Raw genomic sequence first — 72,089 nt, 5'->3', positions numbered from 1 at the left:
AACTGTTTAAAATTGCCCCACCGCTCTGGGACCTGCACCAGTCTTCTTGCAGTTGTCACTTATCATCCCGGAATGTGGATGATCAGGGTTTTATTCAGGAATGTTTCTTGGGCTACTTTAATGTGTCAAGTGGGCGAGATGCATATTCTGTGTTTGACTTTATGAATTTTGACTTCATAGATGAACCTGTTGTCCAAACCTATGATGGCGCATCTGTAAAAGAATGCATCTGCTACTTGTATTTACAGCTAAGTCCCCTCCTGTTCCCTGATTAAGAGTAAGGGAATACCCCCCTGTATTGGACAAAAATGAATGGGAAGTCATTGGCATCGGACAAACCATATACACATTGTCCAATACCACCCAATTCGGCGTTGATTCATCCAAAGTGTATTGCAAATGCCATATGGCAATTGCTCGTTGTAACACTTTAAAAATTCAACAGGTGGCGAATCCGCTCCACCTTGGTTTTTCATATTGGAAATGTAACCCGTCAACGTCCAAAAGCAAAATTTTGATTTTTTTTTTTTTTTTTTGTCAAAAACTTATCACCCCTTAAAAAAGTGCTTTCTGGACCGTTTTTCGAAATTCTTTAGATTTTTTTGGCAAATACACATGTGTAAGAACTGTATGAATATACTTTTGTCCAATTTTATTATCACATTTTATTTTATTTTTTTTTTACATGCGCATAAGTAATATGTTTTGTCCATTTTCAATATGATTTCATAGGAATCATAGGGGGCGTATGCCTCATGACTAACGAGACATGGTGTGATGAAGGAGGAACTCAAATCCTTCTGTTCACCTGATTTAGAATTCCTCACAATCAAATGTAGACCGCATTATCTTCCAAGAGAATTCTCCTCGATTATAATCACAGCCGTATATATCCCCCCCCAAGCAGACACATCGATGGCTCTGAACGAACTTTATTTAACTCTTTGCAAACTGGAAACCATTTATCCGGAGGCTGCATTCATTGTAGCTGGGGATTTTAACAAAGCTAATCTGAAAACAAAACTCCCTAAATTTTACCAGCATATCGATTGCGCAACCAGGGGTGGTAAAACCTTGGATCATTGTTACTCTAACTTCCGCGACGCATATAAGGCCCTGCCCCGCCCCCCTTTCGGAAAAGCTGACCACGACTCCATTTTGCTGATCCCTGCCTACAGGCAGAAACTAAAACAAGAGGCTCCCACGCTGAGGTCTGTCCAACGCTGGTCAGACCAAGCTGACTCCACACTCCAAGACTGCTTCCATCACGTGGACTGGGACATGTTTCGTATTGCGTCAGATGGAAATATTGACGAATACGCTGATTCGGTGTGCGAGTTCATTAGAACGTGCTTGTCGAAGATGTCGTTCCCATAGCAACGATAAAAACATTCCCAAACCAGAAACCGTGGATTGATGGCAGCATTCGCGTGAAACTGAAAGCGCGAACCACTGCTTTTAATCAGGGCAAGGTGTCTGGTAATATGTCCGAATATAAACAATGCAGCTATTCCCTCCGCAAGGCTATTAAACAAGCTAAGCGTCAGTACAGAGACAAAGTGGAATCTCAATTCAATGGCTCAGACACAAGAGGCATGTGGCAGGGTCTACAGTCAATCACGGACTACAAGAAGAAACCCAGCCCAGTCACGGACCAGGATGTCTTGCTCCCAGGCAGACTAAATAACTTTTTGCCCGCTTTGAGGACAATACAGTGCCACTGACACGGCCTGCAACGAAAACATGCGGTCTCTCCTTCACTGCAGCCGAGGTGAGTAAGACATTTAAACGTGTTAACCCTCGCAAGGCTGCAGGCCCAGATGGCATCCCCAGCCGCGCCCTCAGAGCATGCGCAGACCAGCTGGCCGGTGTGTTTACGGACATATTCAATCAATCCCTATACCAGTCTGCTGTTCCCACATGCTTCAAGAGGGCCACCATTGTTCCTATTCCCAAGAAAGCTAAGGTAACTGAGCTAAACGACTACCGCCCGTAGCACTCACTTCCGTCATCATGAAGTGCTTTGAGAGACTAGTCAAGGACCATATCACCTCCACCCTACCTGACACCCTAGACCCACTCCAATTTGCTTACCGCCCAAATAGGTCCACAGACGATGCAATCTCAACCACACTGCACGCTGCCCTAACCCACCTGGACAAGAGGAATACCTATGTGAGAATGCTGTTCATCGACTACAGCTCGGCATTCAACACCATAGTACCCTCCAAGCTCGTCATCAAGCTCGAGACCCTGGGTCTCGACCCCGCCCTGTGCATCTGGGTACTGGACTTCCTGATGGGCCGCCCACAGGTGGTGAGGGTAGGCAACAACATCTCCTCCCGCTGATCCTCAACACGGGGCCCCACAAGGGTGCGTTCTGAGCCCTCTCCTGTACTCCCTGTTCACCCACGACTGCGTGGACATGCACGCCTCCAACTCAATCATCAAGTTTGCGGACGACACAACAGTGGTAGGCTTGATTACCAACAACGACGAGACGGCCTACAGGGAGGAGGTGAGGGCCCCCTCGGAGTGTGGTGTCAGGAAAATAACCTCACACTCAACGTCAACAAAACTAAGGAGATGATTGTGGACTTCAGGAAACAGCAGAGGGAACACCCCCTATCCACATCGATGGATCAGTAGTGGAGAGGGTAGCAAGTTTTAAGTTCCTCGGCATACACATCACAGACAAACTGAATTGGTCCACTCACACTGACAGCGTCGTGAAGAAGGCACAGCAGCGCCTCTTCAACCTCAGGAGGCTGAAGAAATTCGGCTTGTCACCAAAAGCACTCACAAACTTCTACAGATGCACAATCGAGAGCATCCTGGCGGGCTGTATCACCGCCTGGTACGGCAACTGCTCCGCCCTCAACCGTAAGGCTCTCCAGAGGGTAGTGAGGTCTGCACAACGCATCACCGGGGGCAAACTACCTGCCCTCCAGGACACCTACACCACCCGATGTTACAGGAAGGCCATAAAGATCATCAAGGACATCAACCACCCGAACCACTGCCTGTTCACCCCGCTATCATCCAGAAGGCGAGGTCAGTACAGGTGCATCAAAGCTGGGACCGAGAGACTGAAAAACAGCTTCTATCTCAAGGCCATCAGACTGTTAAACAGCCACCACTAACATTGAGTGGCTGCTGCCAACACACTGTCATTGACACTGACCCAACTCCAGCCACTTTAATAATGGGAATTGATGGGAAATGATGTAAATATATCACTAGCCACTTTAAACAATGCTACCTTATATAATGTTACTTACACTACATTATTCATCTCATATGCATATGTATATACTGTACTCTAGATCATCGACTGCATCCTTATGTCACTAGCCACTTTAACTATGCCACTTTGTTTACTTTGTCTACATACTCATCTCATATGTATATACTGTACTCGATACCATCTACTGTATGCTGCTCTGTACCATCACTCATTCATATATCCTTATGTACATATTCCTTATCCCCTTACACTGTGTATAAGACAGTAGTTTTGGAATTGTTAGTTAGATTACTTGTTGGTTATCACTGCATTGTCGGAACTAGAAGCACAAGCATTTCGCTACACTCGCATTAACATCTGCTAACCATGTGTATGTGACAAATAAATTTGATTTGATTTGATTTGAAGTCAAAAGTCAAAAGTCAAAAATGTCAAAATTTTGTAAAAAACTTCACACCCTTAAAAAAGTGCTTTCTGGACCGTTTTTCGAAATTCTTTCAAATTTTGTGTCAATTACACATGTATAAGAACTGTATCAACATACTTTAGTTGTATTTTATTATCATTATTTTTTTAATTTTTTTTTTACTTGTGCATAAGGAATATGATTTGTCCATTTACAATATGATTTCGTAGGAAGTCAAAAGTCAAAGTCAAAAGTCACTTTTTTGGGGGCCAAATGCCATAAGAAATTTGACATGCTCAAAAATCCTGCAGAAATGCAAAATTGACTGGCCAGATGAACTCGGGATGGCCTGGCAGTGATAGTTGCTCCTTTCCATCGCTCGTTGTGTTGACTTCATCATGTCCATTTTGTGATGTTTTTTCACTGTTGAATCATATTGCAAGTGCACGTGCATTTGCAATATGGTTCAATGGGCATTTACCATATGAAATTTGACATGCTCAAAAATCCTGCAGAAATGCAAAATTGGCTGGCCTGATGAACACAGGATGGCCGAGCAGTGATAGTTGTACCTTTCCATCACTCGTTGTGTTGATTTCATCATGTCCATTTGGTGATGTTTTTTCACTATAGAATCATATTGCAAATGCACGTGCATTGTTGTGCAACTGGTAACCCAAAAATAAAAATATGGTTGTAAATGCATTTACCGGTCATTCTGATATTAATGCTCGCTATGGGAACACAAGATGGCAGGGCAGTGATAGTTGTTCCTTTCCATCACTCGTTGTGTTTATTTCATCATGTCCATTTGGTGATGTTTTTTTACTATAGAATCATATTGCAAATGCACGTGCATTTGCAATATGGTTCAATGGGCATTTACCATATGAAATTTGACATGCTCAAAAATCCTGCAGAAATGCAAAATTGGCTGGCCTGATGAACACAGGATGGCCGAGCAGTGATAGTTGCTCCTTTCCATCGCTCATTGTGTTGATTTCATCATGTCCATTTTGTGATGTTTTTTTCACTATAGAATCATATTGCAAATGCACGTGCATTTGCAGTATGTTTCAATGGGCATTTACCATATGAAATTTGACATGCTCAAAAATACTAAATTGACTGGCCTGATGAACACAGGATGGCCGAGCAGTGATAGTTGTACCTTTCCATCACTCGTTGTGTTGATTTCATCATGTCCATTTGTTTATGTTTTCTTACTTTTGCAAAGTCACTGTGCATTTGCAATATGGTTCAATGGTCAGGTACCATCACGAATTTGTCATGCTATAAAAATCCTGCAGGAATGTGAAATTGACTGGCCCGATGAACTCGGGATGGCTGGGCAGTGATTCTGGTTCATCTCAATGGCTCGTTAGGGTTGATTTCAGAATGTCACTTTGGTGATGGTACCTCACTGTTTAAACATATTGCAACTGGACAAGAGTCACCAGCAAGTCACCGTCCATCAGTCAATTAGATATCATTCTGACACCAAACTGATACAAACTGACACCAAACCCACTTTTTCCAACTCGTTTAGTAGCCAACTATCACATACTTCAGAGCTGGCCCAAAATTCACAACGCCTTCGGTTCAAACCATAAAAAAACCATAAAACACGTAGTTACGTTCTAGCTGCGGGTCCATTTCTTATGTTATGTGTAGGCCTAGCTGAGGCGACCCCGAATCCCAAGTTTCGGCTCGATCGGTCATTCGGTGTCCGAGCAAAACCCTAATTGGTGCTGAAAATCCACTTTTTTCCATGACTTGCTACGGGGTCCTTGAATGAGCAGGGAGTACAGGATGGGACTGAGCACGCAGCCCTGAGAGGCCCTCGTGTTGAGGATCAGTGTGGCGAATGTGTTGTTACCTACCCTTACCACCTGGAGGCGGCCCGTCATGAAGTCCAGGATCCAGTTGCAGAGGGTCCTAAGCTTAATGATAATATACTGCAGTATTCACGGTTAACTATAGTATAACTACTGCAGTAAAAGAAAACTAAATTAATTAATGTAGTGTTTTTGCTGATTGTGAAGGATCAGAGAATGAATCTAGTACTGAAAGCATAAGCTACATCTAGCTAGTACTGCAGAGCATAAAAGGTGGTGAGTAGTTGACTCAAAGAGAGAGAGAGACAATAGTTGAACAAAAATGAAGGAGAAGCAAGAGCGAGACATAGCTATATATTGTTTTTAATTTTCTTTCATACACCTCGCTAGAGAATGCAGCTAGCTGGTTTGGCCTCCTCAATCATCTGGTTCAAACAGAGAGTGATTACATGTTTGCTAGCTGGCTGTGGCTATCCAAAACTGAAACTTTTCCAATTCAAGGTAAGCTTTTGGTTTTATTCATTTATTGCCACCGGTGTCTGCCAGTGTAACTGCCAAACTGCTTGCTAACTGTACAGTGTACTGCATGATTGTAACAGGTTTACTAACGTGTTAGTTCTAGTAACTATGTTGACTGACTTTAGCTAATAAGGTGACAACAATATTGGCTGTGTGTAGCGGTTAGCGATTGTGATATGAAGGTTTGGCTTGGAAAGTTTTTCCTCCTGGTCAAAGACAGGAGATGTGTTGTGCACTGAAGTCCACAGGCGAAGGGAAAATGAGGAGTGTAGATGCGAGAAGGCAAGCAAAGTGACAATGCTATTTGTATCTGGCTGCTATGAAAGTGAACTGTTTTTTTGCGTGTGATCAGTGGTGTATTCATTCATTCAAGTCTCTCATGGTTGCCGCTTGTTTTAAACCCCCTTCAGCCCCCAGCTGTGCCCTGGACACCATATGTGAATTGATCGCACCCATCTATCTTCAGAGTTTGTACTGTTAGGTGACCTAAACTGGGACATGGTTAACACCCCGGACGTCCTACAATCTAAGCTGGATGCCCTCAATTTCACACAAATGATCAAGGAACCTACCAGGTATAACCCTAAATCCGTAACCATGGGCACCCTCTTAGATATCATCCTGACCAACTTGCCCTCTAAATAAACCTGTTTTCAACAGATCACTGCCTCATTGCCTGTGTGCATATTGGGTCCGCGTTCAACCGATTACCCCTCATCACTGTCAAACACTCCCTAAAACACTTCAGCGAGCAGGCCTTTCTAATCGACCTGGCCCGGGTATCCTGGAAGGATATTGACCTCATCCCGTCAGTAGAGGATGACTGGTTGCTCTTCAAAAGTGCTTTCCTCTCAATCTTAAATAAGCATGCCCCATTCAAAAAATGTAAAACAAAGAACAGATATAGCCCTTGGTTCACCCCAGACTTGACTGCCCTTGACCAGCACAAAAACATCCTGTGGCGTTAGCAGACTTTTCAGGGATGGCAGGTACCGATACACTCAATTCTCTTCCTGTAGCACTAATTCCCCAAAAGTTCTGGGACACTGTAAAGTCCATGGAGAATAAGAGCATCTCCTACCAGCTGCCCACTGCACTGAGGATAGGAAACACTGTCACCACCGATTAATCTACGATAATCGATAATTTCAATAATTTCTTACTCATCATAAGTGAGGAGCCCATGGTTGAATTTAAATAATGAATAATATAATAGCTAAGAACTCTTGACCAAAAAGCATGGCAACCCTTTCCCCAGTTCTACATCATTCTCTCTGTCTCGCTCACATGCACACACACACACACACACACACACACACACACACACACACACACACACACACACACACACACATCCTGGTGACATGGAGAGACTAATTGCTCTGTAAATTGGCTGGAGCCTAGCTGAGGCTGTGAAGCTAATGTATCTGCAAGTGTCCCAAATGGATCCCTATAGAGTGCACTACATTTGATGTGAGCTCTGGTCAAAAGTAATGCGGAAAACAGGGGATAGGATGCCATTTGGGATGCAAAATTCAGTCATGACTAATGGTTGTTTGTGAACAGTAATGTCCCCAAAAACACAATAGTCCGCAAAAACATTTGCATATACTCTGCACATTCCCCTCCTCCATATCCCAATTTGTGCCACGCATAAGTGAGGAACCAAAATGCCAAGCAGTGGCGGTCAGTGACATTTAAGATGAGGGAGGACGATGAGCATGGCCTTATTTCTATTACAGCACATTGGATGACTGTCATTCATATTACATTCACCCAGCTCAATCTAACATCGATAGGTTTAGGTTACTACATGATACTATCATTTTCCCTATATCAAATCAAATCAAATTGATTTATATAGCCCTTCGTACATCAGCTGATATCTCAAAGTGCTGTACAGAAACCCAGCCTAAAACCCTAAACAGCAAGCAATGCAGGTGTAAGGTTCATAAGGTTGCTACAACCTAGCCTATGAGTGAACGTTTACAATGTAGGTGCACTGGGGTATGCATGGGTGTCCGAGCTGTGTGCTAGTAGTTTAAACAGGCAGCTCGGTACATTCATCTTGTCAACACTCCTTACAAAAACGTGAAGTGATGAAGTCAATCTCTCTTCCACTTTGAGCCGTGAGAGATTGACATGCGTGTAATGTTAGCGCTCGGAGTACTTTTAAAAGCCAACCGTGCTGCCCTGTTCTGAGCCAATTGTAATTTTCCTAAGTCCCTTCATTTGGCACCAGACCACGATACTGAACAGTAGCCTAGGTACGACAGAACTGGGGCCTGTAGGACTTGCCTTGTTGAGTGGCAGAGTAGCGCTTCATTATGGACAGACTGCTCCCCATCTTACCTACTGTTGTATCAATATGTTTTGACCATGACCGTTTACACTCCAGGTTTACTCCAAGTAGTTAAGTCACCTTAATTGCTCAATTTCCACATGATTTTGCTGTGCTCACATACACACAAACCTGTCACCATTACCGCTCCTCCAACAACACGGCCAAAATGTGATTCTTGTCCATTCTTGCCCATTCTTCGTCATCATTGTCAATACCTACAAGAACACTTTAATTTAGCAGGACTCGTGTTCAGACACCCTCTAATATATTTTTATAAAGTGATTATATGAATATTTCAGCATTCTGTAATTCCATTTACTGCCTGTCAGATCACATTGATACCCAGGCTAAGAGAGAGAGAGAGAGAGAGAGAGAGAGCTGTGGTGGATGTTGATATTCTGCCATCATACCAGGAGCAACAATCATTAGCAGCTCATACACACACACCACACACAGGTGGGGCGGCAGGGGGGTTACACGTGTCACACACGCGTTTGGTCTCAATCACACACATCTACACACACAAGCTCATACTCAAACAAACATCCACATTAGTGACGCACGGGTTGACTCATAACCCGCCGTCCCCGCGGTTATGTTTAGCAATTGCTTATTTTTACGTAAACATGAACATTTTGGTAATTTAGTTCGAATTTCCGATCCAGAGCGACTTATTAAGGTAGATAAACAATCAGATATCGCAGTCATAGCAAGTGAAACCATTTTGTTACCGTTATTGAGAATGTGGTTGTAGCAAAGGCATGTACTTGAAAATGTATTTTTGAAATCACAAAACACCAAAAATGACTGTATTTTGATTATATACAATACTTATCTAAAGTATTTTGTATTTTATTTAGATGCAGTGACTCCATCCTCTGTTAAGACCTTGGCTCACGCCATGTCAGAAGACCGCTCAATAGCACTTCTTACAAATCCCCCAATTTGAAGCTGCCACTGTAACATTGTGTTTCTATTAAGACTAATGATCCTTGGGAGGAAAGGGTTCATGGGACCGGAGTGATTGAAGGGAATAAAGCCCAATAGATTTAATTAACTTCCACGTCACGCTACTTTGTCTATCTTTTCTTTATTCCTCTGTTCTTTTTCTTTCTCTGGCAACAAAGTTTAACAACCTCTTTGATGGCAATGCCACCTGAGAAATAGTTTCCAAAATAACAATTGCTTTTAGGAAATGTGAATGTTAATTACAGTGTGAGCAATTAGGAGAAGAGAGCACCCAGGCCTCTGTGGGGAACACAAATTAAGAACATGGGAACTGAACCGAGAACTTTAAGAATGTTTGTTGTCCCTACCCCCTTCGATTCATACATACACACCAAGCCCTGTGTCCATCAAACACTTCTTACAACGATAATCGATCATTTCAATAATTTATTACTCATCATAAGTGAGGAGCCCATGGTTGAATTTAAATAATGAATAATATAATAGCTAAGAACTCTTGACCAAAAAGCATGGCAACCCTTTCCCCAGTTCTACATCATTCTCTCTGTCTCGCTCACATGCACACACACACACACACACACACACACACACACACACACACACACACACACACACACACACACACACACACACACACACACACACTATCCTTCCTTCCAATACGTCCAACCTTGCAACCACCACAGGCTCATATGGTCAACTCTTATTCCTCAAAAAACTTTTGCCTTCTACACACAGTAACGGTGGACCTATTACATCTAACACACTACCTTGGATCATATTGCCCCACAAAACCATGGCCACAGATAAAAAGGGGCCTTGCAGTCTATTAATGCGATGGGGTTGACAAGAATATAAATAGAGACGGTATATAAATGAATATGCTTTAATGCCTTCGTAAAAGTCGAAAGGACACTGGGTATGTCCCAAATGGCACCCTATTCCCTATATAGTGCCCAATGGTCAAAAGTTGTGCACTAAAGGGAATAGGGTGTCATTTCAGATGCATTTCATTGTTGAACCATGGAGATGTCAGTGTTGTGAGCAGCCAGTCACCATATCAGAGCTATACACTGAGGGGAGAATAACCACAATATACAATAAACCACAGGAATATGGAATAGAATAACTAGATTGGAGTCTAGAAAAGCCCCTCAGATTAATATAATTATCCGTTCTAGTAATTATATTTCTATGATGGAACCAGCCACTAATTACTGACAGCCATATTGTCTCTCTTCAGGACGAGGGTGAGATAATTTTGTTTTGTTCATCCTTTTGGGAAATTAATTCATTTTACTAAAGTGACTTAGTAATTACAGTCACATCAAGGTTAATTGGCAAATCTGTATTGCCACGACGATGTCCTCGTCACAAATCCCCATGCAATCTGTTCTAACAAACACCAAGCCAGCAGACCTGGGTTCAAATAGTAGTTGAAATCTTTTGAATACTTTGAGCATTTGCTTTAGCCTGCCTGGAGTACTTGATTGGTGGGTGTTTACACTTTTTAGACTATTTTATTGCTTCCATTTCACATGGCAACCTCGATCAAACACTGTGAAAGTATTTTAAATGATTTCAAATAGTATTTGAACCCATGTCTGTCAGCCAGTAGAGTAAACACGAGACACGTTGGGTGACAAGTCTGGCCCCAGACGTATGTCATAACCAAAAACATGGTCACAAATATAGTTCATTTCCAGACACAGGTGTGCTCCAGTTCCAAGCCAATAACATGATTTATAACCGTTTGACAATTACCCAAGTCTTAATGAATGATGACGGAGACTCCTGGATTAGAAGGATAAATAATTTTAGGCTGCATTTACACTGGATGCCAAACTCTGATCTTTTTCCAATAATTGGACTTTTGACCAATCAGATCAGCTGTTTGGCAAATAATTGGCAAAATATCATAACCAGGCTGTCTGTGTAAATGCAGCTGTCTGTGTAAATGCACATTTCAGTTGAATAATGTAGGCCTAGCCTTCTTCCCATTTAGAGTGGTAATGTCAATTCATTCCAATTTCCAGGGCACTTCTTTCAATGCACAGTGACTGACTGACAGATCAATAGTTCAGTGCTAAGACTATTCAGACTAGAACTGTCAGAGGATGGAAACATTCAAAAACAACAGAGTCATCACAGTGCTAAGCCCTGATCTGCATCTGCCTGTTTTGTTCGACAGCCAAAATAATGATAAAGATAACATCTTTATTACAGAGTCTTAATCAGATGCAGACAGTTGTTTTCATAAATAACCATAACAATCTACCATTGTTCTGATGAAACCTGGTTATCGTATTAATGTCCATAATAAACACCGGCAGCTCCACCCAGTGTTTAATTTGTAAATTGGGAGGTCCCAGAAGACACATTGAACGCATGAGAGGGGGGAGGGGGTTATCCAGGGGGGCTCTGGGGTACCAGAACACATTGAGAAAAAAAGTGTCAAACACAACGTAGCAGCCTTCTATCTATGGCGGTGAAACGGACAGCACTCTCCAAGGTGCAAATTAATTCGAAGCATTTTAGACGTCAATGCAGTATGCCCACATACTTGAGTATACTTGAGCTCACACAAGTCCGAATTTCTTATAGCCTAATTTTCTAGACATCAATGTACAGAAATATTGTTACACGACACTGCTGAACGCCCGCCACATGCACACATACTGAGCACTGGGTCTCATATAATTTTCAAGACATCAATGTAAGCAGTAGAACAAATATCACAATATCAGAATATAACTTCAAATAAAATCAGTCAGTGTAGGTTACAGCAGAACACATATATGAGAATATATAGTCCTCCTGCCTATGTGATATTATGAAGCACATATTCAGATCACAAACTTGATCTGTGTGTTGGGACAAAAGCATTAAATATATATAGGTCTAGTTGCCAGGCTGAAGTAGCAAGGACATGCACATTCAGAGAAGATGACACCCAGGCCATATGACACCCAGGCTATACTCTACTTTTGAAAGAGTACATTAACCAAGACCATATGAACATTTATGACAGCTGGACGTACTATGGTCATTAACTGAAGACCATATGAACATTTATGACAGCTGGACGTACTATGGTCAGAAGGATACTAGTGCTAAGAAGGGTCGGCTGTTCCGCGGACCAGCACGGCTCATGATACCTTGTATTAAAAGTCTATATTGAATTCACAAGTTCTTGTAAGAGTATTATATTTCTGAGACAATTATCCACATGTGCTGTGAAGGTAAAGGGAAAAAAAATGTCCTTCCTTAGTTTTCATAACCTCCCACAATGACTCTCCCCATGTGAAGTCATTTAACTCCTGAGAGTCAACTTCGTGATAAACGCTACGAGCGGACATGCGGCTGTGACGTCTAGCCTCCTTCTAAGGCTGTTCTGAAGACTCTGGCTGGTGTCTATTTATATTTTATTTTTTCTTAACCTTGGTGTCCTCTTTAGCCTTGTCTACAAGGCTTGCTGCTACTAAATGTGCCTCGGTTCAGGCATGTTCAAAAAAAAAAAATCTGAGGGATCATTGTTGTTTTTTTGTTTTTTTACATCTGATGCATAGGATGTTAATTTACTGTACATTCCACCCACTCTTTTGCTAGTTTAATCCCTCCAGTCAATCTCCCTACCTTTAATTCTAGACCCAAGCACCCTACCTTTTCGCATGTTGCAAAGCACAATTTAGAATTCTGCATGAAAAGCCACGGGTTATATTGCTTGCTTGTTCTTGAACTGCAAATTGCACCTGCTCTGAGCACTTCATCGGTAGATGCACTCTGGGTCTCAACCCCGCCTTATGCAATTCTTTCCTGGACTTTCTGACGGCCGCCTCCAGGTGGTGAAGGTAGGAAACAACATCTCCACTTCACTGATCCTCAACACTGTAACCCCACAAGAGTGTGTGCTCAGCCCCCTCCAATACTCCCTGTTTACCCATGATTGCGTGGTCATGCACGCCTCCAACTCAGTCATCAAGTTTGCAGACGATACAACAGTAGTGGACTTGATTACCAACAATGACGAGACAGCCTTACAGGGAGGAGGTGAGGGCACTTGGAGTGTGATGTCAGGAAAACAACCTCTCACTCAACGTCAACAAAACTTTGGAGATGATTGTGAACTTCAGGAAACAGCAGAGGCAGCATCTCCCTATCCACATCGACGGGAGAGCAGTGGAGAAGGTGGAAAGCCTTAATTTCCTCGGCTTATACATCACCGACAAACTAAAATGGTCCACCCACACAGACAGTGTGGTGAAGACGGTGCAACAGTGCCTCTTCAACCTCAGGAGGCTGAAGAAACCTGGCTTGTCACCTAAAACCATCACAAACTTTTACAGATGCACAATTCAGAGCATCCTGTCAGGCTGTATCACCGCCTGGTACGGCAACTGCACCGCCCACAACAACCGCAAGGATCATCAGAGGGTGGTGTGGTCTGAACAACGCATCACAGGGGGAAAACTACCTGTTCTCCAGGACACCTACAGCACCCGATGTCACAGAAAGGCCAAAAAGATCATCAAGGACAACAACCACCCGAGCTACTCCTTGTTCACCCCGTTACCATCCAGAAGGCGAGATCACTACAGGTGCATTCACGCTGGGACCGAGAGACTGAAAACAGCTTCTATCTCAAGGCCATCAGACTGTTAAATAGTTTTCACTGACGCAGAGACTGCTGCCTACATACAGACTCAAGCATTGGTCACTTTAGTAAATAGATCGCTAGTCACTTTAATAATGCCATTTCAATAATTTTGACATTTCTTGCATCACTCATGTCATATGTATATACAGTATTTTATACCATATATTGCATCTTGCCAATGCCGCTCGGTCATCGCTCATCCATATATGATATGTACATATTCCTATTCCAACCCCTTACATTGTGTATATAAGGTAGTTGTTGTGGAAATGTTAGATTACTTGTTAGATGTTACTGCACTGTTGGAACTAGAAGCACCAGCATTTCACTACACTCGCATTAACATCTGCTAACTATGTATATGTGACCAATAACATTTGATTTGATTTAACACACACACGAACACACAGGCACTGACTGACAGACCGACGTCCTGAGTGATCAATGCCTCTGTCAGGGCTGATGTGGTTGGTCAAGCTGTCGTATAGCCTTCACTGTGGCCGGGAGCTGATATTAGCAGACAAGGGGTGAGCGATGTAGCCAGGACTGGCATGGGGGTCTGACACACACACATACACCCACGCACGCACACAGGCATGCATGCACACCCACACACACGCACACAGGCACGCATGCACACCCACACACACGCACACAGGCACGCATGCACACCCACACACACACTTCACAGCCAGAAGCTCAGGGAGAGAAAGGTCAGTGCTGTTCAGCTGCGTGTAATTAATCAGACAACCAGCCAAGTGACAGACACCACCATTATCAATATTCACACACACCCTTAACCAGATGCACACAAACAATCTTTACCAGATGCCTTAACCTAATTAACTACCATCTCTTCCCTGTGAGGTAGAAACATACTGGAGTAGACTAACTAACCAGAGAGAATGGGATTGTTGTAAATGTATAAGGGTAGGCATCAATTTGACCTTGACTGTCGAGAAACATGATGATGAGCAACAGTGTTCACTCATTCAATCTGACTTGATGCATGCCAATGAATGACTTATGATGATGACTAATGCTTGCAGGGAATATGAAAATGAAATGTCAACCCATTCTGAGTGACATGATATTATAGACGTGACAATAGTCCATTAATGTATGTTACATTGACTTTTTCCTCTCCTCTTTTCTCAGCCTGCCCTCAAAGACAAGACGTAATATAGTCATTGTAAATCTGTGAAACTAAAATTAGTATACACGACAATACCAAATGTATATGGACACGTGCTCGCTGAACATCTCATTCCAAAATCATGGGCATTCATTTACACAATAGTTACCCAGAGGAAAATGGGGTAGGGGCATGCTTTTTCAATTTCAGTTTGGGAGGGGTTAGTATTTAAAACATGTAGTTCAGAGGAGGGTCATGTAATTTGTAATCAATGAAATGTCATATCGCTCAGGGTTTGAGAATTAGCTGCTTATAGTATGTCATGTGTGCCCGATGATGCCCCTTATTCTCTGCTGGGCGCGCAATATCAAGTGCGCCTATAAAAGTATTCAAAGCCTGTACTAGCTTTTCTCAAACCCTGGTCTGTGGACCGACACCAGTCCTATTTTATTCAAATAAATACTTGCCGTTGGCCTACTTGTGCAATGCGCTGAACTATGACTAGATATAGCTACACCAAACACACACACACACACACAAGCTAGCCATGTTGCGCAGCCTTCACACTCTCTCTCTCTCTCTCCCCTAGATTTGTTTCAAATAACAGCTGCCCGCTAAAACTAGTCCATGGGATATGTCAGATTTGCCTCAGCAATGATGCTATGAAGCCATCGGAAATGCACAGACATTTAGAAAGAAAGTATCCACATCTCAAGGATAAAATTGACGATTTGTTTAACAAAAAGAGAGATGACCAACCCCCCAAAAATGTTGCACAATAATTTCACTGACAACAAGAGTTTTGTGAAAGCTTCATACTTACTCTCTCATAACATTTCCAAGTGCCCGGCTCCTCTCACTATAGTTTAAAAGCTGGTCATACCAGCAGTTGGGTTTTACGCCCAACTGCTGCTACAAAGATCAGAGAAATTCCACTTTCTAATGACCCTGTCACACATAGAATTCAGGATATGGCCGATGATATTGAATCACAGGCATGTTTCAGACAGAGCCAACATCAAATTGGTTTGCAATTCAATTAGAGGAGATGACTGACAACTCATATGCCCGCTTCTTGTATATATTCGCTACATATATGAAGAATTTATTTGATGCAAGGAGTTGCCTTGGAATACAACTGCAAGTGAAATATTCTGAAGTAATACATAACAGGACATGGATTACGATGAGGCCATTGTATGGGGATCTGTAGGCCTACTGATGAGACTGCAGCTCAACCTATCCATGAGGGACGTACAAGTGACACTGTCCAAGCAGACTATAAAATTGCCGATTTCAAGAAAAATCTGGACGTCTGGAGTTTCCGAGTGGATAGAGGCATTTTTGATATGTTCCCCCTATTCTCAACTCTGTCTGACGTGGGTGATGTAGACATGGATCAAATGCATCAATTTATGGGGTCGCATCTAAGCAAAACTCTGCTGCAATTCGAGGATTACTTCCCCTCACAATCTGATCCACACCCGGGAAAGCAGTGGATACGTAATCCGTTCACCAGCACTGAAGAGACTCGCAGCTTGTCACCGGTTCTTGATGATAAACTATTGGAGCTGTCCTGTGACCAAGGCCTGCTCGCTCATTTTAATGACATGCACTTGTCCACATTCTGGCTGTTGAGCAGCGGAGAATACCCGCAACTCTGGGAGATGGCAGTGAAGACTTTAATCCCCTTTCATTCTACCTACTTATGTGAGACCAGCTTCGCCTCTCTTGCTACAACAAAATCAAAATATCGCAACAGACTGGCTGTTGAAAACACCTTGACACCTCTGGGGTGTCCCTGGCACAAGAAAATTGAGAAAGGCTGGCCTATACTATAGGTTATAGGCCTAGGCTATACGAAGAGCATGCTCAGAGAAGCACAGGGCAAAGTAAAAATTTGTAAGAAAATGTGCTTCCTTACGAGTTTTTTCACTGGTGGGATCAATAAGCTCTCACAGTCTCACATCAGAATTAAACTTTCAACCATATTTGTCAAACGTCAAATTTCCAAGTGTTTAAGGTTAAGTTTAGTTTAAAACCTCTGCAGGATTTGTGTTCCTAAACCGGGACAGTGGTTGCTCAATATGCTATAATGTGACTAGAATGACGTTGTAAACAACAGCCATCTAGATGTGTGAAGGTTAGTATATTTTCGGCTGGGAAGATAATGATCCGTCATGTATGACATTACTGGGAGGGTGTAAACGTATGTTTCTTTATTACCATAGCATTTTTGTATGTTCTCTATTATTATGTACTTGAAAATGTATCAATTGACCAATTCAGCACATTTGGGAAAACTCCTGCCAGACTTGATACAAAATAATGTGTAGTAATTCTTCCCAGGATCAGTCTGAAACTTTGCACACACACTGCTTCCGTCTTGTGGACAACAACTAAATTACACCTAGAATATTTTCTCAATGTATGGCCTTTCTCTTGCATTTCAGAGATGATTGAGATTTTTTGGGGAAAATGCATTAGATTTTACCAGATATAATGTGTTGTATTCTCCTACATTAATTTCACATTTCCACAAACTCCAAAGTGTTTCCTTTCAAATAGTATCAAGAATATGCATATCCTGGCTTTAGGTACTGAGCTACAGACAGTTAGATTTGGGTATTTCATATAGGGTGAAAACTGAATAAAAGGAATCCGATCCTGAAGAGGTCCTCTACATTTGAAAGGTTAGGGTTGAGTTTAGGCATTAACTCTGAAATCTTGAGGTTAGGGCATTAACTCCAAATGGTTATGGTAAGGGTTTAGGTATGGTTGAGACTGATCCATGTCTGCTGTACAAGGGTGTCGACACAACTTGCAGGCTTGTTTTCGAGTTGCTGTGCGTTTTGTTGCCAACCTATTTTGCTACCTGACAACTTTACGGTTTTCACTTTTTAATTACCGTTCATATATTTATTTATTTTTTCCTCAACTTTTTCACTCCGGACGCTTTATCTGGACACGATTCGTCAGGACCTCCAACAGCCAAAGCTAAGTAGTAACATTAACATGATGCCTTCTAATTGCAGCCGCTGTACTCGCCTTACTGCGAGGATAGCTGTACTGCAAGCCCGGCTTCAGACGCAATCGTTAGGCAAGGGTAATTTCAGTGTAGGAAAGGATGAAACAGCGTCTGTGCCACCAGTAAGTACAGATAGTAGTATAAATCCCCTGGCACAGTCCCCGCAGCCGGACAACTTTCTCACGGTTTCTGGAAGGAAATGCTGTAGGAACGCTCAACCGGTGTCGCTCATTCAGCCGACAGAAACTTTCAACCGGTTTTCCCCATTAACTTGTTGAGGACGTGGTACCGAAGTGGGGAGCACAATCAGCAGAAATGCTCAAGAGCGCCACCATAGAGGTTGATAAACCTCAAACTTTCATTAAAATTGACATACAATATACTGAATTAAAGCTACACTCGTTGTGAATCTATCCACCAAGTCAGATTTGTAAAATGCTTTTCGGGGAAAGCATGAGAAGCTATTATCTGATACCATGCACCCTCAAAATACTGCACCGTCACCTAAAACGACAGATTTTGCGTTAGCCGTCGCAAACGAAAACGCTGAAATAAAATATAAAACATTCATTACCTTTGACGAGCTTCTTTCTTGGCACTCCTAGATGTCCCATAAACATCATTTAGGGTCTTTTTTTCGATTAAATCGGTCCATATATAGCCTAGATATCGAGCTAGGAATACTTTGCGAGTAAAGAAAAAAATACATTTCATAACGTAAAGTCGTTTTTTTTAAATCAAAAAGTCGACGATAAACTTTCACAAAACACTTCGAAATACTTTTGTAATGCAACTTTAGGTATTAGTACACGTTAATAAGCGATAAAATTCCTCAGGAGGCGATGTGAAATGTTTAGCTTGTCCGTAGAGAAAAAGATTTCTGGAAATGGTCGGCCAAAAATCTGGGCGGAGACATTAGGGAAGGAGTTCCCTTGTTTGGGTTAGACCAAGAATCAATTGCGAATCAAATGACATGACTCTAGACAACCTGTGGAAGCTGTAGGCAGTGTAAACTCGGCTCTATTTAATTCGGTTCACTTTTAACAAATGCCTGTAGTCGCGGAAGGATATATTTTTCCATTTTCAGTGAACAGATTTTCATGCAATTTTCGATGAAACGCCCGTTCTGTAAATGCCACAGGCGTGATTTAAACAGTTTTGGAAACGTCTGAGTGTTTTCTATCCACACATACTAATCATATGCATGTACTATATTCCTGGCATGAATAGCAGGGCGCTGAAATGTTGCGCAATTTTTAACAAAAAGCTGCGAAAATTCGCAACATCCTTAAAAGGTTTTAAGCAGCGGGTCGGTGTCAGAGGCCGAGTCTTCTCTGGTCTCTACTCCTCCCGTTACGGGGTCTGAGACGCCGAAGCTTCCCACCATTAGCTCTGACAAATTGAAAACTCTAGTCATTGGCGACTCCATTACCCGCAGTATTAGACTTAAAGCGAATCATACACTGTTTACCCGGGGGCAGGGCTACCGACGTTAAGGCTAATCTGAAGATGGTGCTGGCTAAAGCTAAAACTGGTGAGTGTAGAGAGTATAGAGATATTGTTATCCACGTCGGCACCAGCGATGTTAGGATGAAACAGTCAGAGATCACCAAGCGCAACATAGCTTCTGCGTGCATATCAGCTAGAAAGATGTGTCGGCATCGAGTAATTGTCTCTGGCCCCTTCCCAGTTAGGGGGAGTGATGAGCTCTACAGCAGAGTCTCACAACTCAATCGCTGGTTGAAAACTGTTTTCTGCCCCTCACAAAAGATAGAATTTGTAGATAATTGGCCCTCTTTCTGGGACTCACCCACAAACAGGACCAAGCCTGACCTGCTGAGGAGTGACGGACTCCATCCTAGCTGGAGGGGTGCTCTCATCTTATCTACCAACATAGACAGGGCTCTAACTCCTCTAGCTCCACAATGAAATAGGGTGCAGGCCAGGCAGCAGGCTGTTAGCCAGCCTGCCAGCATAGTGGAGTCTGCCACTAGCACAGTCAGTGTAGTCAGCTCAGCTATCACCATTGAGACCGTGTCTGTGCCTCGACCTAGGTTGGGCAAAACTAAACATGGCGGTGTTCGCCTTAGCAATCTCACTAGGATAAAGACCACCTCCATTCCTGTCATTACTGAAAGAGATCATGATACCTCACATCTCAAAATAGGGCTACTTAATGTTAGATCCCTTACTTCAAAGGCAATTATAGTCAATGAACTAATCACTGATCATAATCTTGATGTGATTGGCCTGACTGAAACATGGCTTAAGCCTGATGAATTTACTGTTTTAAATGAGGCCTCACCTCCTGGCTACACTAGTGACCATATCCCCCGTGCATCCCGCAAAGGCGGAGGTGTTGCTAACATTTACGATAGCAAACTTCAATTTACAAAAAAATAAATGACGTTTTCGTCTTTTGAGCTTCTAGTCATGAAATCTATGCAGCCTACTCAATCACTTTTTATAGCTACTGTTTACAGGCCTCCTGGGCCATATACAGCGTTTCTCACTGAGTTCCCTGAATTCCTATCGGACCTTGTAGTCATAGCAGATAATATTCTAATCTTTGGTGACTTTAATATTCATATGGAAAAGTCCACAGACCCACTCCAAAAGGCTTTCAGAGCCATCCTCGACTCAGTGGGTTTTGTCCAACATGTCTCTGGACCCACTCACTGTCACAGTCATACGCTGGACCTAGTTTTGTCCCATGGAATAAATGTTGTGGATCTTAATGTTTTTCCTCATAATCCTGGACTATCGGACCACCATTTTATTACGTTTGCAATTGCAACAAATAATCTGCTCAGACCCCAACCAAGGAACATCAAAAGTCGTGCTATAAATTCACAGACAACACAAAGATTCCTTGATGCCCTTCCAGACTCCCTCTGCCTACCCAAGGACGCCAGAGGACAAAAATCAGTTAACCACCTAACTGAGGATCTCAATTTAACCTTGCGCAATACCCTAGATGCAGTTGCACCCTAAAAACTAAAAATAATTCTCATAAGAAACTAGCTCCCTGGTACACAGAAAATACCCGAGCTCTGAAGCAAGCTTCCAGAAAATTGAACGGAAATGGCGCCACACCAAACTGGAAGTCTTCCGACTAGCTTGGAAGGACGGTACCGTGCAGTACCGAAGAGCCCTTACTGCTGCTCGATCATCCTATTTTTCTAACTTAATTGAGGAAAATAAGAACAATCCTAAATTCCTTTTGATACTGTCGCAAAGCTAACTAAAAGCAGCATTCCCCAAGAGAGGATGACTTTCACTTTAGCAGTGATAAATTCATGAACTTCTTTGAGGAAAAGATTATGATTATTAGAAAGCAAATTACGGACTCCTCTTTAAACCTGCGTATTCCTGCAAACCTCAGTTGTCCTGAGTCTGCACAACTCTGCCAGGACCTAGGATCAAGAGAGACGCTCAAGTGTTTTAGTACTATATCTCTTGACACAATGATGAAAATAATCATGGCCTCTAAACCTTCAAGCTGCATACTGGACCCTATTCCAACTGAACTACTGAAAGAGCTGCTTCCTGTGCTTGGCCCTCCTATGTTGAACATAATAAACGGCTCTCTATCCACTGGATGTGTGCCAAACTCACTAAAAGTGGCAGTAATAAAGCCTCTCTTGAAAAAGCCAAACCTTGACCCAGAAAATATAAAAAACTATCGGCCTATATCGAATCTTCCATTCCTCTCAAAAATTTTAGAGAGGGCTGTTGCGCAGCAACTCACTGCCTTCCTGAAGACAAACAATGTATACGAAATGCTTCAGTCTGGTTTTAGACCCCATCATAGCACTGAGACGGCACTTGTGAAGGTGGTAAATGACATTTTAATGGCATCGGACCGAGGCTCTGCATCTGTCCTTGTGCTCCTAGACCTTAGTGCTGCTTTTGATACCATCGATCACTTTCTACTATTAAACTCGGACAAAACAGAGATGCTTGTTCTAGGTCCCAAGAAACAAAGAGATCTTCTGTTGAATCTGACAATTAATCTTAATGGTTGTACAGTCGTCTCAAATAAAACTGTGAAGGACCTCGGCGTTACTCTGGACCCTGATCTCTCTTTTGAAGAACATATCAAGACCATTTCGAGGACAGCTTTTTCCATCTACGTAACATTGCAAAAATCAGAAACTTTCTGTCCAAAAATGATGCAGAAAAATTTATCCATGCTTTTGTCACTTCTAGGTTAGACTACTGCAATGCTCTATTTTCCGGCTACCCGGATAAAGCACTAAATAAACTTCAGTTAGTGCTAAATACGGCTGCTAGAATCCTGACTAGAACCAAAAAATGTGATCATATTACTCCAGTGCTAGCCTCTCTACACTGGCTTCCTTTCAAAGCAAGGGCTGATTTCAAGGTTTTACTGCTAACCTGCAAAGCATTACATGGGCTTGCTCCTACCTATCTCTCTGATTTGGTCCTGCCGTACATACCTACACGTACGCTACGGTCACAAGACGCTGGCCTCCTAATTGTCCCTAGAATTTCTAAGCAAACAGCTGGAGGCAGGGCTTTCTCCTATAGAGCTCCATTTTTATGGAACGGTCTGCCTACCCATGTCAGAGACGCAAACTCGGTCTCAACCTTTAAGTCTTTACTGAAGACTCATCTCTTCAGTGGGTCATATGATTGAGTGTAGTCTGGCCCAGGAGTGGGAAGGTGAACGGAAAGGCTCTGGAGCAACGAACCGCCCTTGCTGTCTCTGCCTGGCCGGTTCCCCTCTTTCCAGTGGGATTCTCTGCCTCTAACCCTATTACAGGGGCTGAGTCACCGGCTTACTGGGGCTCTCTCATGCCGTCCCTGGAGGGGGTGCGTCACCTGAGTGGGTTGATTCACTGTTGTGGCCATCCTGTCTGGGTTGGCGCCCCCCCCCCTTGGGTTGTGCTGTGGCGGAGATCTTTGTGGGCTATACTCAGCCTTGTCTCAGGATGGTAAGTTGGTGGTTGAAGATATCCCTCTAGTGGTGTGGTGGCTGTGCTTTGGCAAAGTGGGTGGGGTTATATCCTTCCTGTTTGGCCCTGTCCGGGGGTGTCCTCGGATGGGACCACAGTGTCTCCTGACCCCTCCTGTCTCAGCCTCCAGTATTTATGCTGCAGTAGTTTATGTGTCGGGGGGCTGGGGTCAGTTTGTTATATCTGGAGTACTTCTCCTGTCCTATTCGGTGTCTTGTGTGAATCTAAGTGTGCGTTCTCTAATTCTCTCCTTCTCTCTTTCTTTCTCTCTCTCGGAGGACCTGAGCCCTAGGACCATGCCCCAGGACTACCTGACATGATGACTCCTTGCTGTCCCCAGTCCACCTGGCCATGCTGCTGTTCCAGTTTCAACTGACCTGAGCCCTAGGACCATGCCCCAGGACTACCTGACATGATGACACTTTGCTGTCCCCAGTCCACCTGGCCATGCTGCTGCTCCAGTTTCAACTTCCACCTGACTGTGCTGCTGCTCCAGTTTCAACTGTTCTGCCTTATTATTATTCGACCATGCTGGTAATTTTGAACATTTGAACATCTTGGCCATGTTCTGTTATAATCTCCACCCGGCACAGCCAGAAGAGGTCTGGCCACCCCACATAGCCTGGTTCCTCTCTAGGTTTCTTCCTAGGTTTTGGCCTTTCTAGGGAGTTTTTCCTAGCCACCGTGCTTCTACACCTGCATCTTGCTGTTTGGGGTTTTAGGCTGGGTTTCTGTACAGCACTTTGAGATATCAGCTGATGTACGAAGGGCTATATAAATAAATTTGATTTGATTTGATAGGCTTTTGTACCAGCGGGCAGATGCTTACACCCATCTGCTATGCCAATAGACAATGCCCTATTTGAACTGAAAACTACTTGAAGGTAGTCACTGTTGAAAAAAAGGCCATATCTGTTCTCCCGGACTAGACCTAGTGATGACCTGTTCAGCTTGCGAGGGAGCTTGCTATTGCTGTAATTGATTTGAATGAAAACAATGTATTTCATTGCCATAATGAAGCTATTTATCATAGTTATTGACCTCCCATAAGCCATATTCAATTAATTTACTTTCAATAATATGGAGCGGCAGCTGCGGAGATGGAGAGCGCACACGGGTACTGGAAGTAGGCTAATTCGAGAATACCTCATTAATTTAAGCAGTTCATTTCAATTTCACTTAATCTTACTAACAACAAGAGGGCTTTGTGTTGGAGCCTATTTCTTCCTATTCAAGAAATACGAGGTAGCCCTACCTGTTTGACAGACAGATTTATTGTCTACTATCCACAGATTCTGTCAGCCAATCCCTTCAGTCACCACCACTTAAATATCTCAGTGTCAGTGAAGAGCTTGGTGTGTTAAGTTAAAACCAGGGCTCGAATTAAGGGGTATGTGAAGGTATTGTGGCTTTTGTGAAAGAAAATAGCTGAAAGCATAGGCCTACCCTTTGTTAAATTACGATTAAAATATATATATATATAGTCCTTATTATATGAAGCAATATATATTTGCGCTTTAGTTCGCAATGCTAGAAACAATCTGTAAAATGCTGGAGAAAGACGTCAATTCAATGCACATGGGACATATTTGGTTTGTCTCTATGACATTCAGAGGCTACCTTCTATAGCCGAGGACAAGAATGTTTAAAAAAAAAACTTTTGCTTGGGATGTAATGATTCTGTCAATATCAATTGACTTTCGTCATTTTAACAGGCAATTAAACAACATACTAACTTTAAATCAGTCATGAGCAAGCCAGGTAGCCTTAGAAGGAATATAAATGCATTATTTAGGCTATATTATTATTATTTCAAGGCTATAGCCTGTCATTTAAGAAATCAATTGTGAAGCATATGTGACACACTACAGGCTGACAGGAGCACTCAGTATTTGAACAACACATCAACAACAGCACTTCAACAATATGCCTATACATTTAGCATTAAGGATGAATCTAATTGTATTTAATAATTATTCAGAATTAAATAATAATGAAACTGAAAATGCCTAATTAGGCTACCCAGTCATTCTACAGTGCCATTGAATTCACTTTTAGAAACACGAGTTTGGCCAGTCTTTGGTTTGTGGATCATGTGTTGAGCTAGGCATCCCTAGTTTGTCAGTTTAGCCTCGAAGATGCTCTAATATTCCCATGCCCTATTCACACTCACACAAATCTATCTTGTAACAACAATATCATGGGATAAAATATAATAATTAGAAAGCGATAGTTTCCCAAATGAAAACAAAAGACTAAAAACATGATGATATGTGGCTGCTGTGTTAAACGATGAATGGCCTTATCTCCAAATCATTGATGATCAGATACTTCAGTTGTAACTGGTTCTGTTGTGCTCAATATTTACAATTGATAGACAACTTTAGCACTGTTCCAAACCTAGACTAGGCTCTTTTATAATAACAGCCTGTATAGAAATCAAAATGTCTCTGGTGCTGGAGGATACGCTCATTCTTTCTCATGCTCTGTTGTCGTGTAAAATGAGATTCTGTTTGTCTCCAGTCATGTAAAATGACATAGGATTCAATTAAATGCGTTTCAAAAAGGCTATTTTGTCTCGGACAGCAAAAAAGATGATATATTCATGCAGTGCTTTTATTATAACGGCTATCTTTTTGCACGTCAGTGGTGGTCTGCAAATCCACAACCGAAAAACAAAGAACAGTTTCTAAAACTGCATATCTAAGGCTCCGGTCTGTCCTATTAGTGAGGGTAGATGGTATCTTCTATTTTATCAGCTAACCACATTATGCTTAAGTTATTATTTTAGGAATAGGGGATGTTTTTTCAAGTATTCAGGGAAGGTTGGGTAAAAATATATTTTACTGAAGGGAGAGCCATCCATTTTTTCATTTCAGAGAGATCCGATTTTCACCATGTATTCCTCATTTATATATTATGTACAGTCCCTTACAATTCATCACATCGCGGGTGAGCTCACCAGTGTTCAAAATAATCAAGGAAAACACTTTCTAAAAGTCTAAAGTAATCCGGCGGTGGGTAGTTTGTGTGCACTGCCATGTTTTTTTTTCTTCACATCAACCAAAGATTACAAGAGATGCACACAAACATTGCATGTTGCATGTTGAAGAGGGGGGGGGGGGTGTCATCTACCATCATTCACTTCCAGAAGTTATTAACGCAAAAGACGAGTGAACCATCCCTTCACCTCGTTTTCTTATAACATCTTTGGTCTGACAGACATTTACGTGACACCCAGAATGCATTGTATGATGCCACAAACATGGCTCTGCACATAGCTGGCAATTAGCTTAGCATTAGCTCATCATAATCAGTACAATCTTCTAAAAAGTATTTTTCACATCGTATGTGTCCATTAGAATCTATGCAAGAATTGGAATGCATGATATGTCACCAGTACTTGAAAGCGTGGCTAAAACAGCATATAAATAAATAATTACCATACAAACCATTTTGTGATAATGATTTATTGATACAAGTGGCACATGCCGGCAGTCAATCACATAACCTCTGACACTCACTTGGAGCCAATTAATGTTGTTGTTTATGTATTTAGCAACTGGGATAAGCTGTATCATTAGCAATGTCTTTCGAAACGAGACAACTCACAAATGCGGAAATTCGGGAGATTTTTGTGAAATTCTGACAATGAGTCTGAGTATGAAAGTCAGGAATCGATTCTGACTGCTCCTCAACCTTGTGGCGATTGAGAACCCAGAATCTGCGTACCTCTTGCCCACCGATGAAGACTCAGGTCCCTCTGAAGATGCTGGTGGTGATGGAGGCTGACCGACAGTGGAGGAAGTACTGGAGGTCTGTGGTAGCTGGAAACCAGCCAGCCATTCTGCTCCTCCTGGCCCTGCTGTTTATTTTGATGAGTCTAAGTCTGGAGTGCAAAGCCCCTTGCCATCTCCCTCTGAGGCAGAGTGCTTCAAGCTGTTTCTGACAGAGGAGCTGGTGGGAGACATAATGGAGGAGACCAATTGCTATGGCTTAAAGCTGCAGAAGAAAAGAGAGCCAGGAGTGAGGGGGAAACTTGCTAAATGGGTGACAACCACAATTAGTAAAACGCATTCCTTCCTGGTGACAGTCCTTCTCGTGGGAAAAGTAAAGAATAACTCCCTAAGGGAATGCTGGAGCATGGATCCTGTTTGCAACTCCCTTCTTTGCCACCCTCTTTTCCCAAGACCACTTCCTAGTTCTGCTGTGATGCCTGCCTTTCGTCAACAAAGCTACTTCCAACGAAAATGACCCCTTACACAAGCCTGACATCAGCATTTGGTTGGGTCTTTGTGCCATACAACGCCTATGCATTGACGAGTCTCTGAGGTTATGGAAGGGTAGGATGGCATTTCGTCAATATATTCCCTCCAAAGGAACAGGTTTTGTTCAGGACTTTATAGTATACACAGGGTTTTCCACTGGCATCCAATGTTATGTGGGGCTTGAGGTGTCCGCGTCAGTGATGATGACCATGCTGGCTCCTCATCTCGGGAAGGGCCGCACTTTGTGTGTGGACAATTGGTACAGCAGTCCCACATAGGGCTGTGGTGGTCATGACATTTTGTCAGCCAGTTATTGTCATGAAAAAAGACTGTGGGTCTCAAGGTAACGTAAAACACGTTTAGCATCTCCAGTCCTCCACGCATACAAACTGCATACAAGCCGCTGACGCGCACCTTTGGAACATCTACATTTAATGTCGGTTTTGATTTAGAATGGCCCATGGGGCGGCAGGTAGCCTAGTGGTTAGACTGTTGGGCCAGTATCCGAAAGGTTGCTGGATTGACTCCCCGAGCTGACAAGGTAAAAATCTGTTATTCTGCCCCTGAACAAGGCTGTCACTGTAAATAAGAATTTGTTCTTAACTGACTTGCCTAGTTGAATAAAGGTTACATTTAAACATTTAAAAAATCAAATGTGAAGGAACAGGGCCAGGGGAGAAAAATACATGTCATCTACATGTCATCTGCCGCCCAGTGAATCGCTGGTCATGTGCTTAATATGAGCTGCTGAGTAATAAATATAAGAATACTTATTTCACTCCAGGCATCAACAACTGTTTGAGGAGAATGCTCTCGCTGGGCAACAGTGATTTTCATCAAAAAACACTGTGGCAAGAAGGTTTGCTGTGTCTGTCAGCGTAGTGTCCAGAGCATGGAGGCGATACCAGGAGACAGGCCAGTACATCAGGAGACGTGGAGGAGGCCGTAGGAGGGCAACAACCCAGCAGCAGGACCGCTACCTCCACCTTTGTGCAAGGAGGAGCAGGAGGAGCACTGCCAGAGCCCTGCAAAATGACCTCCAGCAGGCCACAAATGTGCATGTGTCTGCTCAAACGGTCAGAAACAGACTCCATGAGGGTGGTATGAGGGCCCGACGTCCACAGGTGGGGGTTGTGCGTAAAGCCCAACACTGCAGGACGTTTGGCATTTGACACATAACGCCAAGATTGGCAAATTCGCCACTGGCACCCTGTGCTCTTCACAGATGAAAGCAGGTTCACACTGAGCACATGTGACAGACGTGACAGAGTCTGGAGACGCCGTGGGGAACATTCTGCTGCCTGCAACATCCTCCAGCATGACCGGTTTGGCGGTGGGTCAGTCATGGTGTGGGGTGGCATTTCTTTGGGGGGCCGCACAGCCCTCCATTTGCTCGCCAGAGGTAGCTTGACTGCCATTGGGTACCAAGATGAGATCCCCAGACCCCTTGTGAGACCATATGCTGGTGCGGTTGGCCCTGGGTTCCTTACTAATGCAGGTCAATGCTAGACCTCATGTGGCTGGAGTGTGTCAGCACCTGAATCCAATTGAGCACATCTGGGACATCATGTCTCGCTCCATCCACCAACGCCACGTTGCACCACAGACTGTCCAGGAGTTGGCGGATGCTTTAGTCCAGGTCTGGGAGGAGATCCCTCAGGAGACCATCCGCCACCTCATCAGGAGCGTGCCCAGGCCTTGTAGGGAGGTCATACAGGCACATGGAGGCCACACACACTACTGAGACACATTTTGACTTGTTTTAAAGACATTACATCAAAGTTGGATCAGCCTGTAGTGTGGTTTTCCACTTTAATTTTGAGTGTGACTCCAAATCCAGACCTCCATGGGTTGATAAATTTGATTTCCATTGATAATTTATGTGTGATGTTGTTGGCAGCACATTCAACTATGTAAAGAAAAAAGTATTTAATAAGTATATTTCATTCATTCAGATCTAGGATGTGTTATTTTAGTGTTCCCTTTATTTTTTTGAGCAGTGAATATTTACAGTATAAAAAGTATTTGATCCCCTGCTGATTTTGTACATTTGCCCACTGATAAAGAAATGATCAGTCTATAATTTTAATGGTAGGTTTATGAGAGAGACAGAATAACAACAAAAGAATCCAGAAAAAAATTATTTGCATTTTAAAGAGGGAAATAAGTATTTGACCCCCTCTCAATCAGAAAGATTTCTGGCTCCCAGGTGTCTTTTATACAAGTAACGAGCTGAGATTAGAGCACACTCTTAAAGGGAGTGCTCCTAATCTCAGCTTGTTACCTGTATAAAAGACACCTGTCCACAGAAGCAATCAATCAATCAGATTCCAAACTCTCCACCATGGCCAAGACCAAAGAGCTCTCCAAGGATGTCACGGACAAGATTGTAGACCTACAAAAGGTTGGAAGGGGCTACAAGACCATCGCCAAGCAGCTTGGTGAGAAGATGGCAACAGTTGGTGCGGTTATTCGCAAGTGGAAGAAACACAAAATAACTGTCAATCTCCCTCGGCCTGGGGCTCCATGCAAGATCTCACCTCTTGGAGTTGCAATGATCATGAAAACGGTGAGGAATCAGCCCAGAACTACACGGGAGGATCTTGTCAATGATTTCAAGGCAGCTGGGACCATAGTCACCAAGAAAACAATTGCTAAAACAGTACGCCGTGAAAGACTGAAATCCTGCAGCGCCCGCAAGGTCCCCCTGCTCAAGGAAGCACATATACAGTGTGGCAAAAAAGTATTTAGTCAGCCACCAATTGTGCAAGTTCTCCCACTTAAAGAGATGAGAGAGGCCTATAATTTTCAGCATAGGTACACTTCAACTATGACAGACAAAATAAGAAAATAAAATCCATAAAATCACATTGTAGGACTTTTTTATGAATTTATTTGCAAATTATGGTGGGAAATAATTATTTGGTCAATAACAAAAGTTTATCTCAATACTTTGTTATATACCCTTTGTTGGCAATGACAGAGGTCAAACATTTTCTGTAAGTATTCACAAGATTTTCACACACTGTTGCTGGTATTTTGGCCCATTCCTCCATGCATTTTTCTTTGTCTGTCATAGTTGAAGTGTACCTATGATGACAATTACAGGCCTCTCTCATCTTTTTAAGTGGGAGAACTTGCACAATTGGTGGCTGACTAAATACTTTTTTGCCCCACTGTACATGCCCGTCGGAAGTTTGCCAATGAACATCTGAATGATTCAGAGGACAACTGGGTGAAAGTGTTGTGGTCAGATGAGACCAAAATGGAGCTCTTTGGCATCAACTCAACTCTCCGTGTTTGGAGGAGGAGGATTGCTGCCTATGACCCCAAGAACACCATCCCCACCGTCAAACATGGAGGTGGAAACATTATGCTTTGGGGGTGTTTTTCTGCTATGGGGACAGGACAACTTCACCGCATCAAAGGGACGATGGACAGGGCCATGTACCGTTAAATCTGGGGTGAGAACCTCCTTCCCTCAGCCAGGGCATTGAAAATGGGTCGTGGATGGGTATTCCAGCATGACAATGACCCAAAACACACGGCCAAGGCAACAAAGGAGTGGCTCAAGAAGAAGCACATTAAGGTCCTGGAGTGGTCTAGCCAGTCTCCAGACCTTAATCCCATAGAAAATCTGTGGAGGGAGCTGAAGGTTCGAGTTGACAAACGTCAGCTTAGAAACTTTAATGACTTGGAGAAGATCTGCGAATAGGAGTTGAACAGAATCCCTCCTGAGATGTGTGCAAACCTGGTGACCAACTACAAGATACGTCTGACCTCTGTGATCGCCAACAAGGGTTTTGTCACCAAGTACTAAGTCATCTTTTGCAGAGGGGTCAAATACTTATTTCCCTCATTAAAATGCTAATCAATTTATAACATTTTTGACACTGCGTTTTTCTGGATTTTTGTTTTGTTTTTCTGTCTCTCAATGTTCAAATAAACCTACCATCAAAATTATAGACGGATAATTTCTTTATCAGTGGGAAAACTTGCAAAATCAGCTGGGGATCAAATACTTTTTTCCTTCACTGTATGTATATATATATATTAATACATCTCTATTACTAGGCTATTCAAAATCATATACTAATTCACTATAATTGTAGGCTAACTGTAAGCCACAATCAATGAACCAACAGCATTGCCAAGGGCTATATGTTGGAGGATAGCATAAGGTAACCATTCCACCCAGTATGCATAATTATACAGTTCACACTCAAAGACGATTTGCTCAAATTTTTTTAGTAATTTTGTAGTATAGGCTAGACCAATTATGTACAAAATACATCTTAAATCAGATTTGTTTGATGTGTTTCTGCCATGAGTAAGGCTGTATTGTACAATGGCTTGGGCTCATAAACATAAGTGTATTCATATGTATTCATGTATTCATACTCTACTATCCGTACAGATGTTTTTGAATTAATCATCACCTTAGAAAGCACTGTCCATTTCGTTGGGTTAAGCTTTGAAACAACATCCACAACAACCGTGTTTTACACTCAGTTTCAACCTGCTGTTTGTTGAACTTTCTTCAAATTGATCATCACAGGGAGGTGAGTTTTACAAGCAGATACTGTTTTAATTATGTGTTTCATGTGATTTTCAATGTATTTTCATTGATGTCAGAGTAGTTAGAGGGACAACAGAGCCCTGAGTACCAAGCCATCGGGACCTGATGTTCGTTAGTGAGTTGGGTACTACCAAAGCATGTCCAGACAGCATAAGAGGATATTACCGTAACTCAATGGTCACGTGGAAGTTTGCTGCGGTCATGAGTAATGTCTGCCGGTGTGGTGGTAATATGGTCACCGCAACAGCCTTAGTCCCAAACTCTTTCAGCCTCTGCTCTCCAACCGCACAGTGGCCTGTGGCACCGTCTGGTCGAACAGGAAGGGGAGCATTCGGAAACAGGAAGATGCAGAGGGGGAGATGGAGTTCAAGGAGAAGGTAAACAGCTGGCAGCAAAGTGGCATGAAAAATGAGACGTCCTCAACACTGCCTATTCAGCAACCATGTTTGTCACAGGGAAGGTGGATATAGCACTAAATAAACTTCAGTTAGTGCTAAATACGGCTGCTGGAATCCTGACTAGAACCCCAAAAATGGATCATATTACTCCAGTGCTAGCCTCCCTACACTGGCTTCCTGTTAAGGCAAGGGCTGATTTCAAGGTTTTACTGCTAATCTACAAAGCTTTACATGGGCTTGCTCCTACCTATCTCTCTGATTTGGTCCTGCCGTACATACCTACACGTACGCTACGGTCACAAGACGCAGGCCTCCTAATTGTCCCTAGAATTTCTAAGCAAACAGCTGGAGGCAGGGCTTTCTCCTATAGAGCTCTATTTTTATGGAATGGTCTGCCTACCCATGTGAGAGACGCAGACTCATCTCTTCAGTGGGTCATATGGTGGAATGTAGTCTGGCCCAGGAGTGTGAAGGTGAACGGAAAGGCTCTGGAGCAACGAACCGCCCTTGCTGTCTCTCCCTGGCCGGTTTCCCCCCCCACTCGGATTCTCTGCCTCTAACCCTATTACAGGGGCTGAGTCACTTGCTTACTGGTGCTCTTTCATGCCGTCCCTAGGAGGGTTGCGTCACTTGAGTGGGTTGTTTCACTGACGTGATCTTCCTGTCTGGGTTGGCGCCCCCCCTTGGGTTGTGCCGTGGAGGAGATCTTTGTGGACTATACTCGGCCTTGTCTCAGGATGGTAAGTTGGTGGCTGAAGATATCCCTCTAGTGGTGTGGGGGCTGTGCTTTGGCAAAGTGGGTGGGGTTATATCCTTCCTGTTTGGCCCAGTCCGGGGGTATCATCGGATGGGGCCACAGTGTCTCCTGACCCCTCCTGTCTCAGCGTCCAGTATTTATGCTGCAGTAGTTTATGTGTAGGGGGGCTAGGGTCAGTCTGTTATATCTGGAGTACTTCTCCTGTCTTATCCGGTGTCCTGTGTGAATTTAAGTATGCTCTCTCTAATTCTCTATTTCTCTCTTTCTTTCTCTCTCTTGGAGGACCTGAGCCCTAGGACCATGCCTCAGGACTACCTGGCATGATGACTCATTGCTGTCCCCAGTCCACCTGGCAATGCTGCTGCTCCAGTTTCAACTGTTCTGCCTGCAGCTATGGAACCCTGACCTGTTCTCCGGATGTGCTACCTGTCCCAGACCTGCTGTTTTCAACTCTCTAGAGACAGCAGGAGCGGTAGAGGTACTCTTAATGATCGACTATGAAAAGCCCACTGACATTTACTCCTGAGATGCTGACTTGCTGCACCCTCGACAACTACTGTGATTATTATTATTTGACCATGCTGGTCATTTATGAACAATTGGACATCTTGGCCATGTTCTGTTATAATCTCCACCCGGCACAGCCAGAAGAGAACTGGCCACCCCTCATAGCCTGGTTCCTCTCCAGGTTTCTTCCTAGGTTTTGGCCTTTCTAGGGAGTTTTTCCTAGCCACCGTGCTTCTACACCTGCATTGCTTGCTGTTTGAGGTTTTAGGCTGGGTGTCTGTACAGCACTTTGAGATATCAGCTGATGTAAATATGATTTGATGATTTGGACCACCTGATGGGAGATAGTCTGGTTTTATCTTTCTATGTGCTTAATTATAACCTCAAAATGGGGGCAGTGGATAAGGCGGACATGGTAAACAGCTTTGTGGAATGCGCTCAGGAAAACTACCAAGTGGTATAAGAAGATCTTTTTCAATCTGATCGACACTGCTGTCCTCAAAGGCCACATAGTTCACAGCCAGCTAACAGGTGAGATGATTACTGAACAAGGTTTTTGTAATTCACATACAGTTCACATACAAATCACATACAGGGCAATTATGCAATTATAGACAATATCTCACCCACCTACCCACTGCCTCATCATCCTCTCCACTCCCTGATCCTCCCCAATCTCTCTCCCTCTCCCCCATAGGTATTCCAACAACTCACCCACCCCCCACCACTAAAGGTGTAGTATCATGGAAAAGCACAATGAGAAACTTACGAGAGAGCTGCTGGTGGAGCACCACACCCCTCGGTGGCCATCCACTGGGGACCATCCTGCTGCAGAAAATCCCCTACGCCTCATTGCTTTTCCCTCCGAAGTCCCAGTTGTTGTTCAATTACAATATGTATCAACATGAATATTGAAATATGGGTTATACATATTCATAAGTTGTTAGTCTTTTCTTGCTGCTTTATTTTCCTCTAGTAAATCTCGTTTTTGTTTTTCAACACTACCAATAGTTTAATAAAATAGTCAACCATTATAGATAGGACTATGTCTTTTCGTGCTGTTCTTAAACTGCGAATTAGTGTACGTTCAAACGGTATGTTGCTAGCGTACAAAAGCTGTCCTCAATCTTGGGCCAGAACGATGTCCAGTTCCAGGGTTGATGTTGGCTATGTTCAATACTGTTTGCGTGGTTTCTGAAAGTACAGAATAAAGAGGAACTATCAGTAATTAGAATCAAATATTAGGATATAGCAATTAAACAATATTACAAAGAAGTAACGTAATAACACTGCTATATACCTGGTAAAATAAAATACATACTCAAAATAGTAAGTTGCATTGACAAAATCCCAAATATGAATGATATAAGAAACAGCAACTATTAAGCTCCACAAAGGGGCAAAGCAGAGCAGAGCTATGCTAAAGAGGCCACATGAAAACACACAGACCGTGGTCATAAGCCCAGGGCTGCTTCAACAGATACAACACCAGCTAATAAGTCTTTGACGCCATCAGCAATGTTTTACAGAGCTAATAGAAGAATGTAGTTAGCTACATAAGACCAATTGAGTATAACATCATAAAGGTTATGAAATTAGTACCTCTCATGTCCACGGGAATAAAGGAATACACACAGAGTACATTATGCTCCATACATACAGACACAACGCGGGCACCAGACGGAAAATGCGCCAGGGGGATGAATTTAGTGCAAGTTCTTTTCTGACTGGAGATGCGCAAATGTCTGCATACTTGACCTGGGGAAACACTGGGGAAGTGCTTACTACTGTCATCGAAGAGAGAAGTTTGTCAGGCTCATTGTAATGTATAACCTGCAAAATGTTCTCTCCACCAACAAGAGGGGTGTGAGCTCTATCGATCTACTGTACTTCAATACAGATCACATTGCATGGGGTGACTAGGATTCAAATCTTCACTCAAACAGCCTAATACATACATTAGAGTAAGTTCACCCAGTGAATGTTCTTGTAAAGTAAATATGTGTTTTTCATGTAAGACACAATCTGCCATCTGGGAATCTGTTCAATGGTCCTTATCCTGATATATACCCATTGGTCCTACTCTAAGAGTATGCATTAGGCTACTTGAGAGAAGGGTTGAATCATACAATCAAAAAAAATGCTGGGTTAAAAACAGCCCAATTTGAGTAAATACTGGACAGAACAGATGCTGGGTTATTTTGACCCAGCCAGTTGGGTTGCATGAATAACCAAAACATGGGTAAATTTAACCATAAATTGTTTTACCAAACCATCATTTTTTTTGACCCAGCAGCTGGGTCTTTCTTAATGTAATCCATAGGTTATTGTCAGGAGGCATGGCCTATTAGGGTTTGGCCTTCAGATTATTATTTTGAAAGCCAGCTGTTTGGGTCAACCAAGCAACCCAGCATTTTTTAGAGAGTGATAAACCCATCCAATGTGAGTACATCTGTTGCTGAAGTACAGTACTCTAGCAGTTATCAAGCAGCGTATGCTGAAAAGCCTTGTGCGTGCACAGGTCAAATTAGATTTTGAATATCCCATATTTTTCGGCTTCCGACAAAATCTAATATTTCACTTAAAACATTGTTTTTAGTATAAAAGTTTCTGACAATTGCTTACACATGATTTCTGAAACTATGGGTCCTATTCTCTAGACTCTACGCACAAAACCCCAAAACACGTACACAACATGCAAAACGTCACAAATCTCTTGAAAAACCAAGCACTTCATTCAAAACTATTTTAACTCTTCTCAAATGTGTGTTTTTGCATCAAACTCTAGACATAAACCATGAAATGATTAGCTTATACACGCCAACTACACACGGATGTGACAAATGTTGTGTCTTTTGCATGTTCAGTGTGAAGTGGAGTCCACGGCAGAAGTTTGTCATAGCACTCACACATACATTTACACTACCGTTCAAAAGTTTGGGGTCACTTAGAAATGTCCTTGTTTTTTAAAGAAAAGCACAATTTTTGTCAATTAAAATAACATCAAATTTATCAGAAATACAGTGTATAGATTTAATGTTGCAAATTGCTATTGTAGCTGGAAACGGCTGATTTTTCATGGAATATCTACATAGGCCGACTGAGATGGCCGCCTCGCTTCGCGTTCCTAGGAAACTATGCAGTTTTTTGTTTTTTTACGTGTTATTTCTTACATTAGTACCCCAGGTCATCTTAGGTTTCATTACATACAGTCGAGAAGAACTACTGAATATAAGATCAGCGCCAACTCACCATCAGTACGACCAAGAATATGTTTTCCGCGACGCGGATCCGGTGTTCTGCCTTACAAACAGGACAACGGAATGGATCGCATGCAGCGACCCAAGGAAACGACTCCGAAAAAGAGGGAAACGAGGCGGTGTTCTAGTCAGACTCCGAAAAAGGGCACATCGCGCACCACTCCCCAGCATTCTTCTTGCCAATGTCCAGTCTCTTGACAACAAGGTTGACGAAATCCGAGCAAGGGTAGCATTCCAGAGGGACATCAGAGACTGCAACGTTCTCTGCTTCACAGAAACATGGCTTACTGGGAAGACGCTATCCGATGCGGTGCAGCCAACGGGTTTCTCCACGCATCGCACCGACAGAAACAAACATCTTTCTGGTAAGAAGAGTGGCGGGGGCGTATGCCTCATGACTAACGAGACATGGTGTGATGAAGGAAACATACAGGAACTCAAATCCTTCTGTTCACCTGATTTAGAATTCCTCACAATCAAATGTAGACCGCATTATCTTCCAAGAGAATTCTCCTCGATTATAATCACAGCCGTATATATCCCCCAAGCAGACACATCGATGGCTCTGAACAAACTTTATTTAACTCTTTGCAAACTGGAAACCATTTATCCGGAGGCTGCATTCATTGTAGCTGGGGATTTTAACAAAGCTAATCTGAAAACAAGACTCCCTAAATTTTACCAGCATAAAACCTTGGATCATTGTTACTCTAACTTCCGCGACGCATATAAGGCCCTGCCCCGCCCCCCTTTCGGAAAAGCTGACCACGACTCCATTTTGCTGATCCCTGCCTACAGGCAGAAACTAAAACAAGAGGCTCCCACGCTGAGGTCTGTCCAACGCTGGTCAGACCAAGCTGACTCCACACTCCAAGACTGCTTCCATCACGTGGACTGGGACATGTTTCGTATTGCGTCAGATGGAAATATTGACGAATACGCTGATTCGGTGTGCGAGTTCATTAGAACGTGCGTCGAAGATGTCGTTCCCATAGCAATGATAAAAACATTCCCAAACGAGAAACCGTGGATTGATGGCAGCATTCGCGTGAAACTGAAAGCGCGAACCACTGCTTTTAATCAGGGCAAGGTGTCTGGTAATATGTCCGAATATAAACAATGCAGCTATTCCCTCCGCAAGGCTATTAAACAAGCTAAGCGTCAGTACAGAGACAAAGTGGAATCTCAATTCAATGGCTCAGACACAAGAGGCATGTGGCAGGGTCTACAGTCAATCACGGACTACAAGAAGAAACCCAGCCCAGTCACGGACCAGGATGTCTTGCTCCCAGGCAGACTAAATAACTTTTTTGCCCGCTTTGAGGACAATACAGTGCCACTGACACGGCCTGCAACGAAAACATGCGGTCTCTCCTTCACTGCAGCCGAGGTGAGTAAGACATTTAAACGTGTTAACCCTCGCAAGGCTGCAGGCCCAGACGGCATCCCCAGCCGCGCCCTCAGAGCATGCGCAGACCAGCTGGCCGGTGTGTTTACGGACATATTCAATCAATCCCTATACCAGTCTGCTGTTCCCACATGCTTCAAGAGGGCCACCATTGTTCCTGTTCCCAAGAAAGCTAAGGTAACTGAGCTAAACGACTACCGCCCCGTAGCACTCACTTCCGTCATCATGAAGTGCTTTGAGAGACTAGTCAAGGACCATATCACCTCCACCCTACCTGACACCCTAGACCCACTCCAATTTGCTTACCGCCCAAATAGGTCCACAGACGATGCAATCTCAACCACACTGCACACTGCCCTAACCCACCTGGACAAGAGGAATACCTATGTGAGAATGCTGTTCATCGACTACAGCTCGGCATTCAACACCATAGTACCCTCCAAGCTCGTCATCAAGCTCGAGACCCTGGGTCTCGACCCCGCCCTGTGCAACTGGGTACTGGACTTCCTGACGGGCCGCCCCAGGTGGTGAGGGTAGGCAACAACATCTCCTCCCCGCTGATCCTCAACACGGGGGCCCCACAAGGGTGCGTTCTGAGCCCTCTCCTTGTACTCCCTGTTCACCCACGACTGCGTGGCCATGCACGCCTCCAACTCAATCATCAAGTTTGCGGACGACACAACAGTGGTAGGCTTGATTACCAACAACGATGAGACGGCCTACAGGGAGGAGGTGAGGGCCCTCGGAGTGTGGTGTCAGGAAAATAACCTCACACTCAACGTCAACAAAACTAAGGAGATGATTGTGGACTTCAGGAAACAGCGGAGGGAACACCCCCCTATCCACATCGATGGATCAGTAGTGGAGAGGGTAGCAAGTTTTAAGTTCCTCGGCATACACATCACAGACAAACTGAATTGGTCCACTCACACTGACAGCGTCGTGAAGAAGGCGCAGCAGCGCCTCTTCAACCTCAGGAGGCTGAAGAAATTCGGCTTGTCACCAAAAGCACTCACAAACTTCTACAGATGCACAATCGAGAGCATCCTGGCGGGCTGTATCACCGCCTGGTACGGCAACTGCTCCGCCCTCAACCGTAAGGCTCTCCAGAGGGTAGTGAGGTCTGCACAACGCATCACCGGGGGCAAACTACCTGCCCTCCAGGACACCTACACCACCCGATGTTACAGGAAGGCCATAAAGATCATCAAGGACATCAACCACCCGAACCACTGCCTGTTCACCCCGCTATCATCCAGAAGGCGAGGTCAGTACAGGTGCATCAAAGCTGGGACCGAGAGACTGAAAAACAGCTTCTATCTCAAGGCCATCAGACTGTTAAACAGCCACCACTAACATTGAGTGGCTGCTGCCAACACACTGTCATTGACACTGACCCAACTCCAGCCACTTTAATAATGGGAATTGATGGGAAATGATGTAAATATATCACTAGCCACTTTAAACAATGCTACCTTATATATTACCCTACATTATTCATCTCATATGCATATGTATATACTGTACTCTAGATCATCGACTGCATTCTTATGTCACTAGCCACTTTAACTATGCCACTTTGTTTACTTTGTCTACATACTCATCTCATATGTATATACTGTACTCGATACCATCTACTGTATGCTGCTCTGTACCATCACTCATTCATATATCCTTATGTACATATTCCTTATCCGCTTACACTGTGTATAAGACAGTAGTTTTGGAATTGTTAGTTAGATTACTTGTTGGTTATCACTGCATTGTCGGAACTAGAAGCACAAGCATTTCGCTACACTCGCATTAACATCTGCTAACCATGTGTATGTGACAAATAAAATTTGATTTGATTAGGCGTACAGTGGCCCATTATCAGTAACCATCACTCTTGTGTTCCAATGGCACATTGTGTTTTCTAATCCAAGTTCATCATTTTAAAAGGCTAATTGATCATTAGAAAACCCTTCTGCAGTTATGTTAACACAGCTGAAAACTGTTGTTCTGACTAAAGAAGCAATAAAACTGGCCCTCTTAGACTAGTTGAGTATCTGGAGCATCAGCACTTGTGTGTTTGATTATAGGCTCAAAATGGCCAGAAACAAAGCACTTTCTTCTGTAACTTGTCAGTCTATTCTTGTTCTGAGAGATGAAGGCTATTCCATGTGAGAAATTGACAAGTATCTGAAGATCTCGTACAACACTGTGTACTACTCCCTTCACAGAACAGCGCAAACTGTCTCTAACCGGAATAGAAAGAGGAGTGGGAGGCCTCTGTGCACAACTGAGCAAGAGGACAAGTACATTAGAGTGTCTAGTTTGAAAAACAGATGCCTCACAAGTCCTCAACTGGCAGCTTCATTAAATAGTACCCGCAGAATACCAGTCTCAACATCAACAGTGAAGAGGCCATTCCCGGGATGCTGGCCTTCTAGGCAGATGAAACACAAGACCTGTTAGTTTTGAATGATGTGTCTAATGTAGAGAACTGTGTTTAGTGTTTTGCAAAAAGTGTGTTTTACAATTGCAAACTGAGTGTAAAGCAGATAATGTGCGTGCAGTTTTGCAGACTTGGTCTGACGATTAGGTAAATGAGTTGATGGTTTCACTGAGTGTCCCTCAAGTATCTCTTTTAGTGTGTAAGCAATTGTCAAAAATTGTAATATGAATAGCGATTATTTTGTTTTACACCAGCCATCAGAGTCACTACCTGTATTAGATTGAAAAAATATCAAGTTGAATAGTAGTATTACAAGTCATTACATAGACATCCATCAGCATTTCTCTATCCTACAGTATCTCAATAAATTGGCCTGAGACAATCTCAGCAAAAGGATCTGGACGTACAACAACGAGACAAAGAAATTCACTGCCACATCCCGATGTCCTCTGTCTGTGTGTTAGCTTTAAGAATACATTGTCTGTACTGTACTGGCGAGCAAATATCCTCCCCTTTAATCAATTAGTCTCCGTGTTCAGTGTTATATAATAGGCCTGCTGGATTCCAGATTCAATATGTTTGATACAAGTTGGGCAGAGAAAGAAGAGGCAGAGAAAGTGAGAGAGAGGGAGGGGAGTGAGAAAGAGGAGAGAGAGGGAGGGAGAGAGAGAGCAAGAAAGAGAGTGATAGTGGAGTGTTCGAGGGAGAGAGACTGGATGTGGGCGAGTGAAAGAGTGCGAGAGTGAGGGAAAGAGTGAGTGCTCTTTAGAGCCTCGCATAAGGCAGTCCTACTGGCATATCGTAGCGTGTCTCAGTCTAGCCTCAGTACATCTGGTCCAGGCTGATAGTACATCTCACATACACAAACATACTCAACGTCCTCAGTTTTACTCTCATGAACACCACATTAGCGTAAGCCCACAGATATAACCCAATGTTCCACTCCTAAAAAATGTACACCCATAGTTTTGAACTCTATTGCTACCTCCCTAATCTCTCGCTTACATCTGACTATCTTCTCCTGACTGTCTAGGTACGGTATAGTACAGTAAGATATGGTTTGGGAAGCCCAAACTCTAGTGCATAACGTTCTGTCAACCCATTGTTGGAATGGTAGTGTTAAGCAAGCCATTCTATTTCCATGGCAATTTCCAACCTTCCACTAGGGGCAACGCGAGTGCCTGTTGCCATCTAGTAGGCTCACGATGAGCTTGTGGTGTCAAGTCTTGGGGAGTTCCTTACTAATTAGTGACGATGCGCCTTTTTTACCACACTGACTGTGTGGGTGGACCATTTCAGTTTGTCTGTGATGAGTTCTCTGAGGAACTTAAAACTAGGGGGTTGCTCCCTCTGCTGTTTCCTGAAGTCATGGAGCACTGCCAGGGATTTTGGGACCCACCACCACAGGCCACATATACCATGCGCATTTGCTGTAAACACAAACCTCCAGAACCCAATCGACCCATTCAAAGCTTAAATAACTCTACCTTTGCAGGCTTGCAACTCTCTTGTAGTCCAATATTTACTGTTCAATATGTACTGACAGTGAACTGTGAAAATATAACACTGTGCAGACATGAATGCAACATTCTGCATACATTGGAATTCACAATTTGATGCAAGACAGATACCCTCTACAAGAAATGTGCTAAAGGCCATCTTTTACAGTCTAAATGTGATTGTAAAGGTACAATTCTTGAATGGAAAATTCTCTTAACATTAATGAATAAGTTAAAATAAATATCACTTAAATATACATTAACCTCTTCAATTAAATTAAATTAACATTATCATCTATAGAATGATATAACAAACAAATTAATAAAATCAGCAGCAGATTTTTTAAACTAAGTATACATACAACTAGAAAATAAGCAGCTGTAAAATTGGTAATGGAAAACAAAATGGAAATGATAAGGCCTGATGGTGGCGCTAGAGGAAGGGGCAAGTGGTCACCAAATCAATAGGTTTCTTCCACTTGGGGTGTTGATTGTGCACAACAAATTTTATGACAATCCAGCCATTACTTTGTTCTCAGCCTGTCGGAATCATGTGTGTAGTGATCCAATATCCATAGCCATGCCATTTAACAGTTATCACTGATCCTTGCTCAGCTTTACTCACCAAGATCCCAGCGCAGAGCCTTCTTGCTAGCAAAGTCACTGATCAAGTCCAGATTTCTAGCTAACTGACTTTCAATGGACAGCATGGCAAGACTGTAAAGCATGTCCTTGGACATAGTGAACCTGAAATAATGTTTTTTTATCCATTTTTTTATCCGTTTTAGCATAGTGAAAGCTCTCTCGCCACTAGCAACAGTCACAGGCAGTGTGCAAAATATATACGTAAAGCAATGCACACTCTCCCAAAATGCTTTGCAGCTGCATCTTACAAATTGCATTCAGGAGACCAAGAGGGGACACGTTAGGGGGGAAAGTGGCAGCATATACAGTGTTCAGGTGTCTTACTTCATGTTGAAACTCAGGTGTAAGATCTCTGGAATACTTCATGACCAGTGGTTGGCACACAGAAGAGACTTTATCCTCATTAATCTGCCCAATTTTCAGAACAGCTGAAAATTATTCTAACATTTTAGGCAATACAGAGGCTCTCTGGATGTTTACTTTTTGCCAAAAACAAGAAAAAGAAACAGTCAGTTTTCTTAGTACATTGTAAATAAAATATTATATTAATGATGGTAGGTTAATAATTTAAATATTGAAAAAAATTACTAATGTTCTAATATTTTTTTAGGGTCCCTGTCAGTCACAGCCCCCCCCCCTATACGGCGCCCCTGCCTGAAGTGGACGATCATCTCCTTTGTTTTGTTGATGTGGAGAGAGAAGTTGTTTTGCTCACACCACTCTAACACATACTAAATGGTCATGATTAAACAACATCCCATCATCTGAAGCTTAGAATGAAACAGAGAAATTATAATAGCTAGAATACTAACTGAGAGAAGCAGACATCATATTTTCCAAGTAGTATTATTATCTACAAAAAAATGACAGTGATCAACACTGGTGTCCTCTGCTGTCAGTGGGCTTGGCAAATGCCAGACATATTTAACAGTATTAAGCATGGCGTTCTTCACTGTATGACAGCCACTTCCGAATGGTACCCTCTTTCAAACAGAAAACCTTCTCTACCAGTGGAAACAAATATTTTTTTAGGTCATCTGACTAATGTCTCTTGAAATAATCAAAAGATGACTGACTCTCTCTCCAATGCAGCTGAACTGGGCCTATCATCAACTTGGATATGAATGAATAAATTCATGAATTACAATATTCTGTCAAAATAAAAACAGAGCAGCATCCCCACCATTTGAAATACCCCAAAATGAATTATTTATCATGAGTGGGCCACAAACAATAACTAGTAATTCAAGAAAGCATAATTTAAGAAAGATTCAAATCTCACCTTTCTGGTGAAAATAATTCTAAATTGTTGAGGTGTACTCACTTTTGAGCACACAATCTCAAGTACAAAAAAATGATGATGAAAATATGAACTACGAAATATCATATATGATGTAGTTCCTATTCAACAAAAGTTGAGGAGTAGGGCTTGAAATGACTCATATGGCTGTCATGTGCATTAATCAACAAACTGTCTCCCTCCCTGCCCTGCTTCCTCGTTGCCTATAGCTTCGGCTGCGCTTACTTTGCTTGTGATCGGCTCACAATCATTGGCTATGCTGTCGCTGTCCTCTTCTTTTGCTAGTACTCTTTGACCTGGGACTGCAACATCCTCCTCGGCATGGGCTACATGCACATTGACATTGGCATTGGCACTGGCACTAGTATCAGCACTAGCGAATAAGTCAGTTGATTTCCTACATTTGCTGTATCTGACACAAGGGATTTAACTTTTTTGTCCTTTAACTTTTCAGCCCCAACTTTACATGTTTTACTGTGTTATTGTTTTCAATGTTAATTTGGTATTTTGCCTAAACACACTTCTCTTGATAAATACATCAATTGATTGGTGGAGTGCTGCAAAGATGGTTGTCCTTCTGGACGGTTCTCCTATCTCTACAAAGGAACTCTGGAGCTCTGTCAGAGTGACCATCGGGTTCTTGGTCACCTCCCTGACCAAGGCCCTTTCCCCCAGATTGCTCAGTTTGGCTGGGCGGCCAGGTCTAGGAAAAATCTTGGTGGTTCCAAACTTCTTCCATTTCAGAGTGATGAAGGCCACTGTGTTTTTGGGGACCTTTAATGCTTCAGAAATATTTTGGTACCTTTCCCCAGATCTGTGCCTCGACACAATCCTGTCTTGGAGTTCTACAGACAATTCCATCAACCTCATGGCTTGGTTTTTGCTCTGACATGCACTCTCAACTGTGGGACCTTATATAGTTATGTGTGTGCCTTTCAAAATCATGTCCAAACAATTGAATTTACCACAGATGGACTCCAAACAAGTTGTAGAATCATCTCAAGGATGATCAATGGAAAAAGGATGCACCTGAGCTCAATTTCGAGTCTCATAGCAAAGTCTGAATACTTATGTAATTAAGGTATTTATGTTTGTTTTATTTAGTCAAATTTAGTATTTAGCTTCTGTCTTTAAGCATCCTAAATAATTCCATAGATTCAGTTGAAAAAAAGAGTAAACTTGAAGGCTAAAAGGGAAACATGATGTAAGATGCAATCCTGGTATTCCAACTGATTATAAGCTTCTAAAGCCTTCAATTTACCACTGCGTCACACAGTTTTAATGAAAACAGTGGAGAAATTAAACATCTATCTGAAAATCACAAGCTGCTATTTGTTGCTGACCAGCAGAGGTTACTAATGTGCATGGTGAACAGAGAATGAAACTCAGAGTAATGAAACATTTTCCAGCACAATTTGGTAAAAGCGTCGAAGCCTTTAGAAATCCTTTTCTCCCCCATCACTACCAAGCTCATCACCAAGCTCAGGACCCTGAGACTGAACACCTCCCTCTACAACATCTGAGAATATAATACAATGGCCTTTAACTTGTGGTTTCAATGGCACATCAGGCCAGCATGTCAAATTATGCTGCCTTGCAGGGTCATGCGTTATTCTTATTGGAATTTTAAATCACCTGCAACCAGAATAAAAACACAAGCTATGAGAATACCTAAATTGTCTAAACTGGAACAACCATTTCAGTGGGGTGCAATATATCCAAGTAACATATTGGATTTGTTTAGAAAATGTTTGTAACTTATATTTGAGTAGCAAAAGATTAATTAATTAATCAATCAATCAATGTAAATGTACAAGCATAGATGTTGAAACAAACAAATTCTAAAAACCAACATTCAATACTGGGCAATGTGTCACGACTTCCGCCGAGGTCGGTCCCTCTCCTTGTTCGGGCGGCATTCAACGTCACCGGTCTTCTAGCCATCGCCGATCCACCTTTCATTTTCCATTTCTTTTGTCTTGTTTTCCCGCACAACTGGTTTGCATTCCCTCATTACTCTTCTTGCATATAACCCTCTGTTTCCCCCCATGTCTGTGTGTGGAATTGTTATATGTAAATGTATGTGTACTCCAGGCTGGTTTGCGCCGGGTTATTGTAACCCGTGTGTGTTTAGTTTTCTGAGTACCGTGTTTTGTTCACCTCACCCATTTCTGCTCTCCTGCGCCTGACTTCCCTGTAGCCAGTTATGCACTCCTTTACACAATGTGATAATATGGGTGTGGTTTGTTTCAAAGTGATGTGTATGAGTTTCAGGTCCCAGTATTAGGGTAAAAATAGGCCTTCAAAATAAGGCCTTATGAAATACATATGATATTGTGTTAAATCAACAACAACAAAAATATGATAACATATTCGCTCAGGATCTCACTTGGTGAAGTCCATAGGGCTGAAAATGGATGAATCCAACAACCATGTCTCTGTCACTAGCAAATCCTGTCACTGTACAATTAATGCAAAGGTGAGGCACTGGTAAATATTTGAATAAGGCTTTACACTAAGAAGTGCGTTCATTTAACACTGTTCTGGTGTCTATATGAGTCCACAGACTCAACACTTTCAGTGGTGATTTAACATTCTCTGTGTTATTTTTTTAACACTAGAGAATTTGCTGTGCAGACAGACACGCACACACACACACGCGCACAAACGCCTGTCCTTCTGTCTGAGATTACCTCTGTTTAGTTTGTTTGACAACACAAATGAGTTACTGTTGGAAATTGAATTCCAAATGATCCCCTCACACACATTTTAGGTGAGCATGTTTATTGGCTGCTGTTTCAGTCAACATTATTATGAACCGTTTTCAAAGCCATTTTGAATCCAAGCCACAGTGCTATTTCCCAGGGAGATTAAAAGAGAGATAACAATGAAAGATATAGTGGGTATTGCATACATGTCTACAGCATACCATGGGACACATTAGACCACATCAATACATTTCTGACAGCATAAATCTATAATCAAAATGAAAGGTAGATAGATAGGAAATATCACCTCGTCATACACAATAAAAAACTACTCCCAAAGCACTAGAGAGATAGTAGGCTATTGAGAAAGCTGCAGGACAGGTGGGCGAGATATTCGTCATGCTAAAGTGATGTTTTTTTTTTGAGTATTTAAATGACATCTTATTCCTTACAGCAGATTGACTCAGACCAGAGATATCAGGTGCCTGTTAGCATGACAACGCTACAATACCGTGGATAGGTCACACACACGCTCACACACACCAGTGGAGGCTGCTGAGGGGTGGACGGTTCGTAATAACGGCTGGAACCATATGTTTGATGTATTGGATACCATTCCTATTATTCCGCTCCAGCCATTACCATGAGCCTTTCCTCCCCAGTTAAGGTGCCACCAACCTCCAGTGACACACACACACACACACACACACACACACACACACACACACACACACACACAGACACAGATATAGCCCCATTCATCACTCTTTAGTCATATGACATAGCAGCGCAAGGCAACCCCATCATCTATATGACTCTGCATTGTCAAGACGATTCTGAAGGGGAAAGGTTCTTAAATGACATCTCCAGAATGGCCAGCACCTCCCACCTCCCCTATCAAACTTCAACTTCCTCCTTTAATGATTGTCTCTTGCTGCTGTGACAGTGAGAGGCTGGGATGGGGTTTTATCTATACGGCTCATTGATAGCTGGGATTACTATTATGTCTTTGGGTGGAGATGGGAGAAGACAAAGGGAGAATATTAAAAAGACAGTAGCATTGCATGTTATAGTTTTCATTAGATATTGGATATGAATGATTTGTTTTCTATTTCTAGATACTGGTATATAACCAGAAAATCTTTTTGAAAAAAGTCCAATACTTCATGAGTTTTCAGAATAACTCTGTTTTACCGGAAGGTCAAAACGTTTATCTCCAAGAGATCTACAACACTTCATCATGACCTCAAAATATGCATAATTCATATTCACTAATTCAACATTTCTCGCATGTGTATTCATTTTAAACTAGCTTTTTATAGCGTATCTATCCACACCTTTAAAGATGATATCCTCTGACATTTAATGATCAACCTCCACAGGTTCTCTCTCTCTCTCATCCCCCGTTCCATAGTAATTAGCTCTAATTAGTGGTAATCCACTGAATGTCTTGTGGAGCTATTGTTGTGTTGAAGCATACAGTACAGTTATATATATGTACACACTCCCTAGATGGGATGTAAGCTTTGTAGGTTGTATAGTGCCAAAACAACTCACTCAGGGCTACTAAAATTAACAAATACATAGGCCTTTCTATATGTTCATATTCAATATTCAAGTGGTTTTGAGCAAATACAACAGCATTGGTGTTAATATAAACTGTATTTGCAATCAATGGTGTTGGCTCAATTTGACAGTGTGAGAGGAACACTTGAGTTTGAAACCTCCCAGTTTTCAAATTCTTGAGTTAATTGACCTGTGCGTCAATTCAATTAACGTAATAAATGCTTATGTTCCTAGCACCATCAAAATCTGTCTAAGTTAGAGATATCTGGTTTTTGTATGGGCTGCGTCTCAATCCACCACATTAGCCTATGTTGACCTTCCACATCTGCAGTGGAAAGTGTCAGGGCTACAGCTCTGTTTGTCAGACAAGGAGACATCCCGAAAATGAGTCTTCTCACGAAGATGTCTGTAGTGTCTGAAGGGTTTGGCCTACAAACCCTCCGATTTGCGTCCCAAAGGTTTGGCTAATATGACGCCACTATGGAAAGGGGAGACACGATGATGTTCTCCATTTTGCGATACAAACCCCACAAGAGTCCCAGGTCTAGTCTGAAGGTAACCTGGTCCCGGTTACCTTCAATAAATTGAACTATGGAAGTAGTTTTGCGCCTACAAAAAAAGCGGTTAAATAGGTGTAAAAAAATATATATATATATATATATATATATATATATATATATATATATATATATATACAGTTGAAGTCGGAAGTTTACATACTTTACACTATACGTTTAATACGTTTAAACTTAGTTTTTCACAATTCCTGACATTTAATCCTAGTAAATATTCCCTGTCTTAGGTCAGTTAGGATCACCACTTCATTTTAAGAATGGGAAATGTCAGAATAATAGTAGAGAGAATGATTTATTACAGCTTTAATTTATTTCATCACATTCCCAGTGGGTCAGAAGTTTACATACACTCAATTCGTTTTTGGTAGCATTGCCTTTACATTGTTAAACTTCTTTGGGATAGGGGGGAGCATTTTCACTTTTTGGATGAAAAGCATGCCCAGAGTAAACTGCCTCCTACTCAGTCCCAGATGCTAATATATGCATATTATTAGTATTATTAGTATTGGATAGAAAACAACAAGTTTCTAAAACTGTTTGAATTATGTCTGTAAGTATAACATAACTCATATAGCAGGCAAAAACCTGAGAAAACATCCAAACAGGAAGTGGGAAATCTGAGGTTTGAAGTTTTTGAACCCCCAGCGAATGCACAGTGGCATATGGGTCATTTTTCAACCACTTGATGTCAACAGTCCGGGGCCGAAAGAGAGGGGAGTGAGTCAGAGGTCTGGCAGCAGCCTCGATCTCAGTCATGCACATTCACATGAGAGGTAGCTCTCGTTCCATGGATTTTCTACAGACAATGTAATTCTCTGTTTGGAACATTATTGAACATTTATGATAAAAACAGCCTAAAGACTGATTCTATACATAGTTTGATATGTTTCTACGACCAGTAATATAACTTTTTTCAATTTTCGTCTGACGTTCAGCTGGACCTGAACACGCGTTTGGATTTGTTTACCAAACACCCTAACAAAAGAAGCTATTTGGACATAAATTATTAACTTTATCGAACAAATCAAACATTTATTGTGGAACTGGGATTCCTGGGAGTGCATTCTGATGAAGATCATCAAAGGTAAGTGAATATTTATAATGCTATTTCTGCCTAATGTTGACTGCGCAACATGGCAGATATTTATTTTGGCTGGTTTGGCCTCGGAGCTCCGTACTTAGATTATTGCATAATATGCTTTTTCCGTAAAGTTTTTTTAAAATCTGACACAGCGGTTGAATTAAGGAGAAGTTTATCTAAAGTTCCATGCATAACACTTGAATTTGCATCTACATTTATAATGAGTATTTCTGTGAATTGATGTGGTTCTCTGCAAAACCACCACATGATTTGGAACTACTGAACATAACACGCCAATGTAAAATGAGATTTTTGGATATAAATATGCACTTTATCGAACAAAACATACATGTTTTGTGCAACATGAAGTCCTATGAGTGTCATCTGATGAAGATCATCAAAGGTTAGTGATTCATTTTATCTCTATTTGTGCTTTTTGTGACTCCTCTCTTTGGCTGGAAAAATGGCTGTGTTTTTCTGTGAGTTGGTGGTGACCTAACATAATCGTTTGTTGAGCTTTCGCTGTAAAGCATTTTTGAAATCAGACACTGTGGCTGGATTACCAATAATTTTATCTTTAAAATGGTGTAAAATACTTGCATGTTTGAGAAATTTGATTTAGGAAATTTCTGTTGATTTGTATTTGGGGCAATGCAATTTCATTGGTTGTTGGCGAGGGGTTCCGACAGCGGAATGGGGTTTGGTGAATTATGGCCCATTCCTCCTGACAGAGCTGGTGTAAAAGCGTCTGGTTTCTAGGCCTCCTTGCTCACACACACTTTTTCAGTTCTGCCCATATATTTTCTATATGATTGAGGTCAGGCCTTTGTGATGGCCACTCCAATACCTTGACTTTGTTGTCCAACAATCCCTCCTGCAGCAAAGCACCCCCACAACCTGATGCTGCCACCCCCATGCTTCACGGTGGGGATGGTGTTCTTCGGCTTGCAAGCGTCCTTCTTTTTCCTCCAAACATAACGATGGTCATGATGGCCAAACAGTTCTATTTTTTGATTCATCAGACCAGAGGACATTTCTCCAAAAAGTACAATCTTGTCTCCATGTGCAGTTGCAAACCGTAGTCTGGCTTTTTTATGGCAGTTTTGGAGCAGTGGCTTCTTCCTTGCAGTGCGGCCTTTCAGGTTATGTCGATATAGGACTTGTTTTACTGTGGATATAGATACTGTTGTACCTGTTTCCTCCAGCATCTTCACAAGGTCCTTTGCTGTTGGTCTGGGATTGATTTGCACTTTTCACACCATAGTACGCTCATCTCTAGGAGACAGAACGCGTCTCCTTCCTGAGGGGTATGACGGCTGCGTGGTCCCATGGTGTTTATACTTGCATACTATTGTTTGTACAGATGAGCGTGGTACCGTCAGGCATTTGGAAATTGCTCCCAATGATGAACCAGACTTGTGGAGGTCTACAAAAATGTTTTGAAATCTTGGCTGATTTCTTTTGATTTTCCCATGATGTCAAGCAAAGAGGCACTGAGTTTGAAGGTAGGCCTTGAAATACATCCATAGGTACACCTCCAATTGACTCAAATGCTGTCAATTAGCCTATCAGAAGCTTCTAAAGCCATGACATAATTTGGGGGAATTTTCCAAGCTGTTTAAAAGCACAGTCAACTTAGTGAATGTAAACTTCTGACTCACTGGCATTGTGACACAGTGAATTATAAGTGAAATAATCTGTCTGTAAACAATTGTTGGAAAAATTACTTGTGTCATGCACAAAGTAGATGTCCTAACCGACTTGCCAAAACTATAGTTTGTTTAACAAGACGAGTGGTTGAAAAACGTTTTAATGACTCCAACCTACACTTCCTGTCACGACTCCAACGAAAGGTGGCTCCCCTTCCTGTTCGCGTGGCGCTCGGCGGTTGTCGTCGCCGGCCTACTAGCTGCCACTGATTATTTCCTCCCCCTCCTTGTGTGTTTATTGGTTACACATGTTATGAGTTTGTGATAATTAGTTGGGCTTTATTAGGCAGCCGGCCCGCCTGTTTCTCTGTGCGGGATGGATTATTGTAACATTTGTGTATGTGGTAGACGAACGTGTTTGTTTCTGTTCGTGGATTTTGCTGGACTGTTTTCGTCCCCGCGTTTGGGGCATTTGTTTTGAGCACCCAGTGTTTTGTGGGGTGGCCGTTGTTCATTGTGTGTGCATTAAAAGAGCACTATATTGAACTCTCTGTTTCTTGCGCCTGACTTCACACCCACGAAACCGAGATAGTTACAGAATCCCGCACCTGAATATGGAGTCAGCAGGAGCAGCGGACAACCCTCTCCCATCGATGGAGGAACGGGTTCTCCACCATACCACCGTCCTCTATTGGATCGGATCGGCTATGGATCAAATGATGGAGAGAATGGACCGATGGGAGAGGAGTGGTTTCCTCTCTCCACCTTCGGCTCCCCCAGCTCAAGACTCCCCATCCCCCGGCTCCAGCGCTCTCCGTCTTACGCTCCCGAGGGATTATGATGGAGCGGCGGCGGGGCGCCAGGGGTTCTTACTCCAGCTAGAACTGTACCTGGCCACGGTAAGACCAACTCCCTCGGGAGAGGAGAGTGTGAGTGTCCTCGTCTCCTGCCTGCGGACTCGCCCTTAAGTTAGGTGTTCCGCTTGTGCCGATAGATTCTCCCTTTCCCGTGCACTCCCTACATAGCTGGCCATTAGGATCAGGGGTTGTCAGGGAGGCCACGGTTCCACTGGACATGGTGACGCAAGGGAATCATATGGAGCGTATCCGTCTCTATATTATTGATTCACCTGTGTTTCCAGTTGTGCTAGGGATTCCCTGGCTGGCCCGGCACAATCCTAAGATTTCGTGGAGAAAGGGGGTTCTCCAGGGGTGGTCAGAGGAGTGTTCTGGAAGGTGTCTGGGAGTTTCCATCGGTGCCACGTCAGTGGAGAGTCCAGACCAGGGTTCCACGCTGTGCATTCCCCCTGAGTATGCCGATTTGGCAATCGCTTTCAGTAAAAAGAAAGCGACTAAATTACCACCTCATCGACCGGGAGGGGATTGTGCGATAGATGTCCAGGTAAACGCTGCGCTTCCCAAGAGTCACGTGTACCCATTGTCCCAAGAGGAGACGTTGGCTATGGAGACATATGTCACGGAGTCTCTGGGACAGGGGTACATTCGGCCCTCCATCTCACCCGTCTCCTCTAGGTTATTTTTTTGTGAAGAAAAAGGAGGGAGGTTTGCGTCCGTGTATTGATTATAGATGCCATCACAGTGGGGTTTAGTTACCCATTACCTCTCATCGCTACGGTGGTGGAATCATTTCACGGAGCGCAGTTCTTCACAAAACTAGATCTCAGGAGCACGTATAGTCTGGTGCGTATTCGGAAGGGAGTTAATCAGGAAGTAGTAACGTCAGTACAAATCCCTTCGCACAGTCCCTGCAGCCGGACAACGTTCTCATGGCTTCTGGGGGGAAATGCTGTAGGGATTTTTATTTTACCTTTATTTAACTAGGCAAGTCAGTTAAGAACAAATTCTTTCTTTCAATGATGGCCTAGGAACAGTGGGTTAACTGCCTGTTCAGGGGCAGAATGACAGATTTGTACCTTGTCAGCTCGGGGGTTTGAAATTGCTACCTTCCGGTTACTAGTACTACACTCTAACCACTAGGCTACCCTGCCGCCCCGGATGCTCAACCGGTGTTGCTCATTCAGCCGACAGAAACTTTCAACCGGTTTTCCCCATTATGCAACGAGTCGGAGTCTGAGGCTAATCATCCAGCGATTATACACTGTTTACCAGGGGGCAGGGCTACCGACATTAAGGCTAATCTGAAGATGGTGCTGGCTAAAGCTAAAATTGGCGAGCTCTACAGCAGTCTCACAACTCAATTGCTGGTTGAAAACTGTTTTCTGCCCCTCCCAAAAGATAGAATTTGTAGATAATTGGCCTCTTTCTGGGACTCACCCACAAACAGGACCAAGCCTGGCCTGTTGAGGAGTGATGGACTCCATCCTAGCTGGAGGGGTGCTCTCATCTTATCTACCAACATGGACAGGGATCTAACTCCTCTAGCTCCAGCCTGCAAGCTTAGTGGAGTCTGCCACTAGCACAGTCAGTGTAGTCAGCTCAGCTATCCCCATTGAGACCGTGTCTGTGCCTTGACCTAGGTTCGGCAAAACTAAACATGGCGGTGTTCGCCTTAGCAATCTCACTAGAATAAAGACCTCCTCCATTCCTGCCATTATTGAAAGAGATCGTGATACCTCACATCTCAAAATAGGGCTACTTAATGTTAGATCCCTCACTTCAAAGGCAGTTATATTCAATGAACTAATCACTGATCATGATCTGGATGTGATTGGCCTGACTGAAACATGGCTTAAGCCTGATGAATTTACTGGGTTAAATGAGGCCTCACCTCCTGGTTACACTAGTGACCATATCCCCTGTGTATCCCGCAAAGGCGGAGGTGTTGCTAACATTTGCGATAGCAAATTTCAATTTACAAAAAAATAAATGCTGTTTTTGTCTTTTGAACTTCTAGTCATGAAATCTATGCAGCCGACTCAATCACTTTTTATAGCTACTGTTTACAGGCCTCCTGGGCCATATACAGCGTTACTCACTGAATTCCCTGAAGTCCTGTCGGACCTTGTAGTCATAGCCGATAATATCTGGTGATTTTAATATTCACATGGAAAAGTCCACAGACCCTACTGCAGAAGGCTTTCGGAGCCATCATCGACTCAATGGGTTTTGTCCAATATGTCTCTTGACCTACTTTTATCCCATGGAATAAATGTTGTGGATCTAAATGTTTTTCCTCATAATCCTGGACTATCGGACCACCATTTTATTACGTTTGCGATCGCAACAAATAATCTGCTCAGACCCCAACCAAGGAGCATCAAAAGTCGAGCTATAAATTCTCAGATAACCCAAAGATTCCTTGATGCCCTTCCAGGCTCCCTCTACCTATCCAAGGACGTCAGAGGACAAAAATCAGTTAACCACCTAACTGAGGAACTCAATTTAACCTTGCACAATACCCTAGATGCAGTTGCACCCCTAAAAACTAAAAACATTTCTCATAAGAAACTAGCTCCCTGGTACACAGAAAATACCCGAGCTCTGAAGCAAGCTTCCAGAAAATTGGAACGGAAATGGCGCCACACCAAACTGGAAGTCTTCCGACTAGCTTGGAAAGACAGTACCGTGCAGTACCGAAGAGCCCTTACTGCTGCTCGATCATCCTATTTTTCTAACTTAATTGAGGAAAATAAGAACAATCCGAAATTCATTTTTGATACTGACGCAAAGCTAATTAAAAAGCAGCATTCCCCAAGAGAGGATGACTTTCACTTTAGCAGTGATAAATTCATTAACTTCTTTGAGGAAAAGATTATGATTATTAGAAAGCAAATTACGGACTCCTCTTTAAATCTGCGTATTCCTTCAAAGCTCAGTTGTCCTGAGTCTGCACAACTCTCCCAGGATGTAGGATCAAGAGAGACACTCAAGTGTTTTAGTACTATATCTCTTGACACAATGATGAAAATAATCATGGCCTCTAAACCTTCAAGCTGCATACTGGACCCTATTCCAACTAAACTACTGAAAGAGCTGCTTCCTGTGCTTGGCCCTCCTATGTTGAACATAATAAACGGCTCTCTATCCACCGGATGTGTACCAAACTCACTAAAAGTGGCAGTAATAAAGCCTCTCTTGAAAAAGCCAAACCTTGACCCAGAAAATATAAAAAACTATCGGCCTATATCGAATCTTCCATTCCTCTCAAAGATTTTAGAGAGGGCTGTTGCGCAGCAACTCACTGCCTTCCTGAAGACAAACAATGTATACGAAATGCTTCAGTCTGGTTTTAGACCCCATCATAGCACTGAGACGGCACTTGTGAAGGTGGTAAATGACATTTTAATGGCATCGGACCGAGGCTCTGCATCTGTCCTCGTGCTCCTAGACCTTAGTGCTGCTTTTGATACCATCGATCACCACATTCTTTTGGAGAGATTGGAAACCCAAATTGGTCTACACGGACATGTTCTGGCCTGGTTTAGATCTTATCTGTCGGAAAGATATCAGTTTGTCTCTGTCAATGGTTTGTCCTCTGACAAATCAACTGTACATTTCGGTGTTCCTCAAGGTTCCGTTTTAGGACCAATATTGTTTTCACTATATATTTTACCTCTTGGGGATGTTATTCGAAAACATAATGTAAACTTTCACTGCTATGCGGATGACACACAGCTGTACATTTCAATGAAACATGGTGAAGCCCCAAAATTGCCCTCTCTAGAAGCATGTGTTTCAGACATAAGGAAGTGGATGGCTGCAAACTTTCTACTATTAAACTCGGACAAAACAGAGATGCTTGTTCTAGGTCCCAAGAAACAAAGAGATCTTCTGTTGAATCTGACAATTAATCTTAATGGTTGTACAGTCGTCTCAAATAAAACTGTGAAGGACCTCGGCGTTACTCTGGACCCTGATCTCTCTTTTGAAGAACAAATCAAGACCATTTCAATGACAGCTTTTTTCTATCTACGTAACATTGCAAAAATCAGAAACTTTCTGTCCAAAAATGATGCAGAAAAATTTATCCATGCTTTTGTCACTTCTAGGTTAGACTACTGCAATGCTCTACTTTCCGGCTACCCGGATAAAGCACTAAATAAACTTCAGTTGGTGCTAAATACGGCTGCTAGAATCCTGACTAGAACCAAAAAATTTGATCATATTACTCCAGTGCTAGCCTCTCTACACTGGCTTCCTGTCAAAGCGAGGGCTGATTTCAAGGTTTTACTGTTAACCTATCTCTCTGATTTGGTCCTGCCGTACATACCTACACGTACGCTACGGTCACAAGATGCAGGCCTCCTAATTGTCCCTAGAATTTCTAAGCAAAAAGCTGGAGGCAGGGCTTTCTCCTATAGAGCTCCATTTTTATGGAATGGTCTGCCTACCCATGTGAGAGACGCAAACTCGGTCTCAACCTTTAAGTCTTTACTGAAGACTCTTCAGTGGGTCATATGATTGAGTGTAGTCTGGCCCAGGAGTGGGAAGGTGAACGGAAAGGCTCTGGAGCAACGAACCGCCTTGCTGTCTCTGCCTGGCCGGTTCCCCTCTTTCCACTGGGATTCTCTGCCTCTAACCCTATTACAGGGGCTGAGTCACTGGCTTACTGAGGCTCTCTCATGCCGTCCCTGGAAGGGGTGCGTCACCTGAGTGGGTTGATTCACTGACGTGGTCATCCTGTCTGGGTTGGCGCCCCCCCTTGGGTTGTGCCATGGCGGAGATCTTTGTGGGCTATACTCAGCCTTGTCTCAGGATGGTAAGTTGGTGGTCGAAGATTTCCCTCTAGTGGTGTGGGGGCTGTGCTTTGGCAAAGTGGGTGGGGTTATATCCTTCCTGTTTGGCCCTGTCCGGGGGTGTCCTCGGATGGGGCCACAGTGTCTCATGACCCCTCCTGTCTCAGCCTCAAGTATTTATGCTGCAGTAGTTTATGTGTCGGGGGGCTAGGGTCAGTTTGTTATGTCTGGAGTACTTCTCCTGTCCTATTCGGTGTCCTGTGTGAATGTAAGTGTGCTCTCTCTAATTCTCTCTTTCTCTCTTTCTTTCTCTCTCTTGGAGGACCTGAGCCCTAGGACCATGCCTCAGGACTACCTGACATGCTGACTCCTTGCTGTCCCCAGTCCACCTGGCCGTGCTGCTGCTCCAGTTTCAACTGTTCTGCCTTATTATTATTGGACCATGCTTGGTCATTTATGAACATTTGAACATCTTGGCCATGTTCTGTTATAATCTCCACCCGGCACAGCCAGAAGAGGACTGGCCACCCCACATAGCCTGGTTCCTCTCTAGGTTTCTTTCTAGGTTTTGGCCTTTCTAGGGACTTTTTCCTAGCCACCGTGCTTCTACACCTGCATTGCTTGCTGTTTGGGGTTTTAGGCCGGGTTTCTGTACAGCACTTTGAGATATCAGCTGATGTACGAAGGGCTAAATAAATACATTTGAATTTAAATTTGAATTCATTGCTTGCTGTTTGGGGTTTTAGGCTGGGTTTCTGGAAAGCACTTTGAGATATCAGCTGATATAAGAAGTGCTATATAAATACATTTGATTTGATAAAGTTAAGTCGCAATTCAACGGCTCAGACACAAGACGTATGTGGCAGGGTCTACATATAATCACTGATTACGTAGGGAAAACCAGCCACATTGTGGACACGGACGTCTTGCTCCCGGACAAGCTAACCACCACCCGCTTTGAGGATAAAACAGTGCCACCAATGCGGCCCACTCCCAAGGACTGTGGGCTCTCGTTCTCTGTTTGCCGACATGAGTAAGACATTTAAGAGTGTTAACCCTCTCAAGTCTGCCGGCTCAGACGGTATACTCAGACCAAGTTCAGACCAGCTGGCTGGAGTGTTTACGAACATATTCAATCTCTCCCTATCCCAGTCTTATATCCACCATTGTCCCTGTACCCCAAAAAAGCAAAAGTAACTGAACAAAATGTCTTTCACTCCTTAGCACTCACTTCTGTCTTCATGAAGTGCTTTGAGAGGCAATTTAAGGATCACATCACCTCTACCTTACCTGACACCCTCGACCCACATCAATTTGCTTACCGCCCCAATAGATCCACAGACAATGCAAATGTCATCCCACTGCACACTGCGCTATCCGATCTGGACAAGAGGAATACCGATGTAAGAATGCTGTTCATTGACTATAGCTCAGCATTCAACACCATAGTACCAGTACCCTCCAAGCTCATCATTAAGCTTGGGGCCCTGGATCTGAACCCTGCCCTGTTTAACTGGTTCCTGAACTTCCTGACGGGCCGCCTCCAGGTGGTGAAGGTAGGAAATAACACCCACACTTCGCTAATCCTTAACACAGGGGCCCCACAAGGGCGCGTGCTCAGCCCCCTCCTGTACTCTCTGTTCACCCATGACTGCGTGGCCAAGCATGCCTCCAACTCAATCATCAAGTTTGCAAACGACACAACAGTCGTGGACTTGATTACCAAAAATGACAAGACAGCCTGCAGGGAGGAGGTGAATTCCCTAACCTCTCCCTCAACGTCAACAAGCAGAGGGAGCACCCACTTATCCACATCAACAGAACCGCAGTGGAGAGGGCGGAAAGCTTCAAGTTCCTCGGCGTACACATCATTGACAATCTGAAATGGTCCACCCACACAGACAGTATGGTGAAGAAGGCGCAACAGTGCCTCTTCAACCTCAGGAGGCTGAAGAAATTTGGCTTGGCCCCTCACAAACCTTTACAGATGCACAATTGAGAGCATGCTGTCGGGCTGTATCACTGTCTGGAATGGCAATAGCAACACCCGAAACCACAGGGCTCTCCAGAGGGTGGTGCAGTCTGCCCAACGCATCATCAGGGGGCGGGGGTACACACTGCCTGACCTCCAGGACACCTACAGCACCCGGTGTCACAGGAAGGCCAAAAAGATCATCAAGAACATCAACCACCTGATACACAGCCTGTTCGCTATCATCCAGAAAGCAAGGTTAGTACAGGTACATCAATGCTAGGACTGAGAGACTGAAACAGCTTCTATCTCAAGGCCATCGGACTGTTAAAAAGCCATCACTAGCCAGTTACTCAACCACCCGGTTACTCAACCCTGCACCTTAGAGGCTGCTGCCCTATACATAGAATTGGTATCACCGGCCACTTTAATAATGGAACACTAGTCACTTTAATAATGTTTACATCCTGCCTTTCTCATCTCAATGCCACTCTGACATTGCTCATCCAAATATTTATATATTTTTCTATTATATTATTTTACTTTTAGATTTGTGTGTATTGTTGTGCATTGTTAGATACTTCTGCACTGTTGGAGCTAGGAACACAAGCATTTTGTTACACCTGCACTAACATCTGTTAAAAATGTGTAGGTGACGAATAACATTTGATTTGGTTTGATTTGATTTACAAGGCTATCTACCTTTCTACGACAGTCGCCAGGGGCTGACACTTCCATTGTGCATCTAGGGTTTGAACCACATTAGGAGTGCTATATTGTAACTGCTGGAAATGTATTTTAAAGCTCTGAAAGATTCCAAAAAGTTGCCAATTATTTCAGGCCCGGTGCCATCGCTGGGCGGCGCCTACTGGCATTACACACCTGGCTAAAAGACTACTGTAGCTCTGTTGGCATAGCTTTTATTGATAACTTTGACACCTTTTCAAAACAGAATCTGCTATACCTCCAGCTGCATACCCCCTCTAGCACCAGGGTCAGCGCACTCTCAAATGTTGTTTTTTTGCCATCATTGTAAGCCAGCCTAACACACACTATACAGTTAATAAACATAAGGATGAGTGTGAGTTTTTGTCACAACCCAGCTCATGGGAAGGGACAAAGTGCAATAGGACCAGGACACAAATAATATTATTATAATAATCAGTCATGTTGGTGTTTATTTAACCATCTGCATATAAAACCTTATTTGTTCATTGAAAATGGTGAATAACTCACCACAGGTTAATGAGAAGGGTGTTCTTGATAGGATGCATATAACGCTGCAATGTTGGGTTGTATTGGAGAGAGTTTCAGTCTTAAATCATTTTCCACACACAGTCTGTGCCTGTATTTAGTTTTCATGCTAGTGAGGGCCAATAATCCAATAATCCCACATAGGTATGTGGTTGCAAACGGCATCAGTGTCTTAACAGCGCGATTTGCCAAGGCAGGATAATCTGAACACAGCCCAATCCAGAAATCTGACAGTTGCTTCTGATTAAACTTGTTAGGGAAGCGGTTCCCTCGAGGGGATCAAATCAGAGGAAATTTCAAGTGCGCCACGTATAGTGGTTGATAAAACTCAAACTTTCATTAAAATTGACATACAATGTACTGAATTAAAGCTACACTCGTTGTGAATCTATCCACCAAGTCAGATTTGTAAAATGCTTTTCGGCAAAAGCATGAGAAGCTATTATCTGATAGCATGTATCCCCCAGAATACAGCAACGTCACCTAACGACAGATTTTGCGATAGCCGGGGGCTACTCAAAACGCAGAAATAAAATATAAAACATTCATTACCTTTGACGAGCTTCTTTCTTGGCACTCCTAGATATCCCAATAAACATCATTTTGGGTATTTTTTTCGATTAAATCGGTCCATATATAGCCTAGATATCGATCTATGAATACTGTGTGAACAACGGAAAAAAATAGCGTTTTAGAACGTAACGTCATTTTTTTAAATTAAAAAAGTTGACGATAAACTTTCACAAAACACTTCGAAATACTTTTGTAATGCAACTTTAGGTATTAGTACACGTTAATAAGCGATAAAATTCATCAGGAGGCGATGTAAATTCTATAGGTGTCCGTCTCGAAAACATGTCCGGAGAAATCTCAACCAAAACATCCGGTCGGAGACCGGAGGGAATCGGTTCCCTTGTGTCGGTTTGACCAAGAATCAAAGCCGAAGCAAATGACAAGACTCTAGACATCGTGTGGAAGCTGTAGGTACTGCAACCTCGGCCTCATTTAATCCGGTTCTCCTTGAACAATTGCTGGAAGTAGCGCATGGATATTTATTTCCATTTTCAGTGATCAGATTTTCCTGCACTTTTCGATGAAACGCACGTTCTGTTATAGTCACAGCCGTGATTGAACCAGTTTTAGAAACGTCTGAGTGTTTTCTATCCACACATACTAATATGCATATACTATATTCCTGACATGAATAGAAGGGCGCTGAAATGTTGCGCGATTTTTAACAAAAAGCTGCGAAAATTCGCAACTTCCCTAACAGGTTTTAAATAAAACATTTCACAGAACTGCTTGTTGCAATTTCTATGAGGCACTCTTGTTCAGATATTGATAAGTGGACTAGAGGTAGGGCATGGACTCCAATCAAGTTGTTGAAACATCTCAAGGAGGATCAATGGAAACAGGTAGCACTTCGTCATTTTTAGTAAGATATTTCTGTTTTTGCTGTTTAAAACATTTGCAAACATTTATAAAAACCTATTTTCACTTTGTCATTATGGGGTATTGTGTGTAGATTGCAAAATATATATTTATTAATCCATTTTAGAATTAGTGTCACGATGTTCGTAATAATGATGGTCGGACCAAGGCGCAGCGTACTTCGAGTTCCACATATTTGAATGAAAGTGAAACTTAAGCCAATACAAAACAAAATAAAGAATAAACAAACCGTGATGACAATGCAGTGCAAACAGGCAACTAAACAATATCCCATAACCCACAGGTGGAAAAATGTAACTTAAGTATGATCCCCAATTAGCGACAATGATTAGCAGCTGCCTCTAATTGGGAATCATACACAAACACCAACATAGAAAAAGAAACCTAGAACACCACATAGACATAATAAACTAGACTAAACACCCCTAGTCACGCCCTGACCTACTCTACCATAGATAATACAGGCTTTCTATGGTCAGGACGTGACAATTAGGCTGTAACATAACAAAATATGGAAAAAGTCAAGGGGTCTGAGTACTGTAAATGAGGTTATTTACATTTTGAATGCCAATGCCCCTGGGACAATGTACATTTGCTGCAGCACTACAACAATTAAGTGACACAATAATAGGGATTATCTGAGCAGGACTTGGGTCACTGATAAGTCATTGTCTCAAACCAGCCTTGAAATGCATGGACAGGGTCCAGGAGCCTAGATTATTTGGATGGACCCCTCAGGGTAAGTGCAATGCCGTCGGGTTACGCCAAATAAAAATGTGATACACATGTAAAATATATATATTGCAACCTGATGAAGATCTTCAAAGGTAAGTGATTTATTTTATCGATATTTTTCGTACTTTTGTGACGCCTCTGCTTGGTTGGAAAATGTATGTAATGCTTTTGTGTGTGGGGCACTGTCCTCAGATAATCGCATGGTGTGCTTTCACCGTAAAGCCTTTTTGAAATCTGACAAAGCGGCTGGATTAACAAGAAGTTAAGCTTTAAATGGTGTATGACACTTGTATTTTCATGAATGTTTAATATTACGATTTTTGTCATTTGAATTTCGTGCTCTGCAATTTCACCGTATGTTGTCAAGGCTGGGCGCTAGCGGTATGCCTATCCCAAAGAGGTATTAACAAAGACAACACACAGGTCTTTCCACCATTGTATGATTTTTTTGTGTGCAAATGAACTCAAGCTTACGGACAATGTCAAATGTGATATAGCGAAGCACCCGAGTGAGTTGGGTGCGCAATTACGCAGGTACTTTCCCAAAATGGATGACCGCTGGAATTCCACTTAATTGTTGATGTGCTGCAGCAAATATACATTGTCCCAGGGGCATTGGCATTCAAAAATGAAAATAACCTCATTTATAGTATTCAGACACCTTGACGTTTTCCATATTTTGTTGTGTTACAGCCTAATTCTAAAATTATTAAACATAAAAACAGAAATAACTTACTAAAAATGAAGCTCAGGTGCATCCTGTTTCCATTGATCCTCCTTGTGATGTTTCTACAACTTGATTGGAGTCCACCTGTGGTAAATTCAATTGATTGGACATGATTTGGAAAGGCACACAACTGTCTGTGTAAGGTCCTGCGGTTGACAGTGGATGTCAAAGCAAAAACCAATCTATGAGGTCGAAGGAATTGTCCGTGGAGCTCAGCGACAGAATTGTGTCGAGGCACAAATCTGGGGAGGGGTACCAAAACATTTCTGCAGCATTGAAGGTCTCCAAGAACACAGTGGCCTCCATCATTTTTAAATGGAAGAAGTTTGGAACCACCAAGACTCTTTGTAGACTTGGCTGCCTGGCCAAACTGAGCTATCGGGGGAGAAGGGCCTTGTTCAGGGAGGTGACCAAGAACACGATGGTCACTCTGACAGAGCTCTAGATTTCCTCTGTTGAGATAGGAGAACCTTCCAGAAGGACAACCATCTCTGCAGCACTCCTCCAATCAGGCCTTTATGGTAGTGACCAGACTGTAGCCACTCCTCAGTAAAAGGCACATGACAACACACTTGACGTTTGCCAAAAGGCACCTAAAGACCCTCAGACAATGAGAATAAAGATTCTCTGGTCTGATGGAACCAAGATGGAACACTTTAACCTAAATGCCAAACGTCACGTCTGGAAGCAACCTGGCACCATTCCTACGGTAAAGCATGGTGGTGGCAGCATCATGCTGTGGCATGTTTTTCGGCAGCAGGGACTGGGAGACAAGTCAGGAAGAAAAGATTAACGGAGCAAAGTACAGAGAGATCCTTGATGAAAACCTGCTCCAGAGAATTCAGGACCTCAGACTGGGGCAAAGGATCACCTTCCAACAGGACCATGACCCTAAGCACACAGTCAATAGAATGCAGGAGTGGCTTTGGGACAAGTCTCTGAATATCCATGAGTGGCCCAGCCAGAACCCGGACTTGAACCCGATCGAACATCTCTGGACAGACCTGAAAAAAGCTGTGCAGCATCGCTCCCCATCCATCCTGACAGAGCTTGAGAGGATCTGCAGAAAATGATGTGAGAAACTCCCCAAATGCAGGTGTGCCAAGCTTGTAGCGTCATACCCAAGAAGACTCGAGCCTGTCGTCACTGCCGAAGGTGCTTCAACAAAGTACTGAGTAAACTGTCTGAAGACTTATGTAAATGTGATATTTAAGTTTTCATAAATTAGCAACAATTTCTACAAACCTGTTTTTGCTTTGTCATTATGCCTTATTGTGTGTAGATTGATGAGGGAAAACAGCAATTTAATCAATTTTAGAATAAGGCTGTAACCTAACAAAATGTGGAAAAAGTAAATGGGTCTGAAGAATTTCGAAGGACTGTATGTACTTCTAACTCCCCTGAATGCCTCTGTCAAACCTACAGCTATTGTAAGCAATAATCATGAACCTGAGTTATACTGTTAGAACTGAGGCGGTTTGTCCCAGTGGGATGTCCACTCACAGCTCACCCTGCACTATCAGCACAAACATAAATAACACTCCCATGTCTACCTCTGACAAACCTCCCAGTAAAGCAATAAAAACAATCAAGAATCACAGAAAAGTGCTAAAAATAGCCTATATTAACATATGCAGCCTAAGAGACAAGGTCCATGGAATCAATTAGTTGTTGAAAACACATAAAAGTCATATATTGACTGTCTCTGAAACTCACTTAGACAAAGCATGTGATGATACAGTGGTAGCAATACACGGTTTCAACATCTTCAGAAGAGACAGGAATGCAAATGGTGGAGGTGTTGCCTTTTAAGTTCAGAGTCATATTCCTGCAAAGTTTGGAGAGGATATCATGTCAAATGCTGTTGAAGTAATATGGCTTCAGGTCCACCGACCTCACCTAATGCCCATTCTTGTGGGATGCTACTATAGACCACCAAGTGTTAACAGCCAGTATCTGTATAACATGTGTGAAATGCATGTAATATCAACAGAGAGCTATATTTTCTGGTTGACCTAAATATTGACTGGCTTTCATTAAGATGCCCTCTCAAGAAAAAGCTTCAAGCTGTAAAGAGTGCCTGCAACCTGGTTCAGGTTTTCAGTCAGTGTATTAACAAGCAGCACAATAATTAAATCATCCATGTATTTATCACATCTTTACTAATGCTGCATAAATCTGTTCCAAAGCAGCATCCAAATCCATCGGATGTAGCGATCATACTATAGTTGCCATATCTAGAAAACTCAAATCACCAAAGCCTGGGCCTAATATAGTGTATAAAAGGTCCTACAATATGTATTGTAGTGATTCCTTTGTTGAGGATGTAAATCATATTTGCTGGTCTGTGCTGAAGAAGGCACAGTGATGCTGAATCGTTGATGTTTTTTTACCCTATAAATTACTGTGGAGGTTATGCATATTGGAGTGTGCGACTCTCTTTGTTTTTATAGTTTACAGCTTATTCACCACTAGTCATCACCTCTACACTAAATTGTTTTCTCTGGGTGTGCGACAGCTCATGCTTGTTAATATGTGGAATGAGGAGCAACCAGACGTTACACTTGACACATTTATGACATTTCTTATTCCCATGTACTAATAAGCATGCACCCATTAAGAAAATGACTGTAAAAAAAAGTTAAATCCCTGTGGATTGATGATGAATGGAAACATTTTATGGTTGAGAGGGACGAGGAAAAAGGAATTGTAAATGTGTCTCACTGCACAGCCCACTGACAAATGTACTGTAAATTGAGAAATCATGTGACTAAACTGAACAAAAAGAAGAAGAATGTGTACTGTGAAACAAAATACTTAAATGAAAATTTGGGCAAAAAGGCAAACTTGGCTCCATCATTCTTTGAATCAGATGGCTCATTCATCAAAAATCCCACTGATGATGCCAACTATGATTTTTTTTCCATTGGCAAGATTAGCAAAGGTATACATTATATGCCAATAACAAATTCTGAACCTTCACATCCATACATAACTGACTAAATTATGAAAGATAAGCATTGTAATTTTTATTCCATAAAGTGAGTATGGAAGAGGTGAAAAGGTCATTGTTGTCTATCAACAATGACAAGCCACCTGGGTCTGAAAATTACTGAGGATGATAGTGGATGATATTGGCACTCGTATTTGCCATCTCTTCAATCTAAGTGTACAGGAAAGTCATTCAGGTACCCAAGATTAGCAAAGCACCCTTCACTGGCTCAAACAGGCAACCAATCAGCCTGTTACCAAAAAGATTGTGGGAGCTGTTTTGTTATACTTTACTGCAGCTTTTGACATTATCGGTCATAATCATCTGGTGGAAAAACATGTGTTATGGCTTTACATCCCCTGTTATATTTTGGATCGAGAGTTAACTGTCTAATATAACACAGAGGGTGTTCTTTGACACCTGCCAGCTTAACCTGGAAGCCAGCTGCACCAATGTGTCGGAGGAAACACCATTCAACTGTGTTGAATGCCTGCAGGCGCCTGGCCTGCCACAAGGAGTCGCTAGAGCGCAATGAGCCAAGTAAACCTCCCCCTGGCCAAACCCTCCCCAAATCCGGATGACCCTGGGGCAATTTCCCCTCTTTACTTTTTTTCAATATTTACTCATGGCCTGTCACTGGCTCTGAGTACGGCCTGTGTGTCTATGTATGTTGATGTCTCTACATTATATACATCAGCTACCACAGCAAGTGAATCACTGCAACACCAAAGAGCTGCAGTCAGTTTCAGAATGGGTGGCAAGAAATTAGTTAGTTACATTTAAAAAAAATAAAAGCATTGTATTAGGGACAATTCATTCACTAAACCCTACACCTAAACTAAATCTCAACTAAAATTGAGCACGTTAAGGAAACTAAACTGCTTGGAGTAACCCTGGATTGTAAACTGTCATGGTCAAAACATATTGATGCAACAGTAGCTAAGATGAGGAGAGGTCTGTCCATAATAAAATGTTCCTCTGCCTTCTTAACAACGCTATCAACAAGGCAGGTCGTACAGGCCCTTGTTTTATTGCACCTGGACTACTGTCCAGTGGTGTGGTCAGGTGCCACAAAGAGCGACTTGGCAGCATGGCTGGCCCGTAATTGTACACAGAGAGCTAAAAATTAATAATGTGCACGTCAATCTCTCCTGGTTAAAAGTAGAGGATAGTTTGACTTTATCACTGCTTGTATTTGTGAGAAGTTTTGACATGTTGAATGCAATGAGCTGTCTGTACCCATGCATTCCCCACAAGACATGCCACCAGAGGTCTCTTCACAGTCCCCAAGTCCAGAACAGACTATGGGAGGTGCACAGTACTACATAGAACCGTGTCTACATGGAACTCTGGGGACTGAAAAGACACACACACAGGCACGTCTATAAATACACAAAGGTAATTTGTTTACATCTCTGTTAGTGAGCATTTCTCCTTTGCCAAGATAATCCATCCACCTGACAGGTATGGCATATCAAGAAGCTGATTAAACAGCATGATCATTACACAGTTGCACCTTGTGCTGGGGACCATAAAAAGCCACTTTAAAATGTGCCGTTTTGTCACACAACACAATGCCACAGATGTCTCAAGTTTTGAGGGAGCGTGCAATTGACATGCTGACTGCAGAGATGTCCACCAAAGCTGTTGTCAGATCATTTAAAACCTCTTGCGACGAGCAAACCCGTATCCGGGAGCGTAATCATTAGCCTCAAATGCATTAGCATAACGCAACGGACATAAATACCCCTAGAAACTTTTCCTATTCATGAAAATAGCAAATGAAATGAAATAATTATATTCAAACACAAGCTTAGACAAGCATTTGTGTAAGTTCATCATGGCATAATGTTATGCTAGGCTCTGCTGGTAGCAGGCAACATTTTCACGAAAATAAGAAAAGCAACCAAATTAAATAATTTACCTTTGAAGAACTTCAAGATGCTTTCACTCAGGAGACTCCCTGTTAGATAGCAAATGTTCCTTTTTTCCAAAAATATTATTTTTGTAAGCGAAATAGCTCCCGTTTCTTCATCATGCATGGCTGAGAAATTGACCGGAAAATGCTACAACTATAACTCAAAATTTGCTCCATAATATCGACAGAAACACGGCAAACGTTGTTTAGGATCCATCCTCAAGGTGTTTTAACATATATATTCGATAATACATCCGTCGAGGCAATTGGTTTCTCATAAGAAGCGATTGGAAAAATGGCTACCTCAGTATTTTATGCAAGTTTTTCTGCGGGAGACACCATGTGACCATATGCTATATATGGTCCCTTACAGCCATTCTTCAAGGGAAATGCCTAAGAAAACGTCACAATGCTGTACACACCTTGGGGAATACGTGGAAAATGTAAGCTCATTTGTAGCTCATTCACAGCCATATAAGGAGTCATTGGCATGAGGCGGTTTTAAAAAATGCGGCACTTCCTGGTTGGATTGTAACATCAGTTCTGTGGCACTCACAGACAATATCTTTGCAGTTTTGGAAACGTCAGAATGTCTTCTTTCCAAAGCTGTCAATTATATGCATAGTCGAGCATCTTTTCGTGACAAAATATCTTGTTTAAAACGGGAACATTTTTCATCCAAAAATTTAAATAGCGCCCCCTAAATCCAAGACTTAATGTCCATTTCTCTACCATAAGCTGCCTCCAACTTTGTTTTAGAGAATTTGTCAGTACGTCCAACCGGCCTCACAACCGCAGACCATGTGTAACCATGCCACCCCAGGACCTCCACATCTGGCTTCTTCACCTGCAGAATCGTCTGAGGGGGGAGGGGTGATGAAGAGTATTTATTTTTGTAATAAAGCCCTTTTTTGGGGAAAATCTCTTTCTGATTGGCTGGGCCTGACTCACCTATGGCTGCACCCCTGCCCAGTCATGTGAAATCATTAGATTAGAGCCTAATTTATTTATTTTAATTGACTGATTTCCTGAAATTATTGCATGTTCTATGTGTTCAGTATAACTGCCTTAATGTTGATGGGCCCCAGAAAGATTAGCTGCTGCCTTGGCTAATGGGGATCCATAATAAATACAAATACCTCCCCATTCAGCTGCATGTGGACACAAATACACACTCACACACACACGCACAAACACATACAGTACGACCCCCCCATCACCCTCCCTGCTCCCCACATACCATCCCTCCAGTCCTCTGTCCATGCTCAGCAGTCTGTAATCTAAGCAGGTTGTCATGCATTGTAGAGATCATTGTTATTGATATGTTTAACTGGCTGATTTCCTGTGATTTCCTGTCTTCCGGGCCAGCCAATAAAGGCCAGTGTGTTTCTATTCACTCAGATCCACAATCAAAATGACCTTAAGGGTGACAACAAGGACGACAGCAATGGATTAGTTGTCAATTTGCCTGCGTAACTGAATCATGTCCTTAGAAGATGAATTACTTTGCAAAGCGGCTGAGACAAGTCGTGTGTGTATTCGTTTAAAGTTAGATTTATGTATTTAACAGCACTGATGCTAGGCCTACGTGCCAGATTGCACAAAGTGCCTAATTCAGACATATTACAACTAAAGCAGAGCAAATCTGACACTCATCACATAGAAAATTATTCATGGGTTCAATGTACCCACTCAGATTTGGAGGATAAAAAGGCTTTCAAAATGTTTACACCTAAACACTATTGTGTCAAACTGTCTGCTGGTTGTGTTGTCAATTCTGATAAAATTTTAACATTGTAAAGGGTTTTTGCTCAGTTGTGATAAACTCTGACTTGAGTTGAGTTGACAATCTGAAAAGACCACGTGTGTGTGTGTGTTTGTTTGTCAGTGTTTGTACTCTATTAAATGACTTTGTGTAGGTATGTGTATGCACGTCTATGCCCCCTGAGCGTGTATCCTCTGATTGAACAACACCCCTCATGTCTGTTTGCATGGCCACTATCAGCCTAATGTCCCTGCCTCGCTCCACAGCTCCACATCTTCATGTCTGTCTCCACACACTCTGAATCTAACAGAGAACTGAGGGGTGTCCTGTTACTTCCAGACGGCTGGAACATGGAGCCTCTGACCCTAACTACCGCACGCCAAAGCGTTGTGCGGCCATTAGGTTAGCGACGCGCCACAGCATCTCTTCCGCAGGCTAATGTGATGTCAGCTTTTGTTATCTCTCTCACTGCCTGTTCTGCCTGCCTACTCTCCTGGAACTCTTCTTTGAACTCAGAAAAACATAATTAAGACCAAAGATAAGAGGCGTTCGCAGCCTTTCTTATTCATTTGAACATTTCTTTTTGGGCTGGCTACACATCAAACCCATTTAGAGTAGACAAATTGATTCAATTCTCTCCATGTTTGTATCATACCTTAATTCTGCCATGCCCTCTCAGTTAGGCTAAGTGTGAGAAGAAACACGACATTGTTGTCAGTTTGTCTTTTTTTCTGCTTTGTGATCCAGGGACGATAATCACCTTTTCTTTCTCAATCTGATTTAAATGCAACCAGACCGGACGAAGGCATTGAAAGAATGTGATTAATGTATCCCAAATGGCATCCCATTCCCTACATAGTACACTACTTTTGACTAGAGACCTATGGGACTATGTAGGGAGCCAATTTGGGATGCACCCTGTGAGATTAGGACTAAGGATGTTGAGTTGTTAACAGGCGTGATTGTTTTTGAGCTAAACAGTAAACTTTTTCACTAAGGATTATCAACGGTCTGATGGATTTGTTATTACTTAAGACAGTATCGGAGGGAGGGGAGCTCTGGAATTGTGATACATAGGAATCTGCATTCAGTGCTGAGCTAAGGCTTTGCCAATGAAAGTAAATACTTTGAAACTGGTGCAGTGGCCTCTACATGTATAAAGACATTTTAGACAGCGACAGCGTTCAAATTTCAGATCCGCTGTATGTTCCTGGGGGCCTGTCATGCCAAATAATGCCCCCCCCCCTGCGTCACAATGGGATTATATAAACTATTAGCGTCCATTGCTATATTAACGGTGTGATGAGCTAATGATTCAAATGTTCATTACAGCCTTGACGTTCTTTTCATCCCTGCTATGCAAACAAGGCTGATTTCAGTGACAATTTTGCTGTTTAAACCAGTTTTGTTAGGCTAATAAGATGAAAATATTACTTCAAACTACTTTTGGGTACCTTGTTAACTTGTTATGGCTGCAATCCCACTAACGGGATGAGTGTCCAAAATACCTCAGTTTGTTTGTCGCGTTATGTTCAGAAATCCACAGGAACGAGCGGTCACGACAAAGCAGACGAAAATTCCAAATAGTTTCCATAATGTCCACAGAAACATGTAAAAAATGTTTATAATCAATCCTCAGGTTGTTTTTAAAATACATATATAATTGATAATACATCAACCGCAAATGTCTTTCACAGTAGGAGAGGGAAAAGCAATACCTATCCGAACTCTGTTGCGCGAGCAAAACTCATGTGACCACTTGACGCGATGTTATCATTCTGGCTCATTTTTCAAAATAAAATCTTGAAACTATGTCTAAAGACTGTTGACACCTTGAGGAAGCGATAGGAAAAGGA

The sequence above is a fragment of the Oncorhynchus nerka genome, linkage group LG23, assembly GCF_034236695.1.
Source record: "Oncorhynchus nerka isolate Pitt River linkage group LG23, Oner_Uvic_2.0, whole genome shotgun sequence".
NCBI classification, from domain to species: domain Eukaryota; kingdom Metazoa; phylum Chordata; class Actinopteri; order Salmoniformes; family Salmonidae; genus Oncorhynchus; species Oncorhynchus nerka.
Note: the sequence above shows the minus strand (reverse complement) of the source record.